The following is a 50,845-nucleotide window of genomic DNA, read 5'->3' as shown; positions in this document are numbered from 1 at the left end:
TGGTAACTTACTTTGTTCTGTCTGTTATTACTTGGAACCACTTAAATCCTACTTTTTATACTTAATAAAATCACCTTTTGCTTATTAACCCAGAGTAAGTAATTAATACCTGGGGGAGCAAACAGCTGTGCATATCTCTCTATCAGTGTTATAGAGGGTAAACAGTTTATGAGTTTACTCTGTATAAGCTTTATACGGAGTAAAACAGATTTATTTGGGGTTTGGATCCCGTTGGGTGTCTGGGTGCTGGAGACAGGAACTCTTGCTAAGCCATTTTCAGTTAAGTCTGCAGCTTTGGGGCAAATGGTTCAGACCCTAGGTCTGTGTTGGAGCAGACTGGCATGTCTGGCTCAACAAGGCAGGGTTCTGGAGGCCCAAACTGGTAGAGAAAACAGGCTCAGAGGTAGTCTCAGCACATCAGGTAACAGTCCCAACGGGGTCTCTGTGACCGAACCCGTCACAGAAACCATTAATGGACTCCTACCAGGAGTTTCAGATAATGAATGAAAATCTCACTTAAATTTTGTCCAACATTTTACTTGACATTTCTAGTCTTTCTGCATAAAGTGGGCACCTTTCCAGTGCTCTGCATGATCTCTCCTTCTCATTAGCATCTTAGTTTGTTTTTGCTTATTTATTTCTCCTTGGTATCTAAAGCCTCTTAAGGCTATATGCAACTTTATCTTAACAGGTATCTCAGTTTGTCTCCTTTCACTACCTATGGTATGTTCCATGCTCTGGTCTATCCTTAATGTGCTCTTCTTTCTCTTCTCACTCACAAACCTGGTCCTTTCTTCATACCAACTTTATATTTAGACCAGCTTCTTTCTTCCTTGAGCCAAATGACCTTCTTTTGTCCTTCAAATTCCTCCTCAAGTTAGTTTTACATTAGTTTTCTCTATATAATCTCAATTTCGTTACCCCTTCCTGCTCACACCTGATCATGTATTTAATTTTTTTTTAGATGTGATCTAAAATGTCCCGAGTAACCTCTCAAGAGCAGCCCCTTCTTACTTCATTCCCAGTCTGTTGTAATTTCTCCTTTGGGTATCTATTTTAGATCGTAAAGCCTTTAGGACATGGTCCTTGTCTTCTTACCAGCTTATATAGTGCTATATACACCAATTTACTGTTGAGTATGTAGTACTTCAGAGTTAATGCTATAATGTATTTGTATATCTATGCTATTTGCTTTTAAATGTGTTAATTTTCAACAAAACCCTTTAAAGAGTGGAAGGCGTGACTTATATTTCTACACATAAGGAGCAAAATAGATCCATCCAGGTCAGTCCTCCCTTACTGATCTAAATTACCATAGGAACTGCAAATTCTGCAACTGTTGTGTTAATGAACATTCTTGATAGGATGCTCAACTTTTATGTTAACCAATTACTTCACTTGTTATTAATTACTCCAGGACCAGTTGACTTTTTCCTCACACACCAGTCCTGTGCAACCACTGATTTCAAAAAGGCTTTGAGTCAAATTAAAGTCAAGCTTGCAAAGAAAAATATATAGGACCCCACCAGTGCAATAGCTGAATGATTCTTAAACAATGAACTTGTCCTTGCAACACCCTTGTGAGGTAGGGAAGTATCTTTCTGAGCTACAGAGATTAAGTGACTTGCCCAAGATTGGAGTTGGGAGCTAAACCCAGACCAGAGTCCCAGTCCAGTGCTTTAGGTCCCTAGCTTCTATTGAAAAGGCAGTGGGAGTTAGGGACCTGTCATTCATATCTTTGAAAATCTCTCATGTAATGACACAGTCTGTTAACAGAGTTTAAATAATAAGCATTTACAGCTACAAGCTCTAGTTGTGCATGTTTGTTTGGGGGATTGTGGGGAATGAGAATGAAGGGAATTTCATGGCACTAGAATAAATTAATATTACTGTAGATTCGATCCCATTGTGATGCAGGGTACGCAAAGCCCTGGTTATACTCCAACATGCTGGCCTTACTGAAGGCTTGGTTTAGGTACTGTAAAATCAAATATGTAGTATGCTTTTTTATTGCAAATAAATTTCCAGCAGCCATGTTCTTGGTTTCAATAAGAGTCTCTCACTGACATATTTACAGACAGATGAATGGTATTATGGAGACACTTTCCCCAGGGCACTCGTATCCTAACAAGAGCTAAACAATATTGATAATTAAATGGTAAAAAAAAAAAAAGCTACATAAATGTGGAGTTAAGGTTGCTTGGTGTTATGTTGTTCTCCTTGCAGAATGCTGAACTGGTCAAAACTCAAACTTCTGAAACCCAGGAAATACACAGTTAAGGTTACCTATGCAACCTTAACGTTGCCCTCTTTCAGCAAGGCCCCAATACGCTCCATTGCCACACATGCCTTTACTCTGCCAACCCGAGAGTTAGTGAAATGTACAAGCTATTCACCTTTTAAAATCATTCACTCTCCCCCACAGGATTCCATCTAACATTAATAAGGGACACAAACAAAAACTTGAGGACTACATTAATGTGAACTAGGAACCTTTCAGTTCGTTACCACAGTGTCCACATGGGAAAGTTACAGCACAGCACTTCGGTGCACACTGCTATTCATACCCCTGTAGTCTGAACAAACCCCTCAGTCTTTAGTACCTCTGACTCAGTTTTACAGTACAATGCAGCAAAAGAAAACCAAGCGGGGCTGTAACTTGAGAAGCCCTCAGTCAAATGATCCCAAATTGGGATCACTAATGCTACTCCTCGCACTCTTATGGGGCGCATCAAATTTCAAAGCAACTGGATTAACTGTTCAAAGTTTAGAGAACTTACAAGAATAGAGCTTTAAAACATAAAATGGCAGGAATGGAAACTCTCTAGTCATCTTTTTGTATTGGGGCACACAGAGTGTTAAATTGTACATTTTCTTAAATACCATTCTGGATCACCCAAAGATTTAGTGAGTGCCAAGCACTATCTTGGATAAAGCTTGACAGACTATTTTTACCCTAGCTCATCAACCATTTGATCACTAGCTTTGAACAAAAACCCCACCTAGAAATCTCTTTTAAATGCCTTTTTATTTTCTGGGGCTTATATTTCTGAAAATCATGGCTCAAACTCCTCCAAATTTGGGTCACTAATCCTATACTGCACCTTCTAAAACACACTTAATTTCAAAAGAAATCCAACTAAGCTTTCTAATTTTAGAGGAATTAGAAAGGTTGACCTTTAAATAGATGTAATAATGCAATCTATTCTAAAAAGCAAGAGTTTAGACATACAAATGAAAGAGTAAATTTTATTGACTGAAACTAATTATGGCATTAACAGCAACAATGTTTGAGCTCTGCTAGAACAGTTCTCTACTTTTTTCTTTAAGCTAACAGAAAGTGCAACAAATTAACTATTTAGAATGTCAGTCAAATTAGTAATGGTTAGCTTCTTTCCAAAAAACTGCATAGCTTTGCAGTGTACAACAAATATATACATTTCTGCAAAACCGTGAAGAACAAGATTTGATTTTTTGCTTTCAACTTGATGGCTAGTATGATCATCTGCATTGGTCAGATTCTGAGTTTCTTTTCCCTTTTCTCCCACCCTGTAGAGGAAAAGTGAAATGGTAAACTAAAAAAATACATTTGACATGTTTGAATATTTAGTAAGAGATACATATGGGTATAAAGACATGCACGTCAGTTAAGCCAATGATTTTTTGATTGTTTAAATCTTGAATTGAATAGCATTTTACATACACAACTCAAGCACCATTATTATCTGAGCACCAAATGTGCTGTACAAAATAGGTGAAGATAGTTCTTGCCTCAGGGAACTCACAAATGAAGAGAATGATTGACAACATATGATAAAGCAAAGAATTTTAAAAAACACTTTTGGTAGAACTATTGAAAGGATTCACAGACAAAGTGTGTTTTAAGGCAATACTCAGATTAAGAAGTGGTGTGCAGTGTGGGGCTCAGGTCACTGCTGGTGTGAACTAAAGTAAATGGTGGAGGCTCTGTAACAAAGTCTTTAAATCAAGAACTGAGGACTTCAATAACTCAGCCAGAGGTTATGGGCCTATTACGGGAGAGGCTGGGTGACGTTCTGTGGACTACAATATACAAGAGGTCAGACTAGATGATCATGATGCTCTCTTCGGGCCATAAAATCTATGAGTCTTTTGGTGCACAAATATGAGAGGGAGCTCAAACAGGTGAGGGAGGTCATGGAAGACAGTGCAAAGACAAAAGTGGGAGAAGGGGTCCTTTGATAGGCAACCTAAGAGAATTATAGGAAGGAATAAAAGTAGAAATTGTGATGGTGTAATTGTGCAGTGCCCTTAAAACAGACGGCAAGCTTGAACTTCGCACAAAAAGAAAGGCAGCAAAGGGGATTAAATGAGGAAGGAGATAATAGGAGTGGAGAAAAAGGAACATTTTAAAAGCAGAATTTGAATACAGAGGGAGGGAAGAGAAGAGACAAGACAAAGATGAGGATTTTTGTAGGAATAAAAAATGGATTTTGGAGATCTGGAGGAAGAAATGAGAGAAATTAGCAACAGCATGGATATTAGAGAAAAGTTAAATGCAGCAGTAAAGTTGTAAGTCTGAGTGACAGGGAATATGATGGAGTTTGATGGTAATAGGAGGGTTTGTTTTTGTTTTGCTTGGTTGGTTTTTAAGTATTAGTGGTGTGGCATGCTGGATGTGTGAGAGTGAACAGAGAGTGAGAGGTCAAGGTATGCTTGTACACATTTGGGAATTACTGTAAAAATAATTTACACTTTGAGTGTATGAGATCATTCCTGGGAGATGCACAGGGAAAAGCAGGTGAAATTGAGGATAGAGCATCGTGGAATATCAGAGAGGGAAGATGTTAAAGCAATGAGAAAGGTTGAATCTGTTGCTTTATCAGAAAGAATAATTAGATTCTAATGCAATAATGAGGTATTGTCGTGGGATAAACATGCAGTACTCCAACATAAACGAACAACAGGTTATAGCTCGAAACAAGAGAGCTTCCTGTTTACACCCAAGTCTATGCAGCTACTTGAAAACTTTCTATTTTAACTTACAGGTGATGAGCTTTCCCTATAACTAAGGATAGGATTAAGTTATGGATTCCGTGATTTTAATAAAACTCTGGGACTCCTTCAGCTTCAGTCCCCCATGGTGATCAGCCCTCCCACTCCCCGGGTTATTTTTAGTGAAAGTCATGGACAGGTCCTGGGTTTCTGTTAATTTTTGTTTATTGACTGCAACCTGTCCATGACTTTTACTAAAAATAACTGACGAAATCTTAACCTTACCTATAACTGAAGCAATATTTTCTTTCAGCATTGTTTTAAGTCTTTTTCCAAAGGAAATACTACCATACAGAAATAAGCACAGCATCTTATTGCTGTGAAATCAAATAATTTCACTATTTTGAAGGTGCTCATAATTGAATAAGTATAAAAGCATGCAAGTGTGAAAATTCAGCTTACATGAAAACAATTTCAAACATTTTTTCATGTCTTATATTTCATTAACAAAAATTGCTCTATTGCTGAGCCAAGTAGAAAATGCCACATTAAAAAGCACAGATCATTAAATGCACTCTTCTATATACTAAAAGCAAAATGAAAATCTATTTCATTTATCTCATTTGAAAGGTTTGCCACGGGTGGAGAAAAAGCCATTATTCAATCTACTAAGACTTGCACTTGGCTTCAGGTTACCTGTCCCAGATAAGAAAAATATACAAGATCAAAATTTAGATGTAGTCTTATATTCAGAATGTTAAGAGTATACAGAAGCAACAAACATGTGTAATCTTGTTTACCTGTATAATTCAAGTAGGTTTTGAGGCACAAAATGGAAGACTAAATCCATTCAGCCACCCAAGTAAATGTGTAACTATGCTTCAGTTTTGTTACTGTTTTTCTAAAAAAAGTCCATTTTTAAAATCGCCTAGGTAGTACCAACTTTAGCAACTACACAGATACATTACCTTCAAAGGAACTATTCAAAAGTCAAGATTTTCTTGTATCAGTGTTTCCATAGATCATTAGAATTATACTAGACATTGGTGAATTTCTAGAGACAATATAAAAAAAATACCTGATATTTTGTTAGTTCTGCTTGTAATAATTTCACTTTAGATCTTTCTTGTTCTAATGCAGCATGAAGTGTAGTCACCTACAACAATTTTTTTAAAATGTTACAGAATGATCTTAATCTCCAAACACACACACACCCCCTGAACATTTCTGCTGCAGTTCAACAGCCTAAATATTTTTTTTATATAAATAAAATTTTTAAAAAGTGTTCATTGGAAGAGATATTTAGTTTATTCAAGAAAGTGATTATTCTCAAAATGATCAAAATTTGATGTACCACACAAAGTACAAGTAGTATTCCTTAAGTCTCTATTAGTTCCCAAGTGCCTCTTTGTGTTTGCCTGAATAATGTGATATGAAAAGTGACAGTTTTCTTTCAGATTTTATTTTATGTCAGTGTACTGTAACTGATGTAATTTAATGCAACACAATTGATTCAATTACCTCATGCTTAAGAGGTGATTATCTCAGCATTCACAATTAATAGAAACTGAATTATACTATTTCGTGTCATTCTATGACACTGCACAAATGGAATACTGGATCAAGTTTAATATTTTAATTAAAAACCACTGCAAAGCCAAAACAAATACAGAAATATGGTGTGTACTCCCTATACTATGTTCATATAATAAATGTCAATGCTTCGTTTTGGAAATCTGCTGACTCTTCTGCAGTAGAAATCTCTGAATGCACAAATGCCATTTAAAAAAGGGTAGCTGGATCTTATATACCCTGTCCATTAACACAAAGAATCTGGATAGAGAGGAATTCTGCACTTATTTCTGTGCTTATACCCATTTTCAGTTTGGCTTTGCTGTTTGCCTTCATATACTATTTTTAAAAATATTCACAAGGTTTAATTTTTATAAAAAAAATTTACCTGTAAGGTCAACTCATTCTTGATACTCTGAGATTCATCAACCTGTAGAAGTATTTCTGCTTTGTCTTTCACTTAAAAAACAAAACAAGAACATTAGGCTGTCTATCTTTACAAGTCTTTATATATAACCGTAGTTGGGGTTTTGCTTGATCCATTTTTTTGCTACCCTTAGGATACTTCCTCAGCCATCATTGAAGGCAGGACCAACCATAGAAGTTGCCTGGAGCCTACAGTCTATTACCATTTCCAGTAGCAGCAGCCTGTGAATATAGGAAGCTTTTTAGGCCTTTTAGGAAACTTTCACTGCCTGCACCTGTATGGGATCCCACAGACTTCACAGAGACTTACTATGGACACAGGTCCACCTGCATGGTTCTCTGGGTATGGATGGAGCTTGAGATGGTAAGCTTTCCAAAGCCATGCCTTAAATCAATGTGAAAACCTTGGTTAAAGTTTTAAATACATAGGAAAATTAAGGTGTGCTGAACCTACATACTTGGTTACTTTCTTTGAAGGTTGTGGATAATTCAGAATAGTGCTATCATTATAAACCCTTACTGTACATGTGAAAATCGGGATTTTCAGGGCTCAATTCTACCACATTCAAGCTAGTTTTTACCAAAAGACAAATTAATTTTTCCTCAGTAAGTGTTCCATCAAATTAATCTTTTTCCCTCAGCTATTTCAGCAAGAAATCTAGTAAAAGAGGTGGTAAGATTATTATTTTATAATAGGACATTGTTTCCACATAGGGTTGCCAATTTTATACTTGCACAAAATGGAACACCCTTGCCCCGCCCCTCCTGAGGCCCCGTCCCCATTCACTTTATTCCCCTTCCACTGTCACTCGCTATCCCCTCCATAACTCACACTCTCATTTTCACTGGGCTGGCTCAGGGGGTTGGTATGAGGGATCTGGCTGTGGATGTGGCCAGAAAAGAGGAGTTTAGGGTACGGGAGGGGGCTCCAGGCTGAGGTTGGGGGCTGCGGTGTAGGTTATTGGGTGGGGCCAGAAATGAGGGGTTCAGAGTGCGGGATGGGGCTCAGGGATCTGAGAGTTCCGGCTGAGTGTGCAGACTCTGGGGTGGGGCTGGGGACGAGGGGTTTGGGCTGTAGGAGCGCTCTCCAGGCTGGGACCAAGGGGTTTGGAGGGCAGGAGGGGGATCAGGGCTGGGGCACAGAAGGAAAGGTGTCACGGGTGCAAGCTCTGGGTGGCGCTTACCTTAAGCAGCTCCCAGAAGCAGCAGCACGTCCCTTCCTCCGGCTCCTATGCAGAGGCGTGGCCATGCTCTGTGCGCAGCCCCATCTCCAGGCACTGCCGCCGCAGCTCCCATTATCCATGGTTCCTGGCCAATGAGAGCTGCAGAGCCAACGTTTGGGGCTGGGGCAGTGTGCCAGGCCCTCTGGCCGCCTCTACATGTAGGAGCTGGAGGGAGGACATGCTGCTGCTTCTGGGAGCCTTGTGGAGCCACAACAGGCAGGGAGCCTGCCTTAGCCCTGCTGCACCACCGACTGGACTTTTAACAGCCCGGTCAGCAGTGCTGACCAGAGCCTCCCAGGGTCCCTTTTTGACAGGGCATTCTGGTCATAAACCAGACACTGGACAACCTTGTTTCCACACTCCTCCAAAACTGGCTGAACCAATTATTTTTTCCCAAAAAATATTTCACCCTGACTAAGACACCAGATATTTTCAGTAAATTATGAGTGACTAAGAACTGGGGGTTGGAATGGAAACACATGGGCAACTTTAACTATAGTATCACTAGTGAGCCTGTTATAGTGTAGCATCCCCAATACTGGTAAAATTACAAAATTTCTTCTGAGTTACCCTCCTCTCTCATATTGTTTTACAATGTGTGATGCACTAAAATATAGTTTACGTACTGCACCTGATGTCATGGAACCAACTTGAACATGCATGACCCAGCAGTATTAAAAAGCCTAACACAATCACATGATTCTTATATTCATATTAGGAGGTTGCTTATAAAGACAATTTTACTGAAATAGTAACTAATGAAATTGAACGCTAGTCACTCTAATTCATTTACAGTCTGAGTGACTAGCAAAGGAAATTGTCAGATTAAATAATTCCACTATTACAATTTACAGTTGCCACTCATTACTCTTATCAATTTATCTTTAAAAACTGTTTTTCAAAGTCATTTAAGTAATTTTTAAAATAACTTTGTACGCTTTAAAATTCACATCTTAGAGAATAAACTTTACTCACTTTCACCTTCCTGCAACATTTTCAACAGCTGTGCATTTCTTGCTTTTACTTCTTTATACTTCACCTAATATTAAGAGATTTAAATAAAATCACCTTTTACTATATGGCAAAAGGGACCTTCTTTAAATTGGTATTTGTTATTTTTAAACATCAAATTTGAAAGCCATGATTTTACGGTTAATTTAAGAAGCACAAGGGTTCTAGACTCATCTATTTAAATGCACAGGAGTCAAGGATGAGAGAATACAAGAGCGGTAGTTTAAATCAATTAGAGGCCAAAGTCAAAGGAGCTCAAGCAGGCCCTGGCACTACAGAAGATTCAAAATCAACTACACATGGTGTGAAAGGAGAAAGAAGAACGAACTGCTAAACAGAGAAACAGAACTTTCTGGAAGATTTTAGCTCCATGCCTGACAGAGGTTTTGTGGGTTCCCCGAAAAAAAATTACGGCCACATGAAAGAATTCTAATGCCAAAAGAAGTGACATTTATACTACGGTGGTAGCCAAAGAGCACATTTAGGATTGAGTCCTCATTGCCCTAGGTGCTATACAAGGACACAGGGAAAACATGATCACTGCCCCCAAAGACCTTACAGGCAAGGAAATTCTCTTTTGGACTCTTCATCTTTCAGTTTTTCTGACCTTACTGATCTCTCCTGTCCATCTGATGCCTGAATTGCCTCTTCTAAGGTAGCACTTCTCATGACTGGTCACTGGTGCCAATTCTGGCAGTTTGGTTTCTGTCTTTTCTTAATTCTACACCTGTGTTTTATATTTTCCTCACTCTCTTTTCTCCCCATTTCGGTGTCCCTATATTGCTCTCTCTGGCCTTGAAGAAAAAATTATTTTTATAGGATATCTTGAACCTGATGGCAAGCTACAATGCTCCACTTACACACCAATCTCATCCCTCATGTTAACACCATAGTGTTTCATACAACAGGGTCAGCTGGTTTATAAACAGAGTTAGCATAGTGTTCCTTCTAACAGGATGCTGATTCAATTGCATGGGAGCAGTATGAGGAACAGCAAATGCCAATATTGAAAAGGGGTGGGTAGATAATTCTACAGTAGAGTACCTTCAACCTCTCCAAGAAAGTATACTGGAATGCCACACCATCCCTTCTATAGCCATGCTTTAGAGCCATATTTATTGAGCCCAATGCCAATAAAAGTGAATTTAAATTGTCATAGTAATGCATTCTTCCAGACTCACAGCTAGCCAAAGTTTCTATACCCTTCAATGCCCAATAAGCATAAAAGACTATCAAGTAGAAACTCTTAACAGGTTATATCACATGAAATGAAGCACTTAACAAGAGTTCTTGTGCACTGCATTATTCTGCCAACTGTACTCTAGGAGCAATCTCAAATAGAAATGGTTTTCCATTTCAATTAATTTCATCTGTGAGCCCAACCTTGACACATGACAGCAGCTGTTAACCAAAAAACTTGTTTCCTGTTTTGCAGCAGATTGAAATCATATTCAACATTTCAGCTAAGTTCCGATTAGAAAATCACTATTGTCAACAATTTAATGCTGTTTATACAGAGTTCAACTGTTCAGTACCCAAGGCTAAGTTATGCAGTTGACATATCTATCTGTTTTTATTTACATAAACTATTCCTCCTTGTATTCCTGTTCACCACTCCCAAGCAAGGATAAACAAAAGCTGATTTAATGTGACCAATAAGAAGTTGGTCCTGGTGCTTCAGTGCATTTACCCTCGCCTTTTGACATAATGGTAATTTCTCATAAGAGTTCCATCCTTGCTGCTTTGTATTCATTTTCAGCCCGTGTCAGCTAGAGTCAAGACAGGTATTAATATGGTGTTCCAGGGCAGCAATTCTGGGAATTTTCCTATCTAATTTAGCATCCAGCAACACCAGAGGATTTAGTAAGGGATCAACCTTTGTACTGAATATTGTTTTGAAATCTTCCTCATAGGTTGGGAGAAGGGGCACAGCAGATGCAAAGCTCCATTTCAATGCTACAGGACTTCCGTTTCAATGCTACAGGGCTACAGCTCTAAATGGTTTCTCTTGTATCTGGAGAAGTATGCACTGGTTTCCTTTTTTAGGCATTGCAGATTGGTCTACAGTCTTGACAGCTAACAAAACGGCAACATCTGGGAAACAAATGGTAATTGGGTACGCCAAAACTGATAAATATTTACTCCTTGATGGGTGACCTTCTTACAGTAGTCAGTTTATTTATAGATACCTGTCTTTCTTGCCAAGAAAGGTCAATCCATCTGGTACTGCAGGAACAACTTTGGAGAAAGATGCTCTGGAAAGGTAATATTTTGGTGGCCAACACAAAGTTCCCTTTCAGACTAACCATGTTTTGGCTTAATCAAATGGGTAAAAAAAGAAGTTAGATTTTGTTCAATACTTGGAAACATCATCAACTACATACCTCCCATTGAGTAATGATGCTTTTCAGTTGCTGAATTTCTGTATCTTTCTTTTCAAGTTCCAACTTTAATCGTTCCGTTTTTCCATCTTTCAAAATAACCTCCTACAGAAAATAAGCAACCACACAATTTTAGGACTAACTATAAAAGTTTGCATTAGAATTTCAGTCCTGCAAAAGGCAGAATTCAGCTGCCCTTGACTGTGTCCAAACAAAGAAAAAAAACAACAACCTACTATTAGCCTGGTTGCTTCGAAGTAGCTCTTGTGCAAAAAAGTGTTGGTTTTCCATATCTGCTCAACTATTAAAATATGCTATATGTAAATCAGTAACAAAGTGTTTAAGTTTTAACAAATACTTGCATGCTTCAAGTATGTTTTGAAGGACCAAGCCATAAAACATTTAAAGACTGGGTATCTGGCGGAATCATGTGACAGAGCTTCAGAATCAATGTTCATTTTAAAAATATAGCTTTAAAAATATTTTAGAAGCTTTTATGGATGGATATACAAGCAGGATTTTTTTTAAATCCTTTTCAACTTCAAAAAGCATTAGACTTGAAGAAGCACATTCTGTGGAAGTGCAAGCAAAATGGGAGAAGCTCTCTAAGCCTTGACTATTGGATTTTGTTCTTATTGCTAGAGAACCAGATCTAAGTGTGACAAACTATTTAAGTGTTTTCGAATATTAGTGTGCACACTTTAACCCCACCTGAATAGAAGCTGTTAGAAAAAATTGCTTGTACCCAGCATATGAGAACTTTGCCCTTTGTTTTTACGACTGTGGAAGTCCTAGTTTACTAAACCATGCTAGAAGGTTTTAGGAGCTAGGCAACTTTTTGATGTTTTAGATGTATGAGAGGAAGAGGGGGAATGGAAGTAGTTTTGGGCAAAAAAGTGTTCTGTATTTTATTTATTTATTTAAGATTAAACATGCTACAAAGAGCTGGGAGCAAAAGTACACACAAACCAGATTAAATGCTAACGCTGTTTCAAGTTCACGCTCGAAATGACTGAATCCTGCACACTGTGTTTAGCTAGAGCATATGCAATCATCTTTTCTCCAAAAACAGATTGTTTTATTAAGAAGATTAGAACTAAAGAGAATCAGATTTTTTTTCCTGAAGGAGTATAGCAAGGTTTGTGAAGGTTGTGAATAGTAAAGTCACAACAAGACTGTAACCTCAGCTCAGCTCTCAACTGAGTAGGGAAGGAAAGGATACCAAGTCTGGGGAAAAAAAAAAACTAGGACAAACCAGAACACATAATTAAATCTTAAAAGTACAGTCGTAACTGAATTACTTCAGCTTTTAACAGTCAGGTCAAGATGAAACTTGTTCTCAAATATTAAAGTTATATTCTTAAAAATCAGTATTTGCTCTCCCTTCTGACTTTATTTTCCTCACTGTAGGGAAGAAATATCCCACTCAACAACATGGAAGTCATAGGAAATATCCCCATTATGGCTTTCTGCAAGGACATTCAGTCACCATTGCAGCAAGGGGCACAGAGCAGAAGTAGTATTTTCTGAAGGAAAAAAAAAAAAAAAAAAGATTTGCTAATGCCAGACTACTACTACTACAATAATAGCCCTAGAAATATCTTCAGGTAGTCAAAGGACCTGACGACTGATCCATGAGAACTGCAACCAGACTGCAGGGACCAAGGTGTTAAAACTACCACCTCAGGAGCCAATTTTGTAATTCTCCCTTCTCCAAAGATATTTATGCTACTGGAAAGAGGTCAAAGAGGAGTGGGTCTTTGTCATTCCTTCCTCTTGACCTTCTTCTCAGGAGGAGAAGATCTGGCAATCCCATTTCAGTTGTTTGCATTTTGTTTTTTCTAAAGCGATACACTGACCTATAACCCATTTTTACATGAACTAGTCAAAAAAGTTATCCATAAATTGTGTTTTCAGCATATAACTGAAGTTGTGAGAGCATAAGCAGTCAGATATTTTTTGGTAAGAAGAAAAATTATTGCAGAAGCTTCACATTTTATTTCGGTTATCCACCAAGCAAACACGTCCACTTGAAAATAGCTGCCATTGTACATGCCTGACTATATTCATGAGATGTACAGTTATCCACTCCATTGTAATCTGTGAGTTGGTCTCTCCTTTTTTCTCTAATAAGTATTTTATGAACGTCATCTTCCAGTCTATTGAAGAATCCTCCATCATGCAATAAAGTCTGGGAAGAGCTCAGTTCCTGTCAAGAATTAATGTCATGATTTATCTCCATTTAAATAAAAGTCAATATCCAGCTAAACAATTAAATATAGTTGAGTTTTAAAGAAGTCTGTGTTTAAAGTCACAAAAATGCACAAAATATAGGTATCTTCTTCTTTAATATATAGAGACACATCATGAGAAAACAGAGTACTAAATTATACCTAGTGCATATTTTCCTGCCAACCATAAAACTCTGAAAAATAAGAACATTTCACAGAAGTGGTATCAGGCGAGAAAAAAAATTCTCCCATTGATTTAATACTTTTGTGCAATGCCTACCTAGATTTTTGAATTATAAATCACTTTGACGTTAAATATTTCTTTTTCTACCTAAAAGAGTCATAATATTAGGAATGTTCCACTGCACAATATTTGCCATTAATATTTTCTTATCTACTCTGCTTCTAATAGTTATTTAACTTCTTGTACCCTGCATAGAGAACTTTTAGGGCCAGGCTTTCAAATCTGTCTAAACTGCACCAACAAAATTTGCAAGCCTGTAACTGATGGCACAGAACTGGAAAAGGCACATATAAGTTCTCATTCATGGACTTTTTATCTTTGCATTTGCTCACACGAGTTTTATGGACATACTTTAGGCACCCGATTTGAAAAATTAATTCCTTTCATTACAGAAAGTGATTAGGCCTCTTTGTTTAAATACTTATCTTCTGCACACAAAACCTCATTATTTAAGCTGGTCTTTGGTGTTGTGTTAGTTTTTATTAAACTAATAAACATAAGTCGTACCTCGTGTTTTTTAGCAAGGGGATCTGAAAAAGAACACAGGAAAAATAAATATTACTTTAAAAAAAAATACTGCATTGATTTAATCATACCAAAAACTATCAAAGTGAAATAATTCAGATGAGGCTGAAAAATCCATTTTGGTTCTTCAGCATTAACTCTCATTCTTTTCCCAAAATTACACTAAAGAATTAAAGAGGACTGTCTACACCAGTGATACTCAGACCTCAGTGGTTCAGAAGCCAAATTAGCGATAAATATTACTCAAAAGACCAACAGTAGTGTGAATTCATTGTTTCATTTACTGTAGTACTATATTTTATATATATTATTCTCACAGCAAATAAGTTAAATCAGTGCAAGTTGATAACTTAGTTAATAAAAGTATCCTGATTGGTTAATAATTACATCACACAGTGTTTTTAAAATCATGTGCTGCAAAGAGTCGCAGGAGACACGCTAAAGATCCACTTGCAGCTTGTGAGCCTCAGGGCTTCACTACCAGGGAGATCAACGCTGCTGCAATCAATGCAGTGGATGTCGAATTAGCAACTTAAGTACTCCAGCTCTCCAAGAAGAGTAAGGTAAGTTGACTGGAGAGGGTCTCCCATTGACACAGCGCAGCGAAGACACCAGGGGAAGTCGACCCCAGGGACGTGAATAATGTAGCTGGAGTCACGTAACTTAGGTCGACTTACGCCGGTAGTGAAGACAAGCCTCAGTCTGAGTATCATTAGTCTAGGTTGTATTTTAAACCCCATCCCTTAAAATAATGTAACAGAAAGCAGACCCTAATCTGTTAAATGCAGTGAGAATTCATAACTGGCAAGCAACATTTTTGCAATAAACAGACTGCAGACTGTATTTAATTCTATTCTGGTTCTTATATTGCCCTTATCACCTTAGAATCTCAGTGCCTTCCAGTAGCATATTAGGGGACAAGACCAACATCTATAATTTGTTCAGACTGTCATCCTTTGCGGGTGTTTTACTGGGTTTTTTGTTTTTGTTTCTTGGTTTGTTTTTAAAATCAACACACATTTAATAGAATACTGGTAACTTAGATAAGTGCTTAGAATATATTTTTTTTAAATAGACTTCTGATTCAATAGTCTTTTTTCTCCTTCCAGATCCTACCATTGTTTCCCTGCTAAAGGCAGGACCACTGCTCTGAAGACAACAGGAACAAACCAGCACCCAAAGAATTTACAAAAAGAGTGTAAAAGGTGCTGTGGTAAGCAATATTTCCCCTCCCTTAATTCTTCCTCCTCAAAAGAGCCAGCTTTGGGTGCAAAGGGCAACTAGTGTCCTACCACTGTCTGGGAAGTAGAGGGAACTCACTAGTGTGGGGAAGAGCAAGGCAGCAAGTACAACCAAGCTGGGAGCAAAGAGTTTTTCCTCTGGAGTGAGCTTGGACCATTGCCTGATACTGGTCATTGAAACAAGTTCAGTACTTCTCCACACCTCAGCAGTTAAATACTTCTCTCATTTGCTCCTCTCCTTAGCTAAACTGATTAGTCCACATTAAAAATAAGAAGATTCAGGATACCTAAAGTTAGATTTAGAGCTATTAGAACACAGTGTTTAGTTTACTTGTTTCTAACACTGTTCAGTGAATATATTTAAATACAGTGTTCCTGAACTGAGACTTTGGAAATGCAGAGTTTCAGTCCAGAGGGTGTTTTGTTATTAAAAGTATACGTCATAGTAATTCCAAAGAATTAAACACTTGGTTTGTAAATAAATATTTAAACATAAAAATGCATACCTATATTAATGTCTGACTGAAAGTCTTTCAGAGACACTGTGAGAGGTTTGTCTTTTCCCTGCTGGTTCTTTCTTTTCTCTTTCTTATTCACTGACTTTGAGGGAGGTGAAGCATTTTCAGCATTTTCATAGTCCTGAAAGGAATAAAACCCTACTGATTGCACTATTTTACTCTAATGAATAAACCAATTAGTAATTTAATTGCTCTAAAGCTGAGGTCCCCAAACTGTGGGACATGCCACCTTAGGGGGCGCAGAGGAACATTAGCAGGCCCAGGCCAGCCAGCCCCCCCCCCCGGGGGGAGGGGCCAGGGAGGGAGGGCCGCCCAGTCCCACCAGGCCCCCAGCTTTGCTTTGGCCCCACCCCCAGCCACGGCTCCCAGCCCTGTACCTGGCCCTATCCCCAGACTCAGCATGGCTTCACATGCAGCCGGGGGCCAGCTGCTGACCCCACCACAGCCCAGCTGCGGCTTCACTCCCAGCCCTGCCCTCAGCCCCTGGCTGCGACTCTGTTCCCAGCCTGAGGCAGAGACTTTGGGGGGGGGGGGGGGGGGAGCTGCACCTGGACAGGGGCTGAGCAGCCAGCCTCCAGCCTCTGCTCCATTCCTAGCCCTGCTCTCAGACCCACCTCCAGCCCCTTACTCCTGTCCACATCATGCCCCATCCCCACTCCCAGCCCCAGGAGGGTTGAGGGGGGCACGCAACCCTAAAATGTTTGGGGACCACTGCTCTAAAGTTTTGTGTTCTTAAGAAAAATGACAGTACACAGACAAAGCTCTTGGTCTAAAATAATTTGAAGGCTTTTGGTAGACATCTTTCTTGCTCTGTACTCTGATTAGCCTAAAGAAACAACTGTGTTCTTTAAACCAGAGTATAGCTATTCACAAACAGTACAGTGAACGGTCAGCCTACTACCCCAACACCTAGATAAAATGATATCTAAAAATCAATTATTTAGTATAATATAATCAAAAAGCACTGTAATACAGTAGTGTCACAATCAATTATACTTGCTTTAACAAACAAACATCTGCTTGACATTTACTCTCAATATCCCTAGTCATTCATATAGCAGTAGATCACCCAATATTCTGCGGCCATGCTCTAGCCAACTGACATTACTTCTTAAGTGAAATTAGACAAAGAGTTTTAATGAGTTCCTTTTAAGCCTGAGGTTCTGTTTTATTAAATGTGCCATTACACTGAAAATAGTAAAGTGTGATTTAAAGGTTTTACCTAAAGAGAAAAAGTAGTGATATAGAAAATAAATAAAGCAGGGAAAAAGAGATAAAACAGTCTCTGATGTTCTATACCAGCCGCTCTCAACTGCGGGTCCACTGCCCCTCAACTGGTTTCAGGGGGTCTGCGAAGCAGGCCAGTTTTAGACTGGGTGGGGCCCAGGACAGGAAGTTCAGACCCCCCAGCACTCCACAGGGCAAGAGTTCCAACCCCTGCCCCCAGCCTGGTGGCTGAAGCCTGGACCGACCCCCTCACCACCTGTGGCTGAAGCCCAGAGCCATGCCTCTCCCTCAGCTGGAGTTTTTAATAGCCGGGGGGGGGGGGGGGGGCCTCAGAAAGAAAAAGCTTTCGAAACCCTGTCATACTATGAGACTACAATATAAAAACAGCTACTAGATTTTAAATTTACTAGCATATACAAAGTTCTCCCAAACTGCTAGAGAGTTGGCTTCTTTACTTGAAATCCATGCAGATGCCATTTGGACTCAAGAGCAAATCCCCAACAGCTATGCTTAAAGACTAAGTCTTCGCTTGCCTGTATTTAAGCATGCATTTTAAAATGAAGTTAAAATTGGAAGTTAAATTACAGTTTAGTTTTAAGAACTTTAACTTAATTGTGGGGATTCCCTTCAAACAAACAAAAAACCTCTGCGAAGTCTTAGTTTGTCCAACAGAAGTACAAGACACTACTAAAGCTGACACTCAGAGCAAAAAAATGGATGTGTGCCATTTTTGCTTTTTTATTCTGTAAAATTTAAGGTTTTTGTTTTTCTTAAAGTTTCCTACTTGTTTTTCACACTAGAAATTCAGGACTTATCAGCACTTTCTCTCCTGGAACACTATGTAGATGACTGGAGAACTAGCAAGACAACACCACAAGCACCAAAGAAGGTAAACCTAACCAGCTGAGAAGGAATTTTTAGTCAGCCTGTTCAAAACTGTTATTATCTATTTAAGTCAAATAACTGAAACAATTGGGAGGAAAGACGTTAAAGATTCAACATGCCTACCACTTCAATTCAGACCTAAAAAAGCTCCCCCTCCCCTTCAGTTCTATGATCCTCTAGGAAGACCTCTCCAGATCCCCCACCAAGACCAATAAATAAAACAAAACACACCCACCCACCCCTACATGGAACAAGGTTTAGCAGTCTTATTTTTAAGGTGAAAACAAATGTCTTTATATATCAAAGAAGCAAAGAGGGTACAAAGTCATTTTCCCCCTTGGCAGGTCATCTTTAACATTCTCAAACTAATATGGCTGTTTGTGGTTTCCCTCAGCTCTCTAATGGTTCTCTCAATTCTTAATAAATCTTTGGGTATTAAAAACTAAAGAGTTAGCTTACAGAAAATTTTGTGGAAACAAAATTAGACTCCTTTCTCCAGAACTCAATAAAGGTCAAAAGCTTGCACAATTTTCAGATCACGATGAAGCCAGCAAATACCTTTTTGTGCTCTTCATATTCCAGTTTGCTTAGCAGTAATGCCTTTTCAAGATCTGCTTCAAACATTTCAGATGTCAGCTGAAGAAATAAGATTAAGACAAAAACTCATGACAGATTTTTGTTTTTGTTTTTATTAATAAAAAGCAAAAAGGTGCGCAATTGACAGCTGGTTAAAAGGTTAAAACTTAATTTTAGCCTATGGAATGTTACAGCTACTGTCAACATACTCTTGGTAATATGATGAAATGCACGAGTAAGAACAACTAAATACGTTTGTACAACAGTTGGTAGAATACCTTATTGGTTGAAACACATTTTGTTACATAAAAGTCTGACTGAAACCATGCACTACTAAGTCACTATAGGGAAAGTGAAGTTCTTTTTTTTTTTAAATTGCTTTTGTTCAAAATGCTTGCCTGTAACTTAGATCATGAAGTTTTGCATGCAGAAGCTTGTTGATTTTAAAGCCTAAAATATCAACAAGTAGAACAGGGGAAAGAAGAGCCTCTCAAAAGCATAGAAAAGACCAGGCCACCTCTGCTGCCATTAACAAAAAGTAACTTCTGCTGAATGGCAGGGATGGCAAGAGACTCCAGGACATCATGTGTGAAAGAAACAAAAGTTTGTCTGGGATGCCATAGGAGGAGGATGTGCAGTGCAAGAGTTGTTTCAGAGAAGTGTAAGGGATCAAGAGCGGTCTTAGATTAAGGAGAGATGGAGGGAAGCTTTAGTCTTGATGGAGTTTCTTGGGACGTGGGATAAAAGGGGAATTGAAATTTTATATGTGGGGACTGAAAAGGAAAGAACTAAGTGTTGCTTAGAGGTAGAGGGGTAACATCTGATTTTATAGTGTGGTGGTATGGCAGAGGGGTAGCTGAGTTTTGTTTAGAGCACTATATTAATCTCCATGGGAAAAGGTAAGCCAAAAAAAAAAAAAAAATACACCAAAGCCAATACAAACTTACTGAATGGGGGACACAGATGGGCTGAAGGTAAGCAGAGGAAGGGATTCACCTGGATTCAGGGTATTGCTGGATCAGAAGGAAGTGGCTGCTCTTCAGGGGGTTGGAAAAACTGCAGTGTGCATACAGCAGTAATATAAACAAACATGCACACCTCAGATATAACTGATTATAATACATCTCTAAAAACGTAGCAGTTTGTTTGCATCAGTATTATTCCTTTAAATGGTTCCCAAATTATCAAAGCAATCCCAGTGTGACAAATAAGCAAATATTATCATGTTTCCTAGTTTGTCTTTGTCCGTTCATTCCACTACTCTTCTCTTTCATTTGTCATTTGTCTGTTCTTTGAGTTGCAATTAGGATGTTTTCAATCATTAGGGATTAAACTTGAAGTCTCTGTAAATTGAAGTATCTAACTCATGATTTGAGGACTTCGGAATCTCAGCCAGAGATTATGGGTCTGTTGCAGGAGTGGGCGGATGAGGTTCTGTGGCCTGCAACGTGAAGGATGTCAGACTAGATGATCATGATGGTCTCTTTGGCCTTAAAGTCTATGAGTCTTTGCACATTCTCAGCTCAATTTGATCAAATTAAAAATGGCTCAACTAGCTTTTATAAATTTTAGTGATACCATATAACTTTCCTGCCTGTGATAACTGTGCCCTTAAAGAACTTACAGGGTTTCCAGGAGACACAGATTGCTTAAAATACATGGTTTATTAAATTCTCCAAAGATCTAGACCAGTGGTTCTCAATCTATTTACCACTGTGGGATGCATTGCTCACAGCTCTCTTTGTGTTATGTGAGCCGCATCCACACATTATATTGTTGGATCATATTAAAGAAGTTCTGTATTAAAATCACAAATGACTTTGATTCCCCATAGTTTAAATTCCAGGGTATTATTAATTAAGAGGTCTCTTGGTTTTTGGTACTGTTTCTCTCCCTCTGTGTGTGAGAAACTTGCAAGCTGCTAATTGTGTTAGTACATTCTAAGACAGAGTCTGTTCTCAAAGCAATTCACAGAGAGAGAGACTCAAAGCAATACTCTAACAGAAACAGCACCCGGAGACTCCCCGCCCTTTTGTTGTATTAACAATTGTGATTAAAATAGAGATAGAGGATGTATGTGGATGGATGCTTGGTGTGGATAATAACTGAATGATCAGGGAGGTGCCAGCCTAAGAATCCAGTGTCCATCAGCTGAAGAAGGCGTCAAGTGGAAATAACCAGAGGACCCCGGAGGGCAGACTGGAATCCACCCAACAGCCTCAAGAATGGGAGAACCAAAGAACAAGATAACATCTAGCAGCACGGAGCCGTCAGGAATATGCCATCTGCTGATTGATTCAGCAACAGCATGATGAAGCAATTCCCATAGACTGGCATAGGAAGAAATTCCTATAAAAATGGACTCTAGAAAGTGAGAACTTTGGGGTCTGATTCTGCAAACCAACTTCCAGGAGCATCAGATGAGCATCTGACAAGGCCCTGCTCCCTCCTCATGTCCAGGACACCTGGCCAGTGGCTTGGCATGAGCAACTCTAAGGCTGGTAACTATGATAACAACCTTGCAGAACCTGTGTGTGTGTGTAAATGAGATTGAATGGAATGTTATACTATAACTAACTGCTTACTATGATTCTTTCTGTATTCACAATAAATGTGGTATTTAGCCTTTTTCCCTTTAATAAGATCCTGCTGGTTTTTATTTTATTGGTACAACAATATATACTACCTGTATGGTCCTGAGGATGTCACATGGGCCACAGCTGTGTGCGGATTGGGCCGCGGGATAAGAACCACTGATCTAAACATTCTTTGCAGTCACTCTAGTCAGACAAAACTCCCACAATGAGTTTTGCATGAATAAAGACCAGTGTCCTTAGTTTTACAATAGTGAGCCAAGAGTCTCTCCTTTTGACTTAGGTCCTTCAACACAATCATATAAATACCCTCTCAACAAGAGGCAAGGACATGTGAGAGACTGCCAGTATGCAGGTATCTGTTTGGGGTAATAGCGCATAATTTATTCTATGGCTACAATTTAGTATCAACTGTAGAACAGAATCTGAGCCTGAGCAAGAAGGATGTCTACCAAAAAAAAATCAAGGCACAACGATTGTCCTGAAAAATTAAAGTAATGAAAAAAAGGAAGAGATGGGTGGTGGGGGGAGGAGTAAAGTTATAAAAAGGCAATGTTTAACATGTATGTGGAAGTTAATACTGTAAGTTCCTCAGGACAAAGACTGTCTCCTTAAATGTTTGTACGGAGTCTAGCACAGAAGAGCCCAAACAGTTATTGGAGCTAAGTGCTACTGCAATACGAATGCCATCACTAAGATGAACAGAAATCCTTTACCAGCTTTAGGACCTTGTTCTGTTCTATTAATAGTTAAATATTTTCCAAATACTGTAGGAGCAGTATTTTAAACAAAATTTACAATTTAAACATTTACATTGCAGTTGAGATTTAAACTGGAAGACTAATGGCTATATCCTCTACTGCGGGGGTCCCCAACGCGGTGCCTGCAGGTGCAATGGCGCCCACCAGGGCAGTTGTGTGCGCCCGCAGGACACCGCGCCACCAAAATGCCACCACCAAGCGCGGCCACCTGAGAACCGCCCGCTGAAATCCGTTGAGAAATGTTGCCGTTTCTTGGTGGCATTTTGGCGGCAAGGCTTCTTTCCGCTGCCGGTTCTCGGAGGCATTTTGGCGGTGGGGTGTATGGCGCCTGCCACAGTCTGTTGGGAATAGGAATGTGCTAGTCCCACAGAAAGGTTTGGGACCACTGCTCTTCTATAAAATAACTTTAGCAAATTTACTGAAAATATTTAGGTTTTCTTGTTGTTAGTCTCAAAATTCACACGACAGAGTATAAACAAACTAAAGTCTCTCCTTCAGCATTGCTGTAGCTCATGAAAGCTTATGCTCAAATAAATTTGTTAGTATCTAAGGTGCCACAAGTACTCCTTTTCTTTTTGGTCCAGTATCCCTTTTTCTCACAATCTTCCCCATCCCTCATTCTAACCGGCTACCTCCAAAGAGCCAATTGAATATATTGCAGCACTGGCAGACGTTATTGGCAGCAGCTACAAACAGTGATTACGTTTATAAATTAAGGAATAGTTTTAAAGACAGAAAGTTTTTATTATTAAACATGTACTAATCAGACAGAGAATATGGAATTTACCTATACTTGTTAAGGGTACTCACCCCATGTACACCTTGCAGCAATACTCAAAATTCTCTCCAAGGTTCAATTTTAGATAGTATGCAGTGTTATGCAGTACAAACACATTCCTGGTGGTGGCCCCCCCCCGCCCCCCCCCCCATCAGTCTCTGGAGAAACTAATATTTCATTCCAAGAAATTGGGTTTCTGGGTGGAGTTTTCAGAAGTGCTTAAGTCATTCAGAAGTCTAAATCCCATAGACTTTGGCTCCTAAGTGACTTAGGTGAATTGGAAAGTTTTACCCTCTAGCTCTTTTAGTAGCCAAGAAAAAACTACAAGATATAAACCACCAGACAGCACAGTGACAGAAGTAAACTACTTCATTTTTTTAATGGGATGTTAACTCTGCAGCCTAATGAGGATGATGTTACATTTTTAGTTATTTCATTACTGATCAGCTTAGAAAAAACATCTAGTTATTCAGGAATTGTGGGCAGAGCATGTGCCAAGAGTATCAACTCCCCATCCTCTACTGTGATCCTTGAACAATTGCTTGAAATTGACAGTGTGCTCAATACTATGCTACATACACAAACAAACAGTCCATGCTCTGATCGCAAAAGCTACAATAGCCTCAATCTAGTTATACTATTCTCTACTACCCACTAGTGAAAAAGTGTCTTATCATGGCGCCAAAGTCAGAGTGGTATATTTCAGGACAATAGCAAAGCCATGAAATTACTTTTAAAAGTGAAAGGAAAACCTGAGACAACTTTATAACCTATGGGCCTTGAGAATACAAATGAATTAAGAATCAACTGTATGACCACCATCCAGTCCCACTGTTCAATAATACATTCATAAATACTTAAACCAGGGTTTAGTGTTTCTCCTCTTTTATAATAAGGAGGGCAGAGACATGCAGCTTGTAAGCTTCATGCAATTCTCTAAAGCACTTTACGGTCACTACTACATTGCTTGATATACCAACCACCTAATCAGAAGGCACAGGAAGGCTGAAAAACAATTGATACCTCCCCCTCCAAAAGTCTCCTGACATCACAGTATTAACAATCTTCAACAATTTATTATGCACCAAATGTTGCTCTCACTTAACACTTGATCATCTTCCAAAATGGGATTTCTGAAATTCTTCCTCTTTGTTGAGCCACAGATTGAAAATCTCTCTCTACATGTCAATGAAGTGCAGGTAGCTGTCAATATAGGTGTTTAACATCCTCAAATATCATTTTCAGAACTCTGACCTAGCTCCTGAACTTCACACAGACCTTTTAAAGACATGTCACCATCAATACTCGCCCCTTAAGCGGACCTTACAAGTGTACAGGGGTATCTCAAAATGCATAATTCATAAAGAATTGTGATGTCACCAACTCTGCATGAATCAGTTTTCTTATAAAAGGAGAAAACACAATCAGATATCCGGATACCCAGTAACCAATGACACCAGATCATCACGTATCTATTAGTAAATGTTGTAAAGAGCTTCATATAGCTCTCACTATTCTAGAACAAGGAAAAATGTAAAAACACACACCTAAAACAAGATGTAAAAACAGAATGGCATTGCACTAAATGGTAAAATAAACTGACATTCTATAAGTCAACAAAATATTTAGGTGAAGTACTGAACTACTGTAATCAACAAAGGAACATCAGTTTTAATTATAAATGTTTCTCCTACTGACATCATTGGGCAGAAAGGCACTGTTACATCAATCAGTTTAAGAAAATGTATGGTCTTTTCTCAAGGCTAAAAGTTTTAACATTTTGAAGCCATCACAATTCTTAGTGTAACTTCTGCCTTTAGTAGTTCTACCAAGAGGAATCATGGTAAAAAGGTTTCAATGGCACTCACTACACACACACACACACACACTACAGTGGCCTCTGCTTTATTACATTTTTAAATGTTGGTGACCCCTAGCTCTATACAGAATACTTACTTTTGGTAAATATATCAACTAAAAAAAATAGGGGTATCTATTGCAATTAATAAGTATATTGACAGATGTGACTGTCCTCGTAGCCTTATGGCTTGTTGGGTGCGCTGCTCTTGGAGGATCTGGATTTGAGAGTGAACTCAGCACATCAGAGGACCAAGAATAAGCCAACTGAAATGCTCTTTTGATAATAAGGGTGATGGCAAAGATGCTTCAAAAGATTTTTACAGCAGAGAAAAATCTTTAAAACAAGAGATTTAAGTGTAAAGATCGAGCAAAGCAGGAGATTGTCTCATGTCTTCCATTAGACATTAAGAGACATTAAGGGCACAAGAGCGAACTATCCCATTGCGTAGAGGGAAGTATGGCAAGAGACTATCCTGGCTTAACCAGGAGATCTTCAATGATCTAAAAATCAAAAAAAGAGTCCTACAAAAAGTGGAAACTATGTCACATTACAAAGGATGAATATAAAATAACACAAGTATGTAGGGCCAAAATTAGAAAGGCCAAGGAACAAGATGAGATCAAACTTGCTAGAGAGACAAAGGGTAACAAGAAAACATTCTACAAATACATTAGAAGCAAGAGAAAGACCAAGGACAGGGTAGGCCCATAACTCAATGAGCGGGAGAAAACAGAAAATGTGGAAATGCTGGAAATGCTTAATGACTTCTTTGTTTCAGTTTTCACCAAGAAGGATGGTGGTGATTGGACATCTAACATCGTGAATGCCAGTGAAAATGAGGTAGGATTAGAGGCTAAAATAGGGAAAGAACAAGTTAAAAATTACTTAGACAAGTCAGAGGTCTTCAAGTCACCAGGGCCTGATGAAATATATCCTAGAATACTCAAGGAGCTGATTGAGGAGATATCTGAGCCATTAGTGATTATCTTTGAAAAGTCAGGGAAGATGGGAGAGATTCCAGAAGACTGGAAAAGGGCAAATAGAGTGCCAATCTATAAAAAGGGAAATAAGGACAACCCAGGGAATTACAGACCAGTCAGCTTAACTTCTGTACCCAGAAAGATAATGGAGCAAATAATTAAGCAATCAATTTGCAAACATTTAGAAGGTGATAAGTAACAGTCTGCATGGATTTGTCAAGAACAAATTGTGTCAAACCAACCTGATAGCTTTCTTCAACAAGGTAACAAGCCTTGTGGATGGCCGGGGGCGGGGGGAAGCGGTAGACGTGATATATCTTGACTTTAGTAAAGCTTTTGATACTGTCTCGCATGACCTTCTCATAAACAAACTAGGGAAATGTAACCTAGATGGAGCTACTATAAGGTGGGTACATAACTGGTTGGAAAACCGCTCCCAGAGAGTAGTTATCAGTGGTTCACAGTCATGCTGGAAGGGCATAACGAGTGGGGTCCTGCAAGAATCAGTTCTGGGTCCGGTTCTGGTCAATATCTTCATCAATAATTTAGATAATGGCATAGAGAGTACACTTACAAAGTTTGCGAACGATACCAACCTGGGAGGGGTTGCAAGTGCTTTGGAGGATAGGATTATATTCAAAATGATCTGGACAAACTGGAGAAATGGTCTGAAGTAAATAGCATGAAATTCAATAAGGACAAATACAAAGTATTCCACTTAGGAAGGAACAATCAGTTGCACACATACAAAATGGGAAAAGACTGCCTAGGAAGGAGTACTGCGGAATGGGATCTGGGGGTCATAGTGGACCACGTGCTAAATATGAGTCAACAGTGTAATGCTGTTGCAAAAAAAGCGAACATCATTCTGGAATGTATTAGCAGGAGTGTTGTAAGCAAGACATGAGAAATAATTCTTCCGCTCTACTTCGCACTGATTAGGCCTCAGCTGGAGTATTGTGTCCAGTTCTGGGAACCACATTTCAGGAAAGATGTGGACAAATTGGAGAAAGTCCAGGGAAGAGCAACAAAAGTTATTGAAGGTCTAGAAAACATGGCCTATGAGGGAAGATTGGAAAAAAAAAAATGGGTTTGTTTAGTCTGGAGAAGAGAAGACAGAGGGGACAAGATAACAGTTTTCAAGTACATAAAAAATTGTTACAAGGAGGAGGGAGAAAAATTATTCTTAACCTCTGAGGATGGGACAAGCAGCAATGAGCTTAAATTAGGTTTAGGTTGGACATTAGGAAAAACTTCCTAACTGTTAGGGTGGTTAAGCACTGGAATAAATTGCCTAGGGAGGTTGTGGAATCTCCATCATTGGTGATTTTTAAGAGAAGGTTAGAAAAACACCTGTCAGAGATGGTCTAGTTAATACTTAATCCTGCCATGAGTGCAAGGGACTAGACTAGATGACCTCTCGAGGTCCCTTCCAGTCCTATGATTAAATTTTTTTTGTTTGCACTGTTGTAGCTACATTGACCCAGGATATTAGAGAGAGAAGGTTGGTGAGGTAATATCTTTTATGGGACCAACTTCTGTTGGTGAAAGAGAATCTTTTGATCTACACAGAGCTCTTCCCTGAGTATCCAGAAGAACACTGTGTAACTTAAAAGCTTGTCTCTTTCACCAACAGAAGTTTGTCCAATAAAAGATATTACATTACCCACCCTGTCTCATTAAAATTTTTGGAAGATGAATGAAAATCCTCCAAGCTGCTTTGAAAAATCTCAGCCATAGCTATTTCTCTCACACATTTACCTTTGAAGTTCGTATTACATTACTCTGCAAGACAACCAAGTAAAATAATTTGATATAGCAAGCTTTACCTGTTCATCTCTTTGTCTCCACTCTTGCCAATTTTCTTCCTGAGAGTCTTTCTCCACTGGGCTGTGCAATGTTTGTTCATGTTGAGACAGACAGCCTCCATGAGAGGATTTCTGAGGAATCTTTTTAAAAGCAAGATTTCGGAGCTGCAAAGCAAGAGACAGGAATATAAATCAATGGTGCTGCTATTTACTAGAATATTAGTCATTATACAGAAACAGTATGCCAATTGGGCTATGTCTACACTACCCCTTATAGTCGCCAAAACTTATGTTGCTCACGGGTATGAAAAATCACACCCCGAGCAACATAGTTTCGCCAGCATAAATGGTACTGTGCACAGCACTGTGTTGGTGGGAGAGCTTCTCATAACAACATAGCTACTGCTGCTTTTAGAGGGTGGCTTATGTCGACGAGAGAGCTCTCTCCCTTTGGTATAGGGCAGCTACAAAAGAGACCTTACTGCAGTGCAGCTGCATGGGTACAGCTATGCCGCTGTAAGGTCTCTAGCGTAGACATAGCCTTAGGGGATCTGCCTATAACTTACATTCATTTCACCAATTAAACCAATACAGCCAAAGTAGTTTTAATAGCTGATAATGCTGATATTTACCACAGTTTAATGTTTGCAGTGTCAGACCCAGGATATTACAAAGACAAGGAGGGTAAGGTAATACCTTTTATTGGACCAACTTCTGTTGGTGAAAAAGACAAGCTTTCCAATATACAGCACATGCTTGACTTAAGAGCTAAGTACTACATCAATCTGTGAGCAGTTACTTTTATAATTGTTTTCTGGCATGTGAATACTATAGTGATAGACACCTTAGAAATACCTTAGGACTTGTCTACACTGACAAGTTTTGTCGCCAAAAACTGCCTTTTGGCGACAAAGCAGCAAGAGCATACATACTACAATGAGACTTTTGTAGTGAAAAATGCCCTGTTTTGGTGAAAAAATACTTCCACCCCTACAAGAGACTTTTGTCTTTTCCCCTCCCTTTAATGTCGACAAAGAGACAGTGCAGACACTGCTGATTGTTTTGTCCACAGAACTGGCTTCTGCCAGTATCTCACAATGCCTGCCCTGATTGCTCTGCTGAGTGTTTTGATCTCTGCTGCCCTGCAGGCATGCTCCCCTCCCCTTTCAAAGCTCTGGGAAGTATCTGTGTGCTGCTCTCTTTGGGGAACAAAGAGCAAATCATTGGAATGCTCCTGTTCTGCGCTAAGAACACAGCCATAGCTAAGAACACAGCCATAGCGGGAGGGAGACAGACTGCTGTGCTGCTTTGCCATTCCTCAGCACCTAGAGCTCACAGAGCTACTCATGATGCTGCTCTTGGCAGCTGAGGGGGCTGTGGGAGAACTCAGAGAATCCCAAGATGCGCAGAGATCAGCTCTTCCTTCCCACAACACTGCACAGTGGGATACATACCCAGAGAGCATTGCTCACCCTGTCGATGATGGTGTCCCCAATGTGGACATAATCTGTCCACAGAGGGAGCAAGTGTGAACACCCTTTGGCGATTTTTGTTTTCTCGACTGTTGGGTGTCAACATAAAGTTTTGTCAACAAAACTTGGAAGTGTAGACAAGCCCTTAGATAACTACAAAATAATATGTTGAAAAGTAACATTAAAGACTCCAACTCAAAAGCAAGGAATTTCACGGTTCACATTTAAAGTACATAGCTGACCTCCCAGCCCTAACTTCACTCTAAGTTTTATTAGACTCTCCTGTGTTTATTTTACAGAAAGTGCTCAGACATAGGAAATACCATAACAAAAAGACTACCTGTCCACTCAGTTGTGTATTTTCATGAACAGAAGTCAATTCCAGATGTTTCAAAGACAGACTTAAGACCCTCCACAATGCAACTAATTCTGAAAGACTGTTTCACTGGAAGATGGGGAAATACAATTTTTCTGGACCCCAGATGGCATACATCAAACTCTGAAGCTTACAATTTTATCTTAGGTAGTGTAACATTAGATGTTATTTTCACTCGAATAATTCTTAAATATAAAGATGGTGTTGATAACGTTGGAGCAGCAAGGCTAGGCACTTACAAAAAAAAAAAAAATCAGAAAATGTTCGAATTAAAATTGCATGTGCAACATTGAAAACCACAGTTTAAAAACACATTTGTCCAAAATTGTTTTACCTATTATTGTTACAAATAGGTATTAAGATTAATTCCAAAAGGATTAGTCCAATTTTTTAAAAATAAATATTTCTAAGTTTTTCCTACTTTTTCAATTTGACAATGTGTCAAAGAGGGAACTGTTCTAGACAGGCGACACTAACAAGAAGCCTGAGTAGATGGACCAGACGTGCTGCACCAGAAGGAGCAGTTTGAGGCTGCCAAGCATTGCACTTCTATGCCCGTCCTTGGATCTTTGATTCTGTTTAATCTTGGGCTCAGAGGCCCTCTATACCAGGGATAACAAAGCTTCAGAAAAAAGATTGTGGGTATAACAGACTCGGGGCTTGGATCCAAGGAGACTCCAGGGATATTTCTCTTTGCAAGGCCTGTATAGACAGTACCAGGGAAGCCAGTTTTGAAGACTCCTCAGACACAGCCAATGGTTCTAGCCATCTTACGAATATTCAGAAGGACTTTCAGATCTCCTTGAATCACAGGATGCTATCAGTGTCATGGGACCATCAGAACTCAACTCCTGCACAAAGTACCTGACACTAATGAAAGATTGTTGCTTCCCACTGGATCCCTGAACATCTGTGCTTTTTTCCTGGTAAATGGAGGAGCTGAGAGCTTCAGATCCCTGGAGAACTCTGTTGCTCTACTGGAGGAAATTGTACCCTAATAGCTAGGTCTGAAAAATGTAAAGCTCTTGAATCTGGACAAGCCAGATTCTTCTTTGCCAAGAGGACTTTTTTTGGGAAGAGATAGTGAGTATCATTCCAAGAGCTGAACAACCTGAATCTGCAACACTTCCCACAGGAGAGTCTCTGAAATGCAAAGGTTTCCATAAGGACTACAATTGTTTTCCCTATGTGCTGGTGTGAAGACAAGTAAACAAATAGGACATCCCATCCTCAAATGACCTTCTGGGCATTATAGACACAGGATGCCTTGGTTCATGTCCAACATTACATCAGCACAAGACCATTTCATGAACACTGGCTTCTTTCCCCCCAGATCTGCCATGGCTGGGTGCGGTGACAGTTTCACTATAGGAAGCTTTGTTTACATTTGTAAGATTTTCCAAGTGAATATTTTCAACAACTTAACCATCAAAAAGTTTAACTAAGAAAACTGTCCCAATGCAGAGAAAGGGGATGGGTTCCAAGTTCACTGAAGCTAGAGGAAAGAGAAACTGAGGGATGGTCAGGATATGGGGCTGTTTATTTGATCAACTCTAGGACATAAGATCCAAAGCGTTCTTTTAAAGAGTTCCATTACTCATTTGGTATGCAAGTCCTACAAGTTGAATCTGCAGTTTAGAAACATCTATTCCAGGTCAAAGAAAATCTGCCACATCCCTCATTACTAGCCCCACAACCTATGATTCTACCAACTTGTTCCAAGACCTCTCCATCCCTTTCTGGATATAAAGGAAAAAATCCTATAGGAACTACAAGATACCAGCTCCCACTTCCTAAGATGAATGTTTCCCTGTCTGTCCTATATCTCCAGCTGAATAAGGTCTGCGACCAGGAAAGGGGGATATGTAAGAAACCAAATTATTTTCACTTAAATGTATAAATCTAATTGTTTGATTAGTCAAGAGCCTCCCACATTTAAAGAAGTGTAGTTGTGACTGAACTCTAACAAAGTTTTGAGGAAAAAATTTATTTTTTAAAATAATACCCTTTAATGACTATAAACTGACATTCTTTTGTTTTACAAAGTAACATGTCAAAAGCAACAAAAATAGCCACAATACTCAGCTAACAGATGAACAATTTACCCAAGGCATATGGGTATCTGGCATAATTGCACACCTTGTATGTTACTGAAAATATAACAGCCTCTCTACCTCATTAGCCTCGCTCTGCTGCTGTTCCTTCTTTTTTCTCCTCTTTTCTTTCTTCTTCTCATTTGTAGTTGATTTTCCCCCTGAAGCTTGAGACTTCCCAGCACCTCGACCACTTCTTCCCTTTCCAGTCTCTGAATCAGAACCACTACCACTATCCACTTGTAATAGAGCAAAGCGAGATGCAGTAGTGGGAACTGAACTGATTACAGCTGAGGCCATTGTATGGTTTGAGATTATTTTGAGGATGACTTCTTATTCAAAGAAAATGCTTCCTGGGAATGTAGCAACAAAAGAAAGAATAAAGGAATCACACTATTCTGCTGTACAAAAACTTTTTGCAATAGCACATGCCTTCACATCAACAATTCAGACCTGTCAATTATACAAGCTTTATGTAATTTTGGGGCAAAAGGCTTCAGGATAAAATAGTGGCTCATTTTACTTTTGAATTAACTATTTCGATAGTTTAATAATTATAATGTAATGTTTTAGTATTAATATATGAACAAGAACAACGAAAGTGAAGGTTGCTTACCAGTAACTGGAGTTCTTTGAGATAAGCCTTTACGCACATTTACACTTTTAGAAGATGTAGCAATGATGCAGCAAACAGAATCTTCTAGAAGCAGTGCCCATTGTGGCACCTGCCTGCTTCTCTCACTGGTCTTAATGTTCTGGAAGCCAGAGTATAAAAGTGGTTGAGGCACCCCTACAGCCTCATCTCCTAGGACCTGAACCTAAGAGTTCAGCAAAGAGACATGATTCCAGGGAAGGAAAGTGGGTGGCCAGGTAGTATGAATTTGTAGAGGCAAGCTCATCTCAAAGAGCTCCAGTTATTGGTAAATAACCTCTATTTCTTCTTCAAGGAGCTGCTGTATATTCTCACTTCTTAGAAGTTTAGCAAGCAGTATTCTCCCCCACAAAAAGCTTATCTGAGGAGTTCTAGCTGAACAAAGATTGTAATACTGTTCTCCCAAACTTTGCACCAGATCTTGAGGCTAAATGTAAGGAGTAAAGTTTTGTAAATGTGCATTATGAGCTTTAAGTTGCAGTCGTACAGATTTCTGTTATGTGAATGCATCTAAGGCATACCATCAAAGTCACATTTATCCCAGTGTAGAGGCTCCTTGAAGAAGAAATAGAGGTTATTTACCAATAACTGGAAGGGTGTGGGGGCACAATGAGGTAATCAGGTGGCAGGAGGACCTGGTGAAGGCCCAGGGTCAGGAGGGGGCTCTGTCTGACAAATGAAGCAAATGGGCTCTGTGCAGGTCTCAGTCAGTGAGACCCAGGCTCCCCAACTGCCACAGCTGCAGCAGCCACCAACCAGCAGTTACCCTCCTCTTTTGGGGAGGCCGGTAGGGACTCTGCAACTGGGAAGCAGAAGGCTGCATCCCAGGAGTACTAGCCTCCCTGTTGGAGGGGTCCCAATCTTGCTCCCAGCCCTTAGCACTGTGTGATGCTTCCCAAAGGTACGCAGGATTGTGAGGCCCTTCGCTACCACCTGCCCCTAGCACGAGGGAGTTTTGTCTGTGCCTGCTGTGGATCAACTCCCTGACTCCACCAACCTCTGGCAAACACAAGCACTGCCTTCAACATCTCCGCAGGCCTCACTGTCTCTGTCTAGGTTAGCGATAGGCACACGCCACCCCCAGTCCTCCAAGTGTCCCTCTGGAGCGCTCAGCCCCTGTTCCACCGAACATTGAGATGCCCTGCTCTCAAAGAACCCAGCTTACAAGGAAACTCAGGATCAGCACTCTGCTTAACACATAGCCCTTAGATATATTTGTAGTGAAAACAAGAATAAGTTTATTATCAAAGTAGAGAGATTCAAATGATTGTAAGTAAGATTATTGGAAACAAATGGTTACATATAAAACAGACATAACACACTGTATTTTCCACTGAATGCATCTGATGAAGTGAGCTGTAGCTCACGAAAGCTTATGCTCAAATAAATTTGTTAGTCTCTAAGGTGCCACAAGTACTCCTTTTCTTTTTTACTTTCTAGAGTGTGAATTTAATTCAGAGGACATTCCTGTATCTCCTACAGGATAGTTTACCTCAAGTCTTTTTCCCCAGTGTTTTCAACCAGGATGGCTGAGATCTCTCTTGCACAAGATCAAGCCTGCAGGCAGCTTGTCTTCACAAGTATGCCAGTCTCTCTCTCTGCACCCAGAGATGTACAGCAGACCAGGCCTTTGATCTTCACCTGAAAACAGGATTCTCTCTCCCTCCCGCCCTGCCCCTTTTTACTTCTTCCTGTTAATCTCCCTTCTGAAAAATCTACAAACTCTTCACTTCGTTACCATTTGACTCACTATGCTAATACACCTCTGTTGTAAGACACTCAGTACACAATGGTCCACCAGGGAGACAAGAGTCTCTCACTTCCATCTGGAGAAGGTTGTCTCACAACACAGTACCTTTTAGTACTTTAACTACAAGACCTAGAGAACATAATTTTCATCATGAATACATAACTCCTCATATACAGTACTTCCTGTATATACAGCTCCCAATGATTATGACCACCAGTGTGACACATGCTTTTAGTGAAGACCTGACATGACTCCTTTTTGGTGTACCCCTTTGTACCCCTCTGTGAGCTGGCATCAAAAGGTCCTTGAGACATACACAGGCCCAGGGCACAGAGCTCCCCTCCCCCATGCTGGACACAGCCAGGCTGAAGGCCTGAGGTTAGCAAGAGGCTATATCTAGCAGGGGTGCCAGTCCTCCCAGGGTGCAGCCTTCTTCTCCCCTCTTGACCTTTGCCTCTTCAGCACAGCCCCATTTGCTTTCCCTTTGCAGGAGGGGGATCTGGTGCTGGGTCCCAGCAGTTGAAACCGACTGCTGCAGGGAGCAGGTTTGCTTCCTCAGCTGCTCCATAGGGATTACCTCTCTCCACTCCTGTTGGTCCTGGGCTCCCCTCTCCTCTGCATATCAGTGCTTGAGTTATGGGCGGGGGAGGGGGGAGAGTAAAAGGGCACTTAAGGATGCAGACGGTCCTGAAGGCAGGATGGGGTGAGGTGCCAACATATATCTTGGGTGGCTCGTGTGCCGACATGCTCTGCACTGCCAAGCCAAGCCCAGCTGCAGCAAGACTGTCTTCTCCCTTCCGCCCTGCCTCCTTCTTCCTCACCTGTCAACCTGCACCTTCTGCCCATCTAATCACCTACCTCTAACTCTCCCTGCCTGCCCCCACTGCTTAACCCTCTTCCCCTGCCTCCCCTATCCTTAATTGCCTCTGCTACCCTACCCCTAACTCCATCTCCCATTACCCAACCTTCTCCTCCACTCAGTAAGTCCCCTTCTGCCTGCCACTATCCCTTCCTTACATCCTTAACTGCCTTTTGCTCCATCCCCACCTACTGCCTCTGCCTTTAACCTACCTTTCCCTGATTTCTGCACCCAACCAACATCCCTAGCTCCCCTGCTCCTCTCCACCTACACTAAATTGTGCCATCCCCATCTCTTCCACTGATTCCCCTCCCCAACCCACCTCCCCCAGGACTGGGCTTTTAGCCCCTAATTCCCTTGGTTCCCTTTGGTGACAGCTCCCATTCTCTGACTTCTCTCCCCCTTTTAGGGCCCCCAGACTTTCACTCCACCCCCTGGTCCCCACCTCCCAGCTCACCCAGTCCCAAACCTCCCTCAGCCCCCAGCTCACCAGGTCCTCACTACACAGAGGGCCAGCGCTGGGACCCTTGATCACTCCAGCAGACTCTGCTCTCTCCACAGACCACCCTCAAATGCATTCTAACTCCCCCCGCCAAGGGACGACATGTTTTCCTTGTAGCTCTTGGCCTTGCTGCTGGCAAGCAGGAAGTAGTAAGGAGGCCAAAACATCCCCCACCCCCACATCCATTTGAATAAGTCAGAAGTGGAGTAGCCCCTTAAAGTAGAAAGCAGGCCTGGACTCCCCAAATTTACCCTTAAATTGAGCACTGCCACCTGCTGTGCTTCATTTATTTACTAGTCACAAAAGTGATACCAAAAGAATCTGCCAACTCCTTGAGGAGTGCCTGTTATGTTTTTGATCAACTCTGAATCACCACTTCCAGGTTTTACTGGATTATTTGACCAACGTATCTGACAAGCTCAATGAATTTAACCATTCTTTGCAAGATAAGAACTGTAATGAACATCTGAATTATGCACAAAAAAAGTATATAGCTTTGTCAAAAACTTTTGCTCTTTGGAGTAGCTATGTGCTGCAAGACAATTTAGTTATGTTCCTGACACTGTCTTCTGCCATTATGGACTGTGAAATGCTGGTCCCAGACGTTGAAGATATAATTCTGGAACATTTGTATCAGTTTTTCACACAATTCAGAAATACTTTCCCAAAAGAGAGGCAAATGAATTGCAAGATATCATAGAAACGTAGGGATGGAACGGACCTCAATGGGTCCTCAAGTCCAGCCCCCTGCGCTGAGGCAGGACCAAACCTGCACCATCCCTGACAAGTGTTCATCCAACCTGTTCTTAAAAAACCTTCAGTGATGGGGATTCCATTCCCTTCTTTGGAAGCCTATTCTACTGTTTATCTACCCTTACAGTTAGAAGGGTTTTCCTAATATATAACCAAAATCTTCCTTGCTCCAGATTAAGGCCATTACTTCTTGTTCTACCTATCTTCAGTGGACGTGGAGAACAACTGATCACGGTCCTCTTTATAACCGCCCTTTTATTTTAAGACTTATCAAGTCTTCTTTTCTCAAGACTAAATATGCCCATTTTTTAACCTCTCCTCACGTCAGATTTTCTAACATTTATATAATTTTTATTGCGGTCTTTCTGGACTGTCTCCAATTTGTCCATGTCTTTCTGAAAATGTGGCACCCAGAACTAGACACAGTACTCCAGTTGAGACCTCACATGTGCTGAGTAGAGAAGGACAATTACCTTCCTTGTGTTACATGTGACACCCCTGTTAATATACTCCCAGGATATTAGCCTTTTGCAACTGCATCACATTGTTGACCATGGGTAGTGGGTGAAACTTTCCTTGGGGGGAGGCTAGCTCCTTGTCCTGCCTCTTCCACCCACAGCCTCACCCACACTTCACCCCAGGTCCCACCCCTGTCCTCTGCTAACTTGCGGCTTGCCCCTTCACACACACCCCGCAAAGTCTCCCCCTCCACCCACCTGCTGCTCGCCTCCTCACCCTACCTCACCAAACTCCTCCCAGCCTGCCCTGAGACCACCCCCATCTGCCATGCAGCTGACTCGCCACTCACCTCCCTATCCTGCTGCTACCCCCACCCTCCTTCCTTTTCACCTTAAAGCACTAACAACATTCCCTAAGGGAACTGAATAAGCAACAGCTATAGATCAATTGCCAGATGGATTCTCCTCTGTGTGGCAGGGAGTTCGGTATATACTATACAGCAGGGGTGGCCAACCTGAGCCTGAGAAGGAGCCAGAATTTACCAGTGTACATTGCCAAAGAGCAATAGTAATAAGTCAGCAGTCCCCCATGAGCTCCCCCCTAGCTCCCAGTGCCTCCCACCCACCAGCAGCCCCGCCAATCAGCGCTTCCCGCTCCCTCCCCAGACCTCCCGATCCGCTGTTTCGTGGCATGCAGGAGGTGCGCGGGGGGATAGAGTGGGGAGGGGGGGAATGGGGAGAAGCAAGGGCACTGCAGGCTCAGGGGAGGGGGCAGTAAGGGTTGGAATGTGGGTAGGGCCTGTGGCAGAGCCAGGGGTTGAGTGGTGAGCACCCCCCGGCACACTGGAAAGTTGGCGCCTGTAGCTCCAGCCCCGGAGTTAGTGCCTATACAAGGAGCCGCATATTAACTTCTGAAGAGCCGCATGTGGCTCTGGAGCCAAAGGCTGGCCACCCCTGCTGTATAGGGATGAAAAGCCAGACAACCTGCACCAAACTGAAGCCTAATCTCTCCTTTTAAAAAGTGTTTGTCATTGACAGCCTGCATTAAGGCAATAGTTTAACCCTTCTTACACAGAATTCCCTGCCAGACTCGTTTACTTAAACTGGGTTTGAATAAAACAATCAGATCAAGAAATAAACTCACTGGCTATGCCAGCTCCTCCTTGAAGGAAGTTAGTCAAAAATACTTCTGCTGGATACAGAGAATAAATGACTGGTCATTTGGAAACTGTTTTAAACTCCAATAACACATTTTCCTACAACATAAAAGCCAGCTGAATGTGGCCAAAAGGCTTCCTGGGCATTGGCAACTACCTGTTAAATGACCTCATTACCACTTTAATGGCCCTTTAACAGTTTCAGTGATCTGCTACTAGGGACTTGTCTACATTGGCAATTTACAGCCCTGCAACTGTCTCACTCAAGGGTGGGAAAAAACACCCCTGAGTGCAGCAAGTTTCAGCACTGTAAAGTGCCAGTGTAGACAGTGCACCAGCGCTGGCAGCTACGCCCCTTGTGGAGGTGGTTTTTTTAGAGCGCTGGGAGCAGTAGGGTTTTTTTTAAGAGCGCTGCACCGCGACCACACAAGCCACATTAAAGCACTGCCACAGCAGCGCTTTAGCGTTCCCAGTGGAAACTAGCCTACGTCTCTGGAAGGCTTTTTCACTTGTGTAAAGTTACTCAGGGATCCCCTCCCCTCCTCACTCCCCCACCTGCTGCTAGCTCCTGTGTGCATGCCCCCCCCCCACCTCCCCCCTGTAGCAGGCCATGAGAGCCTCAAGGAGAAAAAGCGGGAGGGGGTTGAAGGGGGGGGGCATGTACCACGGCCTCCCTGTTGGGCAGCTGCGCTAGTGGAGGCTGTCTGACCATGTTGTTAACTCATTCAGTTTGTGATCCACTATAACCCCCTAGATCAGTGGTTCTCAAACTTTTGTACTGGTGACACCTTTCACGTAGCAAGCCTCTGAATTAAACCCCCCTTATAAATTAAAAACACTTTTTTATATATTTAACATCCTTATAAATGCTAGAGGCAAAGCGTGGCTTTGGGTGGAGGCTGACAGCTCGCAACTCCCCATGTAATAACCTCACAACCCCCTGAGGAGTCCCGAGCCCCAGTGTGAGAACCCCTGCCCTAGATTCTTTCCAGCAGTACTACCACCTAACCAGTTATTCCCCATTTTGTAGTTGTGCATTTGATTTTTCCTTCCTAAGTACAGCATTTTGCACTTACCTTTATTTAAATTTATCTTATTGATTTCAGAACAATTATCCAATTAGTCAGGGTCATTTTAAATTCTAATCCTGATTCAAAGCCTGCTTCAAAAGCCATTTTCAGAACACTTAATAGCAAAGGCCAAGATTATCATGACTATAAAGGAGAATTTGACTGACACTGCTGTTAACTCTGTTTTGAGAAATGATTTTGAAGTCATGCCTCTTGATCTGTTCCGGCTCTTAATTCAGAAAATTCCATGAATTGTCCTAAACAGCCATCAAAATACTTGTTCACTTTACATATCTGAGTGAAATGAGTTTTTCTTTCCCTATTTGCATCAAAAAGTAAGTATAAAAGCTGCTTGAACACAGAGACTGATCTGCAGTTGAAACTCTCAGAAATCAGACTGAAACTGCACAAACTGTGCACTAGCAAACAGGCTAATCCTACTCACTGAGACAAAAAGGTGGGTCATCAAATATTCTTTTATGTTCAAGGTTTAGCAGTACAGTAGTCATATTGTGCTCTCTATCTTAAGCAATACGTTATTAGCCAAGATAAAATCCTCCTGCACTATGGAAAAATAGTGTCTCTTAGAAAGGGGGAGCTCCATACTGGACTTGAATCTCTTAATGGGAGGGTTCAGCAAAAAAAGTTTGGGAATCTATCTCCTAATGGAATAGGCCTCAAGTCTTGGTAGCACATTTTTGCTAAATTTTAACACTCCACTCTATCGAGCCTGGTCTGTTTGGACAGGCTTTGGAAAGTGATGGCATTATGGTTCTCTTGCTAAGCAATTAAAAGCCTAGATGTTTTGATATACTACTGATCTATTTTGGCAAACAGGTAATACTCTCATAACATTTAAGATGTATAACTTGACCTCTCTTAATATGGAAGTGAGGTCTTGGAAAGAATAGTAGATTATCTGATTAAGGTAGTCCTCCATCAACATCCTGGGAAAGGATTCAGGGTGAGGACAAAAAGATCACTTTCTTTATGGAAGATTGTAAGGGAAGGATCAGCTACAAGAGCCTGAAGCTCACTGACCCTTCTCCAGAAAATGGAGATACGAAATGTGAACTTCTCAGAGAGATTGGAATGAGTTCTGACTCCCAGAGGGTAAAAAAAAAAAAGGGGGGCTTTATCAGTCCTGGGAGAATTAAATATAGTTTGGAGGAATGTGTATGGTGTTTTACTCAGTGGAAAGATGTTCACATCTTTCATAAAACCTTTTTCTAAAGTAGGACTAACATGTTAATACCATTATAGGAAATCGTAACTAAGTGCTTTTTCACTGAAGACACTGGAACTGTGGTTGGAGAGGGTGGGGTTTTTTGTTTGTTTTTTGTGCACAACAAAAATACCTTCACTACTATATGTACGAGAGAAGCACAGGGGATTTCTTAAGGCTACGTCTACACTAGAAACTTCAAAGCGCTCCCGTTGAGTGTGTCATGTGCAAGCACTGGAAGAGAGCTCCCAGCTCTCAGAGCCTGTCCACACTCGCACTTTAAAAGCGCTCAAACTTGCTGTGCTCAGGGGGGTGATTTTTCACACTCTTGAGCCAGCAAGTTAGAGCGCTATAAAATGTAAAAAAGTGTAGACAAGCCCCTAGATTGTCACAGCTCGTGACAGAATTCTAGAAACATGGGGAAGGATGCTTGCTATTAGAGGGAACTGGGGAAAATGCATAGAAAACATTGGTTCTTCACTCCAGAAGAACATCTGCTGTTCACTATCTATTCCTGCTCTGAAGAACTTTTTGCATCTGGCAGAAAAGAAATCTCTCTCTGAATGCCCTGATTTTTGAAAAAAATCCAGCCTGCCACTGTTTTAGAGATCACTTGTCTTGATCCTGGAGGACTGGACTGATCTGATCAGCTAAAACAGTGGTCCCCAATTTTTTTTCCTCACACCGCCTCCTTACCCCTGTCTGCGCTCCACCATGGAGCCAGGCCGAGCAGGGCTGCAGCTCTGGGAGGCGGGGATGCACATGGTGTAAGGGGGCGAAGGCTGGGGCCACAGCTGGGGGCAGGAGTGGAGGCCTACAGCCATGTGCGAAGCCCTGGGCGCAGAGCCGGCAGCTGGGTGGCGCTCCCTCCCTGCCCCCTGTGGGGGCTGGTCCAGGCCCCCAAACGTGCCTTCCCGAACATTACTCCATGCACTCTCCCCCCGGGACTGCGCCCTACAGATCAAACACCTCTGTGCTCAAATATTGGAGATGTCTGAGATGATCACTGAAAGAGGCTGGAATATTCTCATCTGAATAATGTTCCTATGATTCCATCACTTGAGGCAAGTGAGCACCTTTTTAGGTATTGTTAACAAGAATAATTTCTTCCATATTTAGACCATAATGATGAGCTACCCAGTGTCCCAGAGGTTTCATCCTCAATCAAGCATAAGGAGTACCATAAATGGCTGAAGTCTCAAGGCCCAACGGACCAAGATAAGAGATCATTTGCTGATCAGAGTTCTCAGACAGAATGTACATGGTTCTGTATATATTTAGGTACCTATGTTCTGTTAGGAATACTTTCCCTTGTGCCAAATCCAACATAGATACGCAATCCTTTTCCATACTAGGCTGCCTCCCAACCCCTCTTCAGGGATCCTTCTCATGAGACTATATGAAGGGCATAAATGCATTCTCTTCTGGGGCTGGGAACAACAGAAGAATAATATGAGGAGGAAAGGGTTTCTATTAGAAATGCTTTTTGATTCCTCAAGAGAGTCAGAGGTTATTCTGACTCTCAAATTTAAATTCCTTAATCAGAGAGCTCAAGTTTCAGATTGTTGCCCTGGACTTGAGTGTTCTCAAAATGTCAGACATTGGTATGGCAGCCGACTTAAGATGGCAGAACATACATGTCTACCTATACTTGGATGACTTGTTACTTTAGGTCTCATCTTAACAACCTCTAACAGAGTCCACACAGAGGATCTGCCATCTGTTTCACCCTGCCGTCTGCATTACCCTGACTCAGACTGCCTTTCCACAAAGTTCAAAACTATTCAGTATCTGAGTGAAGTGCTTATTTACATCAAAAGTAAGTACAGAAGCCGCTGTCTATTTTGGGATAAAAAAAATATTTCTCATAGAAGCCTTTTCCTCCCTCATATTCTTCTTCTATTGTTCCTAGCTCCAGAAGAGAATGCATTTATGCCCTTTACACTGTCGCATTAGAAGGGTCCCTGAATAGAGATTAGGAGGCAGCATAGTGTGGAAAAGGGCTGCCTATATATGTTGGCTACTTCAAATTGCCATGGATATGATCTAGTGTTAGTAGAATACTTTTACATTTCTAAAGGTCAGCACAGTAGCCAATAGGAAAGCACCACATTTACAATCTGTTTCAAGGAGACAATATTAGCAGATCCAAAATATAGCTCATTTCCCTTCTTATTCATTTGCAAAGTCAGTAAATTTCATTATGTATGAACACACTTTCCATTAAAAGTAGCAGCATCTGAAAACTCCTGAACAACAGTACTGTAACAATCCATCTTGTGACAAAAACGTTATGGCAACAGATTTAAATGTCAAACATCCAAGGAGCTATGAGCAGAAAGCATTTAAAACTTTATGAAAAATATCAAGGCAGTCTCCTTTTAGATTGTTGTATAATGTATATCCAGTAGGCTGACAGTAAGTTTGTAACCATCATCATTAGAATTGTTTTATTTACTAAAAGTATATTATAAATGTAAGGCACTTGATCCTGGTGATCAGTCTTATTTATTCCTTCCTAAAATATTTTTAAGTTTTATTTTCTTTTTATAGCAAACAACAATGTATCAATGCAAGAACAGAAACTGCCATTTAAAAACTGCTTATTTTTGATCCAACCAAACTGAATCTACCCATTTTGGTCAAGATTTTCTAAAAAGTAACAAGTGATTTTGGATGCTCTACCTGAAATACCTTAAATGGGCCTAACTTTAATATAGTGCACAGCAGCTTCTTAACGTCAAGTTCCATTAAGGTGTCATATCTGGGCAGCAAAAAAAAAAAAAAAAAATTAAGACACTCAAAAATACTATTACTTTTGAAAAGTAGGTTTGTTTATTTTAAAGGTTGCAGGGTTAAATAATGCAAACTCACATTTCCAAGCTCTCAAAATATTTTTTAGCATCATGACATACTATTTCTGCCATACAGCGTAGCAGTTTTTACAACTGGAAATACACATGAGCAGCTATGATCATGTGTGATAAGCTCAAATGCATACGTGCAAAAGGGCGGTTACAACCTTAACTTTCACATTTCCTGTCTTAGGTACTTTGTGCAACTGTAACAGTCCATTAACTTAGTTTTTTTACATTTAGTTTCCAGTGTGTGTATATGTAGGGCATTTTTGTTTTGTTTCAAAAGGAAAGTCCCCAATTCTCTAACACATACCAGTCAAAGATTAACAGGCATTGATCATCATCATTAGTAAACTCTGCACTAAGAAGCACCAAACAGCCAAAGTTCAATGTGTCTTATTACTGGAGACCTTATGCATATTCCCTTTTCTCTGCATTCATATAACTATGAGTGCAATCAAGAAAAACACCTCCTGCCACTTGACCAGTGCTCTTCTCCCTGTAAATCCTCCCTTTTCTGTAGTTTTAACATAGGCCTTAAATCTGCATTAAGTAGCTTAAACCACTCTAAATCTTTAGAGCGGCTGAAACAGATTAACCTATAAGGTCTTAGACCCCAATTCTGCGATGAGCTCCATGCAAGTGGACCCATACACCCACACACAGCTGTGCCGAAGCCAAAGGAGTCTGGCTCAAAGATCCACCTATGCAGAGCTTGTTGCAGGACTGGAGCCTCAGTCTTAAAAAGTTTAAACTCATCTAAGGTTTTAGGTTTAAACCGGAAAAAAGTGCCAGGAGATACCATGTAAGTGGTCAAAAAGGTCGTAGGAGAACCAAGTGATGTAGCTGGGCAAGGGATGATATAATACAAGTAGGATTTGGTTAAGCTTTTCTTAGTTCAGGATTCTGATCACTAAGTAGTCATATATATCCTAAATAATCATAACTTTACAACCACCAGACAAGTATTCCCTAACCCAGGATTTGTTTTGGGATACGTCACTGAGACTTAAACTCAACCCAAGATTAAGAAAATCAATTTGCTAAATTTTAAAGTTACAGATGTTTAGGTAAACAAATTTTTAAAGGTCACACTCAACATACCATGCATCCATGCACCACTCCTTTACCAAAAACATACTCATACATATAAACATTTAAGAGTTCTAGCTCTTGTAAATCCAAGTCTGACTCCACACCTAGAGCGCTCCCGGTACTGCCTAGTGCACATTTTTGCCAGCCAAGCAGAGGTATTAGTGCTCATTGTCTGCTATGACCAAGCAAAATCTCAAGCTTCAAACGTTAGCGGTTTTTCTTGTATTCTTCTCTATAAAAGGTTAGATTTGTTTCAAGAAAAAAGTCAGAAGTATTTTTCTGTAGTGACCCAGTCCCAGAGCACATCTAAAGGGATTTGGCTCAAGCTTTGGGAAAGGTCCTCAAACAGGAGAAGTTTCTATTACACAGAAAAAGAAAAGGAGTACTTGTGGCACCTTAGCGACTCATGAAAACTTATGCTCTAATACATTTGTTAGTCTCTAAGGTGTCACAAGTCCTTTTCTTTTTGCGGATACAGACTAACACGGCTGCTACTCTGAAACCTATTACACACCATGAACGTTCCAAACCCGTGAACACCTGGGGCTTATTTTACATATACTAGGGCCCAGCGGTAACAGGCAGAGCTTGGCCAAGCAGTGATCAGGCAGCGGAGAACGAGCTGCTGTGTGTATCAAAAAGGCCAAATGCTGGACAAAGTCACTCTTTCCAAGAGAAGGGAACTAGAGGCAGCACGAGGGCCAGCGGCAGCCGAACCCCAGGGCGCGGGCCGACGGGATCCCCACGCGGATGCGGGATGGTTAGTTACCAAGACACCCGCTCTAGCGCCGGCAGGATTTAGCTGCGGAGCGAACAAAGCCCTGCACGTCTCAAGCAAGGGCGGGCGGGCTGGCCCCGGAGGGGAACAGGCTCGACGTGACCCAGCAGGGCTCTCCCGGCTGCAGCGGCCCTCAGCGCTTGGAGCAGCTGGAGACCGCAGCCCCCACCCGAGAGGCAGCAGCAGAGCGGCGCAAGAGGGCGCGCGGCGGGGCTCGTGCCACTCCCTCGGGCCTGGCGAGAGAGCAGCGGCGAGTGCCGCGGACGCAAACGGCTTCTTCGCCAGTAACACCTCCGCCCCTAACAGGCCCCACTCCGGCAGGGGCAGCGTCCCGCCGAGCCCGTCCCTCCTCCTCCTCGGGGGAGGCCGCGGCTTGCGAGGCAACGGCAGGATACTCATCTTCTGCGCGGAATAATCGGAGCCAGGGGGCGGGGCGGGGACGCGATGGGGCAGCTTGAGGAGCCCCGGGGCCCGCGGAGGCAGGCGGAGAGACATACTGTGTGGCCGCCGCACTCACTCCTTCTCCGGGGCGGGGAGGCTCCGACTCTGTCCCCAGCAGCGGAGGGGCTGTCAGCGTCACTACTGTCTGCTAACAGGCGGTTACAACGGGTCTCGAGGGACCGGGCCGGGCAGTTGCGGAGAAGCTCGCGCCGCGGTGGCGAAGGGAGGGGGTGCCTTGTTCGCTCGCGGGTTTGTTTATTTACCTCGTTCGCTGGTTGGCTAGAGTGGCGGTACCAGCGCGTGCGCAATAAAAAGGACGTGTGACGCACAGTTGCGAGCGGAAGGCAACCATCCAGGGCTGGTACGGATACTAGGCTGGCTCAAAATGCCTAATGAGCCGGCCGCGGGGCAGAGGCGGCTTGGAGAACACGTCGTAGCGAGGGAAGAAAGCTAGGGGCGCGCGCAGCCCGTCTCTGATGAAGCACCACTTCCCTTCGTGTACGGGGGTAGCCACCTGCTGAGGCACGTGCCACTTCCCCCCTCCCCTCCCCTCCCATCCATGATAAAGGACGATGGCGGCAGGGGGCTGGGTGGGAAAGGGAAGCCAGGCCGCGCCATGGGCCTCGACCTCTCCCCGCTTCCCACCCAGCTCTGCTGCCAGGGAGGGAGCTGGTACTGGGCCGCAGCAGCCAGGCTTGGTGGCGAGGGCCGGCTCTGCAGTGTCTGTCAGCGCCCTGCGCAGCAGCGCCGTCAGCAGGACGGGGGCGCAGTTTGCCTTCACGTCAGGCCTGCTCTTGCAGAATCCTGCATCGCTAGGCACAGCCTTGCTGTGAAACCAGGGATGGTTTCCCAGCTCGGCCTCTGCTGGGGCGGGGGAAGAGAGTCGCCCCAGTTGCGGCTTAAACTAATACATTGTTCAAGTTTCAGTGAGGTTGATCTATAAGCGAGTCTTATCCCCGACTGAAAGCACAGACGCTATAGTTGAGCTGGGTCCTGTTAGGTTTTTTTGCCCTGGTTTCCCGTTTTAATTTTTGTTTACTCAGTTTATAGCTGTTACCTTCAGATCATTGTGTTGTCTTATTGTTATGACATTAGTGGCCCTATTGTACTAGGTGTAGCACCACTACAAAGTAAGGACAATCCCTATCCCAAAAAGTTTAAATTCAGAAGAGACAAGTTAGACAAGGGGTAAGTAAGAGAGCATATTATTTTACAGATGAGGAACCAGTGCACACAGAGAGTGTAATCTGCCTAAGGTCACGCACAAATTTCTGACAAAGCTACGAACTGATCTGCTACCCAACCCACTGAAGTGCTTTGACCACAAAAATCATTCTTCCTTGGAAAAGCCCCACCCTACGTTCCTTAGCGCATTAAAGGAGCCCTGGGCGCCCTAGCTCACTAACCGTCCACACTGGCGCTCTGACTCCATGGCTAGAGCACTCCTGGTACTCCACCTCAGCGAGAAGATTAACACTTGCTGCATCTTGGCTGAAATGCCTGGGCATCAGTGTGAACGAGGTGTTGCATTACTGCACTCTGATCAGCCTCCGGAAACGTCCCATCATCCCCTTAAGTCAAGTGGCCACTCTTGTCATTGTTTTTGGATCGCTGCAGGAATGCAGATATGCCCTTTGAAAGCTCCGTTTCTGACAGCCAGCTGCTTATCAGCTCCGAGACAGCATTCCACAGTAATGGTTGCTTTGTGTGTGAGAGAGGGAGGTGGGTGGGGGGGAGGAGGGTCTGCTACTGTCTGAACTTACAAGACAGCATGCTGACATGCTCTCAGTCCCCCAAAAACCAACTCTCTCTCCTCGCATATACACACAACATACTCCCTGTCACACTCCACCCACCCCCCCATTTGAAAAGCACGTTGTAGTCACTTGCATGCTGGGATAGTTGTCCATAATGCACCTCTCCCAATGCCGCTGCAAGTGCCTCAAATGTGGCCACACCAGTGCGCTTGAAGCTGTAGGTGTGGACAACCTGCAGTGCTTTCCCTACTGCGCTCTCCGAAGGCTGGGTTTAACTCAAAGCACTCTACATCTGCAAGTGTAGCCATGTCCTTAACCACGATTCAGGATGTTACTTTAGGTTTTACATTACATAATGTATCTCAACTAGAGTTATGTTAACTGGAAAATGGAGAGACAATAAAAGCAAATAAAATTTACTCAGCTATGATTTCATACTGCTAAACAACCTAGCCCTACTGTAAAAATCTTGTAGGTCTAGTGATTTAAGCCAAGGAATGTTTACATCTTAAGCATTTTGTCAAGCGGTTCCCTCTGAACATCTCTGACATCAAGACTATTTCCCTAGGGCACATCTCTCCCTCTGATATGGGGCAAGTATCTTGCCTGGATTGCACTACATCATCTTTTGGGAATGATGCATTGTCAAGTTTAGCACTTACAAATTTACCACGATCCCATCTCTAGTAAAATTCTTTTCATCCAATATTTACTGAAACTTCAATTTTCTGGCTTTTACCAGTCTCCATACTTATGTGACCTAAAGCATTTCAAAAGGAGTTGCATGTTGCTTGGTTAAAATGCCATTTATTTATACAGCTCTCGCTCTAGATAAAAGTTTTTGTATTGCCTCTTACCCCAAAAGTGAAATAATCTCTGAACTCAAAACTTATTTACATTTTCAATAAGGTGGTTTTTATACCACATTTCACATTTTTTAGATTATATTTTAATAACATTTTAGTATGGTTTTGGACTAACTTTTTCTTGAATAATATTGGTTTTGTAGCCACATTTCCTTCTGATCATGGGCACCACTAGAGAGGCCTATGCCTTCCATAATATTTTCCTATATAATTGAAAATGTAAAGATTTGTTTACCCTACAGTTTACCCTACTTTTACAGTTTTCAAACAGTTAAGTGAACTGTTGGATCTTGTAATTATGAAATGCATCCAACATGGCTAGCAAACTCACATCATTTCCTTTAATCATTGCAATTTCTGTGCATGAGAGGTACCTGTCCCATAGATCCTAGCACAGTTCCCCAAACCTAAAGGTTTGTGTTAACAATTCACTTGGATAGGTGTGGTACTTCTATTTTTTTTTAAATGCAAACCAGCTATTACCATTTTTTGTTGTATTTAGAAAAGTTAAATGGCATTGGTATTGCATCAAAATATGTTCTGAAACAAAAAATACCTTGCATGCATCAATTTCATATAAACCTTATAAAACAGAAAACTCACAAGCATAAGATTACAGAAGCGTCGCCAGCTCAAAACAAAGGAGTACAGGAAACTGCACGTTGCATAGAGTAGGAACTAAGGTAGTATAAAAGCACTATGGGACTTTGCAGAGAGGACTAATTGTAACATTATAGATGCAGAACTAGTATTTTCAGTCTGTATTAGGCCTGGATTAGTACAGGGTGACCCAATGCAGTGGTGAGCCTTGCTAGGAGTAAGTGCAGTTGTAATGGTTTGGCAACAATTGGGCTTTGTTGCAAGTACTTGTTTGTAGTCTAGAGGTGTGCTACACGTGCCAGCAATCCTGAGTTTTTATAATATAGACAAAGGTTAATATTATTCATGTAGAGCTAGCTGTGTTCCTTAGCTGTTCTCAGTGGGAGATTTTCTTTAGGGTTCCATCCTGAATTAGAGATCCTATGCTAATCTTTAACATGGCAATGAAGGAATTATAAATCTTGAAAGGTCTGGAAAGCCTGAATGGTATTCACATTTCTAGATTTAATAACTTGTCTTTTAAGTTAAAACGAGGAAAAAAGGCACCACAAAGAAGTGCCTAACCATTTATTTATTAAATTCAGAAGTTTAGTGCTGAGAGTCTGAAAATAACAATATCAAACTTACTCTGAAACCAGTACAGAATAATCCTCATCAAATAAGAACCGATTTAAGCCATTTTCCACTTAATAAAATTGCCTTTGTGCAGAATTTGTATACCAAATGTCATCCCAATATGACTAAAAATGATTCGTGCAGGGTGAAATTCATTGTAATGCAGAGATGTATATGACGTCTTATGTGCCTCTTAAATCTCACCTTAAAGTTCCTAAAACCAAATCCTTGTCCTATTATAGACAGCAGCAAAACTCCCACTGGTTTATGGGACTGGGCTTTAACCCTTAATATATTGTTTAAGTGGGTGCACAGAGCCTGGTGCAGAACATATGCATGAGATGAATTTCACTATGGTCTATACCAGGAGTGGGCAAACTACAGCCTGTGGGCCAGATGCGGCCCGTGAGCCACACCACCCGGCTTGGCCCCGCTCCGGCCGTGGCACTGGCTCAGGGGCCACACCACGTGGCTTGCCCTGCTCCAGTGCTCTGGCCAGGGCGCTGGGTCAGGGCCACACCATGCGGCTCGGCCCCGCTCCGTCTGGGGCACTGGGTCGGGGGCCGCACCACGTGGCTCCCAGAAGCCGCAGCCTGGCCCCGCTCTGGCTCCTATGCACTCCAATGGCTCTCTCCAGTGCACCAATGGGAGCTGCAGGGGCGGTGCCTGGGGATGGGGCAGCGTGCAGAGCCGCCTGGCTGTGCCTCTGCATAGGAGCCACAGAAGGGACATGCCACTGCTTCCAGGAGCCACTTGAGGTAAGCACTGCTTGGAACCTGCACCCCTGAGCCTCTCCCCATGCCGCAATCCCCTTCCCCAGCCCTGGTTGTCCTCCCTCTCTCCAAACCCGTTGATCCCAGCCCGGAGCACCTTCCTGCACCCCAAAGATCTCATCTCCAGCCCCACTCCAGAGCCTGCACCCCCAGCTGGAACCTGCACCCCTTCCTCAGCCCTGATCCCCCTCCCACCCTCCAAACCCCTCAGTCCCAGCCCAGAGCACCCTCCTACACTCTCAACTCCTCATCCCAAGCCCCACCCCAGAGCTGCACCCCCTCCCGCACCCCAACCCCAATTTTGTGGGCACTCATGACCCACCATACAATTTCTATTCCTCAATGTGGCCCTTGGGCCAAAAAGTTTGCCCACCCCTTGTCTGTACTCCTAAAAAGGAGGGTCTATAATGGAAAAAGCAATAGACCTCCAGCACCCACTATTGTGTTTAGATATTGTAATAAATATAGAATTTGGATTGGAAATCAGGTTAACTTAACTTCAAATGTACAATGCTACCCAAGCAGCCAAACAGTTTTTAAAGGGCTCTCTCTTTTCTGCAGTTAAGTTTTAGCATTGACATATAACAGCTGAAGCAACTGTCAGAAGAATGGTGGCCAGGTAGATCACTGTAAATTAACGCCTTACATTCTTTTTACTCCCAGACTGCACATTAGTGAAACATAGGCCATAAATGCCAATTAGTGAATAACATGAAGACAACCAATAAATGACAGGTTTCAGAGTAACAGCCATGTTAGTCTGTATTCGCAAAAAGAAAAGGAGTACTTGTGGCACCTTAGAGACTAACCAATTTATTTGAGCATGAGCTTTCGTGAGCTACAGCTCATGGTTAGTCTCTAAGGTGCCACAAGTACTCC

General features: G+C 41.7%; 1 protein-coding gene and 1 long non-coding RNA gene across 12 annotated transcripts; one reads left to right on the top strand and one right to left on the bottom strand.

Moving 5' to 3' along the window:
- Positions 1–3,229: 3,229 nt before the first annotated feature.
- On the bottom strand, positions 3,230–45,695 carry GKAP1 (G kinase anchoring protein 1). 11 transcript variants are annotated; one of them, XM_043546478.1, is made up of 14 exons: positions 45,619–45,636; positions 42,878–42,947; positions 32,374–32,575; positions 31,839–32,110; positions 27,838–27,981; positions 19,017–19,094; positions 16,335–16,467; positions 14,570–14,592; positions 13,644–13,796; positions 11,591–11,692; positions 9,171–9,234; positions 6,935–7,005; positions 6,053–6,130; positions 3,230–3,549 (listed from the first exon to the last, which is right to left on the bottom strand). In XM_043546478.1, the coding sequence occupies exons 4-14, from the start codon at positions 32,055–32,057 to the stop codon at positions 3,502–3,504; spliced, it is 1,113 nt and encodes a 370-aa protein (XP_043402413.1). In that variant the 5' UTR covers positions 32,058–32,110; positions 32,374–32,575; positions 42,878–42,947; positions 45,619–45,636; the 3' UTR covers positions 3,230–3,501. The 11 variants fall into 11 exon arrangements, with proteins under 11 accessions (XP_043402413.1, XP_043402417.1, XP_037757716.1 ...); XM_043546482.1 differs by lacking the exons at positions 42,878–42,947; positions 45,619–45,636 and adding an exon at positions 45,432–45,612 and having other exon boundaries at positions 32,374–32,512; XM_037901788.2 differs by lacking the exons at positions 42,878–42,947; positions 45,619–45,636 and adding an exon at positions 45,432–45,582.
- Positions 7,034–20,069, top strand: LOC119566551. The gene is made up of 3 exons (XR_006290850.1): positions 7,034–7,336; positions 12,998–15,800; positions 18,374–20,069. It is a non-coding gene; the product is annotated as an uncharacterized LOC119566551 (long non-coding RNA).
- Positions 45,696–50,845: the final 5,150 nt, after the last annotated feature.

The sequence above is a fragment of the Chelonia mydas genome, chromosome 5 (genome assembly GCF_015237465.2).
Source record: "Chelonia mydas isolate rCheMyd1 chromosome 5, rCheMyd1.pri.v2, whole genome shotgun sequence".
In the NCBI taxonomy this organism is placed as follows: domain Eukaryota; kingdom Metazoa; phylum Chordata; order Testudines; family Cheloniidae; genus Chelonia; species Chelonia mydas.
The sequence above is the reverse complement of the archived record's forward strand: the minus strand, read 5'-3'. Positions and strand labels throughout refer to the sequence as shown.

What these genes read in the sequence shown, in the direction of transcription:
- GKAP1 (XM_043546479.1), bottom strand. Translation starts at nt 32,057, where the DNA reads ATGGCCTCAGCTGTAATCAGTTCAGTTCCCACTACTGCATCTCGCTTT. An exon ending in CATCTCATGAATATAGTCAG is followed by an intron (nt 11,693 to 13,643) that starts GCATGTACAATG and finishes TATTTTCTGTAG; the next exon opens with GAGGTTATTTTGAAAGATGG. An exon ending in CAGAACTAACAAAATATCAG is followed by an intron (nt 3,550 to 6,052) that starts GTATTTTTTTTA and finishes TTTCCTCTACAG; the next exon opens with GGTGGGAGAAAAGGGAAAAG.